Source organism: Hordeum vulgare, chromosome 5H (genome assembly GCF_904849725.1).
Source record: "Hordeum vulgare subsp. vulgare chromosome 5H, MorexV3_pseudomolecules_assembly, whole genome shotgun sequence".
Taxonomy (NCBI): Eukaryota; Viridiplantae; Streptophyta; class Magnoliopsida; order Poales; family Poaceae; genus Hordeum; species Hordeum vulgare.
The window spans coordinates 270134570-270206658 of NC_058522.1; the positions used below are offsets into that span (position 1 = coordinate 270134570).

General features: G+C 41.4%; 1 protein-coding gene and 2 long non-coding RNA genes across 3 annotated transcripts; all 3 read left to right on the plus strand.

Annotated features, from left to right (window-relative positions):
* Positions 1-29875: 29875 nt before the first annotated feature.
* On the plus strand, positions 29876-30244 carry LOC123452338. Its single transcript, XR_006632588.1, has 2 exons — positions 29876-29945; positions 30181-30244. It is a non-coding gene; the product is annotated as an uncharacterized LOC123452338 (long non-coding RNA).
* A 365-nt stretch (positions 30245-30609) lies between these two features.
* Positions 30610-30919, plus strand: LOC123395109. Its single transcript, XR_006609662.1, has 3 exons — positions 30610-30631; positions 30719-30764; positions 30860-30919. It is a non-coding gene; the product is annotated as an uncharacterized LOC123395109 (long non-coding RNA).
* A 10747-nt stretch (positions 30920-41666) lies between these two features.
* LOC123396590 (protein DETOXIFICATION 44, chloroplastic-like) lies at positions 41667-43271 on the plus strand. The gene is made up of 7 exons (XM_045091482.1): positions 41667-41789; positions 42018-42123; positions 42328-42491; positions 42573-42644; positions 42748-42864; positions 42950-43045; positions 43131-43271. The coding sequence occupies exons 1-7, from the start codon at positions 41667-41669 to the stop codon at positions 43254-43256; spliced, it is 804 nt and encodes a 267-aa protein (XP_044947417.1). The 3' UTR covers positions 43257-43271.
* The last annotated feature ends 28818 nt before the right edge of the window (positions 43272-72089 follow it).

A 72089-nucleotide genomic window follows, 5' to 3' on the forward strand; every position in this document is an offset into this window, starting at 1 on the left:
AATTCGAACAAAATGATAGTTTGCGATTCTACACTCCACAAACACCATTCCTCCGACTATCCGTGTGCCATGGTCGTGCCCGGTCACATGATTGGGCTCCACACGAACTCCCTCGCAATCTCAAAAATACATACCGCCTTGAGCGATTTGAAAAATGGCGGTTCTGCGGGTTTTTCCTATTTGATATCACACAATTATTATGTTTGGGCAGTGTGCGACATTTGTTGCTCCTGCGCGGGCCGTGCCGCTTCAATATCGTAATCTAAATTTTTAGTAGCCCAACATCCCAGCATTACACTCTCGCCTAGTAAGCATTTCCAGTAGTCGCGACATTTACTCAAACAACACCTCTCCCCGCCGCCACCACCACCAAAAAAGCTTTGCTCAGATTACGTCAAAAAAGGAAGAACAAAACCTTTGCTCACACACACACTACTCCTCCATAGCTAGCTTGCTACCACCGCCGCTAGGCCCGACTATCCTCATGAAGATCCATCGATGATAGGTGTGTGGTGGACTACTCACACATCATCATGGAGGAATCAAGGTTTATGTAGATGGCCTCCATGATCAATTCCCCCTCCGACAAGGCACTAGAGAAGGTCTCTAGATGGCCTACCATCAAGACAGAGACTTGCGGCGGTGGAAAAAGTATTCCGGGTGGCTCTCTATTGGTTTCACAATTGTAGAGAATTTATGGAGGTGGAATTAGGTCAGACAAAGCCACCTGGCGCCCGCAAAGCATCAGGGTGCGCCTACCCCCTAGGCACGCCGTGTTGCCTTGCCATGTCCTCATATGTCTTCTTGTCTCCCTTCAAAGTTTCCATGTTCTTTTTCGGTCCAGAAAAAATCATTCAAAAGTTTCATAGCATTTGGACTCCGTTTCATACTCGTTTCGTGAAAAGCAAAGTGCACGCAGAAAACAGCAACTCACACTGGGCACTGGGTTAATATGTAGTTCCCAAAATAATATAAAATAGCATATAATTACATGTAAACATCCAAGATTTATAATATAATAGAAATGAACAATAAAAAATTATTGATATGTTGGATATGTATCATGACCCACAAGCTTAGTGGGCGCGCCCTAGGAGGCGACCACCAGGCTTATGGCATGTGAGTGGACCCCCTCCGATAGATATTGACACCAATATTTTTAATTAATTGCAAAACTATTCTTCATAAAATTTCATATTAATCCAAGGAATTTAATTTCTGCACAAAAATAACACCATGGTCATTCTTTTGGAAACAACATCAACCCATCATTCTCGTTGTCTGTTAACCACAAACAACCAAAAACCTTTAAAGAAGGCATATGCTTGGTTCTTTGTGGTTAGCATTTGTCCAGTTTCAATTGCTATATTTGTTTGTTTGTAGTATGACTTGTTTAATTAGTTATTCACAATGTGCAATACAATTTGATCAATACCAGTTCAATGGCCCCAAAATGCATCCCATCCCATCATTCTGTTTTTCTCGAATAGTTTGCTTGTTTTTTCTTCACTCTATGATGTTCAATTGTACAATTTGACGTTTAAGTACACTCTTTGTTTTATGAAATCTCAACAATACCATTATGAATGACTATATTTGGTTGTTGTTAAGCCTATTGTAGTGAGCATATGTCTATTTTGGTTTTTGGTTCCCATGGCTATATTTATTTCCCATGTTATACTCCCTCCACCGAGAACATAAGATGTTAATACATCCAATATGTTAGTATATTGGATGTAATTAGATCTTATATAGTGGTTTGGAGATAGTATTATAGTACATTGTTGTGTAATTGTTGTTTAGCTTCTAATATTACTTGTTGCTTGTAGGTACATATGTCACTGGTAAATATCCACGCTTAAACCCTTTTTGCATATCGGGCAATGAGATATTCATGAACGAGCATCATACGAGGTAAATAATAAAGACTGTGAGGACAATGGGCCAAAATGTGGCAATTAAAGTATTTATGTTACAGTTTTTCCAAGATAAAAGTGATCTGCAATATATGAAATCAGAACTGTGTAGCCATTTTACTGCCCATAATGAGTTGTTAGTTGACAATGTCTCTATCTTTTTCCTTTGCGGTGGTTCCAAATGCAGTTTACTCAAGATCACCTCTTAAACTACATGATTGCTGGATATGCAAATGTACATGTATTTGTGCCAGATTACAATGACTATCTCGAAGTCCTGATGAAGATATTGAAGGATTGGCTAGAATCATGTGTGCAATTGACATGGAGGAGGGCACACTACGGGCATTCTGCTTCACCTTTTACAACAACCCAAATATATTTTTCCTTTCTTTACCATCTTTAATACAAGTATTCAAGTGTCATTCGTCAAACTTTATTTCGTGCTTATCTAATTCTTTTGTTGACGTAATTCTTGAACTATGTACTTCTGAATCGAATAATGCATTGGTTGTTGAACCTATCTATGTGCGAATATGATGGATATGTAAAAAACTATTCCCTACTTTCAAGTTCAAATTGTGTACAATTTTAAATTACAATGATTAAAATAGGAAAATATGCTTTGTGGCTCGTTACATTGCACGTGGTTTGTAAATCTCAACATTTGTGAAATACCTCACGATCCGACACGTTTTCGAGATAGAAAACGTGTGGGACCACGAACTCAATTGTCATTTGCAAACCGTGTGTAATGAAAGACAATATCGCCAACGGTGCAACCAAATTCAGCATTGGTGATAGAATCTCTATAGCACATAGTTCACAATTATGAAGTATTTGTGATGTAATACGCATCATAAACTTGCACCACAGAATTGCGCGTGTGATATTTATCGTGTGCGACACGAGTACAACATTTAGACATTTCCTAAATTATATGACACTCGTACGACAGTTAAATTATCATCTTAGTTACAAATGGCAACCAGGTGAGAAAACGTATGTGTTTGTGATATACTCTTTATCCTACATGATTTGCAATCATGAACTATTTGTGAGGCGTCTAGCATCGTAAACGCTGAAACACACAGTAGCGCGCGCGATGGTAATGCGATCTCACACGAGTAGCAAAGATGAGCCGTATGGGAAGTATGACTAATCTCAAATGGTTGACCGATGAATCTCGTTTGTGATAGATGAAGACATCCCATACGCTTAGTTTTGCCAATGATTTGCGTTCATCGGTCACCAACGTTGATGATTTTTCCGTGTTGTGTGGGATGGACCCCCTATCGCCCGCACATGAAAGGAGACGGTTTAAAACTACGTCGCGGAAAGGGGTGAAAACCCTGTTTTTATAGCACGTCGCTGCACCAATGAGACCAAATGATAGTTGACTATGTGAACTTGCTAAAATTAAAGGTCCTAGATAGAATCTTATTTGAAATATGCTGAATTGTGATTGTCTCAATGACTAAGAACATAGTTTGTTGATTGGTAATAAAGTGTATGTTTCATACTTCAATAATTGTGGATAGATTTTTACATGCTTATGAAAAGTTATATGATGAAAAGCTTGCTTCTATGTTGATATTCATGGTGCTTTCATGTCCGTATTTTTATTTTATCGACACCTCCCTCTCTGAAATTATGTGGTCATTATCATCGAGTTCGGCTTTTGCTTGAGGACAAGCGAGGTCTAAGCTTGGGGAAGTTGATACGACCATTTTGCATCACGATTTCTTATTGATATTTATGATTTCCTTGGTCATTATTCAATGTAATGATACAATTCTAAGCAGAGGCCCTTTTGCTCCCTAGCAGAGAGACTCTATCATGCAAATTTCTCTCCGCGGAGGGGTGGGGGGGATCGAAGCCATTGTCATCACCAATGCTTCCTCCTTCATGGGAGAACCAATATTCATCAACATCTTCACGAGCACCATCTCATATCAAACCCTAGTTCATCTATTGTACTCAATCTTTGCCTCAAAACCTCACATTGGTACATGTGGGTTACTAGTAATCTTGATTACATCTCGTAGTTGATGCTTGTTGGTTTACTTGGTGGAAGATATTATGTTCACATACTTAATCATCATTATTACACCTATGATCTTGAACATATTGATGATGTGTGAGTACTTACTTTTGGTCCAGAGGACATGTGAGAAGTCTTGTTATAAGTAATCATGTGAAGTTGGTATTCGTTTGATATTTTCATGATATGTATGCCGTTCCTTCTCTTAGTAGTGTCATGTGAACATTGACTAAATGACACTTCACCATATTATGGGACTAAGGCAAGGCATTGTGGAGTAATAAGTAGATGATGGATTGCTATAGTGATAGAAGCTTAAACCCTAGTTTATGCATTATTTCATAAGGGGGTGATTTGGATCCACACGTTTCATGCTATGGTTAGATTTATCTTAATTGTTCTTTTGTAGTTGCGGATGCTTGCAAGAGGGCGTAATCATAAGGGGGTTATTTTTCAAGTAAGAACAATACATTTACACCGGTCCACCCACATATCAAATTATCGAAGTAACGAACGCGAATGAACTCAACATAATGAACATACTAGACTGAAATTCCCATGTGTCCTCGGGAGTGATTGCTTCATATAAGAGTACTTTTAGGCATGTCGTTTTCTATAAACGGGATTGGGCTATATTGTCACATACTTGCTACTATTGTTGCTTGTCACTTGTTATGAATTATCTTGCTACAAAACAGTCTATCATTGTTACTCACACAACTGGTAGAAAATACCTTCCTGAAACTGCTTATCATTTCCTTGTGCTCCCAGTTGGATTCGACACTCTTACTTATCGAAAGGACTACGATTGAACCCCTATACTTGTGGGTCAGCAACACCGCACATGGAAACCGCGGAAACCTTATCTACGGCTTGCCCCTCACCAGGAATACGTCCTATATATGTATCCTAGCATCTCCTCGACCAATTCCCCTAAAAACTTTCCCCCAAACCATCGCATCACACCCACGCTTTTGAGTTGGATCTCGCCGAATATCATGGAGTTCACCGGACATTCTTGACCCGGGTACGCCAACCCAGACGCTCTTCTTCTTCCAATCCAAGTTTCTCATCAATGTGCATGTGTTTTACATCTTGTATTCACTTCTTCTCCATGCAAGCAAGCTACTTTCATCTTGAACGCCTCCCGGGAGCACCAGAGTTCACCAGAGAAATGAGGACGCCCACTCAACGCCGACGCTCCCAATGACCAACTCCATCACCTGCGGAACCTCCTCGACGAGAAGCATTCGAACTCCTCCTCCATCGGTGTTGATTCTCGCCGGAGCCGCCGCCTCCATCATCGCCTCCTCCTCATGTGCATATGCACGCGCGCATTATGTTCTTTGTTTTTTAGATCGGTTTCTTTTCATTTACTTGCGTTAATTAAAACAAAAAAATCGGAACCACTGTTTTTTCTATTAACCATAATTGGGCCGGTTCAATGTAGATCTAAGAAAAACATTTGGTTTTAGTTAAACCGCACCAAGATTTCTTACGTATCAGCCGTCCTCTCCTTAGCCATCGAACTAACACTCCCAGAAGCACTCACGGAGCAACATGTGTCTTTGGCCGACCTCTAGTAAATCCCATTTCAAGAATTTGTTCCATTTTTAATATAGCCACATTTTTTCCATATTAGATCAAAATTGAGTGATTCAAATTCTTGAGTTTCACAAAAACTTGTACTTTATAGTGAAATAAAAAGTTGTCATGATTGAAGTTTTTAAATTTAAATTTGAACGGATTTTCCTCAAAAACAAATTACTTATAATGTTTATTTAAAAATAATTTGTTATGTAATTCTGTTTTCTACAGTTTTCTAGTGAATTTGTTTAACAATTGTTTTAATAAAATTTTATTTTAAATCTCATTTAGATCTGTTCAAAACAGATTCAAAAGAGAACTCTTTTATGCTTTGTTCTGTTAAGAATATATTGTTTTCTATTCATTTTAAAAGTAATTATTTTGTTATTTAGTACTAATTACAATAGCGTTTCAAGTTGACACGAGAAACTTTTCACGAAACTTATTTTATTTTGTTTTTAATAGCTTTTCTCTTTCTTTTATTTAGATCTTTACTTTCACCTCAAAAATACTTTTTATTTTGTTTCTTTTTTTAGAATATTTTTTACTAAAAATAATTTCAATAAATTTTATCTAATTGAGTTTTATTTTGTGTTAATATTTGAAATTGTTTTGATTTAATTCTAGGACAAAACTTGTTTTAATCATAACTAGAGTATTATAAACGGTTTTTAGTTGATTCTTTTTGCTAAAGAAAAATATTATAAAATACTTTCTCTTATCTTGTATTTTGAATTGAGTTTATTCTGGTAATAAAACTATTTTCATCAGAAACTTGTTGCATGACTTATTTGATTTGATCTAAAAAAATTGCGAGTTTTGCAAAACCCTTATGGTTGAATTCCTTGATTTCATCAATTATGATTTCTTGTGTGTTTACTTTGATTTATTCTCTTTGATTTCCTTATGATTTTAATTTGTTGATTTAATTGATTACTAGAGTGATTGCTCATATGGGTATGCATTTATTGGATTTCATTAGATTATTCTTGGGGTACTTAGCAACAAATTGTGAGAGCGATGAATTCTACCAACAAGTACTAGAAAAGTTCAGTTTGATCATCTTGAGATTATACCCATGTTTTATTACATGTAGTATTTTTACTATTCCACCATGCATGCAAAGTAGGTAATTTGGAAACTTGGACTTGAGTATTATCATGAGGTAGGAACCCATGTCCTTTGTTACTGAGTCCTCGGAACATTATTATTTTTCATTTCATATGCTTAATAGACGGGGAATGGTATGAGTGCTCATGGATGTTGAGAGAGTGATGAATTATAATTGATGATAAGCACTTCAAGACTGGTGATGAAAACTTCAAGACCTCAAGGACTCAAGACATGATTTTCAAAATATAACTCTAGGTGGAAATTGGATGAATGGCACCCTGGAGGACCTAGTGTTTAGCATAGGTGTTGTTGGAGGAGCGCCGATCAATCGCGTGGAAAGTTCCACCCAGGTTCAAAGTGACGGATGAATACTTCAAGACCCGAATCTTATGTATGTAGCCATAAGTCAACATGCGATCCATCTTGGTTGATCTTAGTAGTGACTCTAATGTGACACTGCTACAAAATGTAGATGAACGACAAGATTGGATGGCCATTGTCAGTGGTCAAGGAAATTCTCCTAAATACCATGTTTCGGTCGTTCTGTTCTCAAACGCTAGGCACCATGGGAACTTACAAGGAGGGATCGAATCTTGTGCCTGAAGTGCACAAACTCTACAGAGCATCAATCTAATCGATTAGTTGTGTCCATGATTACAGAGAAGTTGAGCCTATGGAATTGGATCCATGTTAGAACTCTCAACACCACAATAGAAATGGATTTTTCGATGAATTGATTAGTGGGTTTAGCGATGAATTTGGGATATGAAATTTTGGTGTGCGGAACCATCTCACTAATTACACCAATTTACTAGTAATTGCAATTTACTCCTTTCTTATAGGATAAAATGAGCTTGTATGCAAAAATTGGGACCTTGAGCCTCCATAGCCGAATTTGCATGTAGTGATAGAGTTATATTCATTTTATTCTTATCAGTGATCTTGCCAGTACATTCAATGTACTGACCTACACGGCTACAACACCTCATGTTGCAGGGTTTATACGACGAGTAAGAGTTATGTTGTAGGGTTACGGTCTACACTCCACTTGTCCTTCACGTCGATGGGACTCCACACCCGTATGATTGTTTCCGCTGTGATATATGAGGTATACTCTAGATGTACATTACCTTTTTAACATTTTATGTTATAGTATTTCATCGATGTACTATGTGTTCTAGCATAATGATCCAGGCATAGGACAGGAAGCACAAAGGCACCGATCCATTTGGGTCGGGTCTCTACAAAAACTAACCCGGGTTGACGTTGTTTCCAAAAGAATGACCATGGTGTTATTTTTGTGCAGAAATTAAATTCCTTGGATTAAGATGAAATTTCATGAAGAATAGTTTTGCAATTAATTAAAAATATTGGTGTCAATATCTATCGGAGGGGGTCGACTCACATCCCATAAGCCTGGTGGTCGCCCCCTAGGGCGCGCCCACTAAGCTTGTGGGTCATGATACATATCCAACATATCTATAATTTTTTATTGTTCATTGCTATTATATTATAAATCTTGGATGTTTACATGTAATTATATGCAATTTTATATTATTTTGGGAACTACATATTAACCCAGTGCCAAGTGTGAGTTGCTGTTTTCTGCGTGCACTTTGCTTTTCACGAAACGAGTATGAAACGGAGTCCAAATGCTATGAAACTTTTCAATGATTTTTTCTGGACGGAAAAAGGACATGGAAACTTTGAAGGGAGACAAGAAGACATATGAGGACATGGCAAGGCAACACGGTGTGCCTAGGGGGTAGGCGCACCCTGATGCTTTGCGGGCGCCAGGTGGCTTTGTCTGACCTAGTTCCACCTCCATAAATTCTCTACAATTGTGAAACCAATAGAGAGCCACCCGGAATACTTTTTCCACCGCCGCAAGTCTCTGTCTTGATGGTAGGCCATCTAGAGACCTTTTCTAGTGCCTTGTCGGAGGGGGAATTGATCATGGAGGCCATCTACATAAACCTTGATTCCTCCATGATGATGTGTGAGTAGTCCACCACACACCTATGGGTGCATAGATAGTACCTAGATGGCTTATTCTCTCTCTTTGATCTTCAATACTAAGTGAACCGCGATTCCCGTGGTGACCTATTCAATGTAATCTTCTTTGCGGTGTGCTTCTTGGGATTCGATGAATTGTGGGTTTGTGATCAAATTATTCATGAATATATATTGAGTCTTCTCTGAATTGTTTTATGAATAATTGTTATAACTTTGTATTTCTCTCCCATCTATCGATTTGGTTTGGCAAACTAGATTATTTTATCTTCAGTGGGAGTGGCGCGTTGTGATGGGTTCAATTTTGCGGTGCTCAATCCGAGTGAGAGAAACAGACATGACACGTATTGTATTGTTGTCATTAAGGATAGAACGATAGGGTCTGAACATATGGCTTGTCTTACTTTGTTTACATCAGGTCATCTTACTCCAAGCATTACTTTGTTTCATACTTAATACTAGAGATGCATGCTGGATATCGGTCAATGAGTGGAGTAATAGTAGTAGATGCAGATAGGAGTCAGTCTACTTATTTATGGACATGATGCCTATATACTTGGTCATTGTCATGAATAACATGTCATAACTATGCGCTATTCTGGCAATTGCCCAATAGTAATTAGTTTACCCACTACATGCTATGTTCAAGAGAGAAGCCTCTAGCGAAAACTATGGCCCCCAGGTCAAATCGACATAATAACAAGAACTTAAAAAAATATTTTGCTTCCATTTATTTACTATTTGACTTACTTTTATATTTATCTTATATATCTATAAGTATTTAATCCTTGAAAGTAACGAGTTCAAGGGGCTTGACAACCCTTTGGCCCGCATTGGGTGCAAGTGTTCTGGTTATGTGTGTGGAGGTGTTGTCGAAGGGGGTTCGTGTGATTCTCCTAGTGGTTTGATAACCTTGGTTCTCACTCGGGTAAATACTTATCACTATTGTACTACATCTCCACTCCTCTTCAAGGAAAATCCCAACGCAGTTTACAAGTAGCGGGAAGAATTTCTAGCTTCGCTATCGGGGAGACATCATCAAATTCTCAACACATACCTACACACACATTATCATCCACTGTTTCTACTTTTCACTTGCCTAGTTATGTTTTCTTTGTCTTTGTCACACCAAAAGAGGAAGTAAAAGCAACAAAGTTTAAGATAAATGGATCCTCATCTACTTGCTAATCTTTTAAAAGTTATTGCTTATTGTAAACCAATAGCTAATAATGAAGTGATAAATGAAAATATTGTTGGGATACATTCATTGAATGAAAATCATGATTGCAATGTTTAAGTATAAATTATATAAATATCAATTTCTTGTGACCTTGTGATCATGATTGGGGTGATAATCATCATGTTTCTTGTGACCTTGGTATCTCTAAGCTTCATGATGAATCTATTATTGATAATCATATTTGCAATATGGCTAAAAGTGGATTTGGTAGAGCGTATACTTTAGGTAATAACGATCCCACTACTTTGGAGAATTTTCAATCTTCTGATTTTTGTTGATGAGAGTGGGTTTGGAGTGGTCATGACTTTAGTTGATGTTAATCCCACTATCTTGGAAAATTATAAATTTGCATGCATATGGATCATGTAGAGAATATTTTATGTGATGGCTATATTGTTGAATTTTCTTATGATTCTTCATGTAATTACTTTGAGATATGCAAAGATGGTTATAAAAAAAATATTGCCACTAAATTACCTCTCTTTGTGTTGAAATTATTAATACTTCGCTCTTCCTATTCGCATATGCTAGATATTACTTGTGTTGATAATTTGTTTGCCTATAGAATGCCTATGCATAGGAAGTATGTTAGAGTTAGATGTGTTTTTCACATGCTATATGGGGTTCTCTTTGTGCTTCAAATTTTGTCCTTTACGTTAGCATCATCATTATGCCAGGCCTATCTTCATGGCCTAAAGAAAGAGCTTGTTGGGAGACAACCAAATATTTTTCTATATTGGTGTGTTGACATGATTATTGCTACGATGATTGCTTTTTATGTTTTAATTACTGTTTGTGCCAAGCCAATCCATTAGGATGATTTGGATGATAGTAAAATTGATCGTCTACAAAAACAAAAACTTTTACGTCGAGTGCAGAATTTTTCTGACTTTATTGAAACGTATTTTTTATCTGGATATTTTACACACCATTTGTATAAAAACACCCGAGAACATCCTAATTATTTAGAATGTTCGGAGTTACAGAAGTATGGTTTTAGTGCTCATCACTACAAATTGTTATGTTTTAGACATATTTTTTTGCTTGCATAGTTTGCTTGTTTTGATGATGCTATATATGGATTATATCGGGGGGGGTATAAGTCATGGAGTAGTTAGAATATAGTATCTTATGAAATAATTAAATAAGAATCAATTTATAACAGTACGTGAAGTTTATGATTTTCATATTATACTAACAGATCTCACGAGGTTTCTGTTGAGTTTTGTGTGCTGAAGTTTCAAGTTTTCTGTCGGACAACGACGGAGGAAGCAATAAGTAACAACAAGACTATAAGGTTGGAGTGGCCATGGCATCCCAAGGTAATATTCAAGGAATAACCAATCATCTAAGCTTGGGGATGGCCTCGAAGGCATCCACTCTTTTGTCTCTATCTTTATGTCACTTGGAGCTATATTTTTATTCATCACACGATATGCGTTTTGCTTGGAGCGTCGTGTATTATAGTTTGCTTTTATTTTCGTTTTCCCTAATCATTGTTTGTTGTACACACATATGAGAGAGACACATGTTCATCACAATTTTTTAGAATATTCTATATGTGTCACTTATATCTTTTGAGCTAGGTAGTTGCTCTAGTGCTTCACTTATATCTTTTAGAGCATGGCGTTGTTATGATTTTGTAGAAATATATGTAATCTTATGCTTCACTTAAATCTTTTTTAGAGTGTAAGAAATAGTAATGGTAATACACACGAGTTACTAGACTAGTCCAAAAGGATAGGTATCCAAGGAGGATACCATAAAAACTTTCATGTAGCTCACTAAAAGAGAATTGTGACTTAATTATATGTATGTAGTAATATCAAAGGACATGTGTACATGATTATTTATTAGTATAAAAATCGCTATTGAAGCATGTTATTAATTACTCGTCTAAATATTAGTTATGGCATGGTGATGATGTGTGAGACTTCTTATGTCTCATTGAAATCATATGTGTTTTTTGGGTTAGAGGCACGTGATGGTTAACTCCTACCAACCTTCTCTCTAGGGTATGTAGTTACTTTTCTTTTAAAGATATCATAGGATTTGTAATAAGTATATCATTTCTTGATGACTAATGTGAAACCATGGATATACGGACTCTCACCTTGTACTACAGGAATCAGACTCTTTGTCGTCTGCCGTAACGGACGGCAAAGAGGTGATCCACTAACGGCAAAGGTCTTTGCCGTCAACCTCGTGTCGGCAATGTTCCTACGACTACTTTTGACGACATATCGCATTGTTTGTCGTCAGTCTGCCTTACGCAGACGACAAAGGTCTTTCTTGTTAGCCTCTCGCACAGAGCAGATGGCAAACATGCTTAGACGGCAGCCGACAGGCAACGCCTCCGTTAGGGCTAACGAAGGCTTTGCCGTCAGCCTTCCTCCCCCTCTTTGCCATCTGCCTTCCTCCCCCTCTTTGTTGTCTGCCTCCCTCCGTCTCTTTGTTGTCTCCCTTCCTCCCTCTCTTTGTCGTCTGCCTCCCTCCCCCTCTTTTTCGTCTGCTTCTATGGGCCAGCGTAGGAATCAGACTCTTTGTCGTCTGCCTCCTGAGGCATCGGACGACAAAGAGCCCATATGGCAAGCTACTGCTGCCCATGTTGCATAGCTGGGTGCCACGTGGCACCTTTGTAGTCACCTGCCTGATGGCAAAGGCCTTTGCCATCAGCTGGCCGACGGCAAAGAGCCCATATTGTCACATTTTTGTTTATTTTTTCTATTTCACAGCACATATATCTATATATATATATAAAATTTATAGCACATATATGATACATAGGTCACAACACATATATGATATACGTATAAAGTTCATAAATGCCATTTGTTCATCAATGTACATCCCATATATCGAAAGAACCAACATATACAAAGTTGCATCCATATATACATATACAAAGTTGCATCCATATTAGTCTTTTAGGACCTTAATTAGTCATTTTAATGAGCTAACCAAGGTTATTATGAAGTTTTTACCAGTCTAAGCTAATTATGTCATTTTGGAGGATAATTAGCTAAGTATGTCTTTGTTGGGGAAAATAAGCTAAATTGAAGAAGAAAAAGAAGAAGCAAGAAGATAAGAGGGAGAAGAAAAGGAAGAAGGAGAAGGAGGAGGAGAAGAAGAAGAAAAGGAGAATAAAATAAGAAGAGAACAAGAAGGAGAAGAAGGAGAAGAAGGAGGAGAAGGAGGAGGAGAAGAAGAAGAGAAGAAGGAGAAGGAGGAGAATAAAGCTTCTCCTTCTTCTCCTTCTTCTATTCTTCTTCTCCTCCTCCTTCTTTTCCTTCTCCATCTCTTATTTTTGTCTTCTTCTTCTTCTTCCTTCTTTTAATTTCTCCTCTTCTCCTCTTTTTGGAGCTAAATTAGCTAAGAATGTATTTTTGGAGCTAAATGGGCTAATTATGTCATTTTAGAGGAAAACAAGCTAAGTATATAATATTAATGAGCTAACCAAGGTTCTTTTGCCATTTTGAGCTTATAATGTCTTTTAGGAGCTTAATTAGTCATTTTAATTAGCTAACCAAGGTTCTTATTATGTTTTTACCTAAATAAGCTAATTATGTCATTTTGGAGTATTATTAGCTAAGTATGTCTTTGTTGGGGAAAATAAGATAAATTAAAGAATAAAGAGAAGAAGCAAGAAGAGAAGAAGGAGAATAAAAGGAATAAGGAGAAGGAGGAGGAGGAGAAGAAGAAAAGAAGAAGAAAGGAAGAGCAGAAGAAGAACGAGAATAAGGAGGAAAGAAGAAGAATGAGAAGAAGGAGGGATCCTTCTCCTTCTTCTCATCCTTCTCCTTCTTCTCTTCTTCTTCTCTTCCTCTTCTCCTCCTTCTTCTCCTTCTCCTTCTCCTTCTCTACTTTTTCTCTTCTTTTTTTTCTTCTTCCTTCTTTTCATTTCTCCTCTTCTCCTCTTCTTGGAAATAAATTAGCTAAGTATGTATTTTTGGAGCTAAATGGGCTAATTATGTCATTTTAGAGGAAAACAAGCTAAGTATATAATATTAATGAGCTAATCAAGGTTCTTATGCCATTTTGAGCTTATAATGTCTTTTAGGAGCTTAATTAGTCATTTTAATGAGTTAACCAAGGTTCTTATTATGTTTTTACCTAACTAAGCTTATTATGTCATTTTTGAGGATAATTAACTAAGTATGTCTTTGTTGGGGAAAAAAAGATAAATTGAAGAAGAAAGAGAAGAAGCAAGAAGAGAAGAAGGAGAAGAAAATGAAGAAGGAGGAGGAGGAGGATAAGAAAAAGAAATGAAGAAGAAAAGACGAGGAGAAGAAGAAGGAGAATAAGGAGGAGAGAAGAAGAAGGAGAAGTAGAAGGAGTGGAAGGAGGGCTCCTTCTCCTTATCCTCCTTCTCCTTCTTCTCTTCTTCTTATCTTCCTCTTCTCCTCCTCCTCCTTCTTCTTCTCCTTCTCCTTCTCTTCTTTTTCTATTCCTCTTCTTCTTCTTCCTTCTTTTCATTTCTCCTATTATCCTCTTCTTGGAGCTAAATTAGCTAAGTATGTATTTTTGGAGCTAAATGGGCTAATTATGTCATTTTAGAGGAAAACAAGCTAAGTATATAATATTAATAAGCTAACCAAGGTTCTTATGACATTTTGAGCTTATAATGTCTTTTAAGAGCTTAATTAGTCATTTTAATGAGATAACCAAGGTTCTTATGATATTTTTACCTAACAAAGCTAATTATGTCATTTTGGAGGATAATTAGCTAAGTATGTCTTTGTTGGGGAAAATAAGCTAAACTGAAGAAGAAAGAGAAGAAGCAATAAGAGAAGAAGGAGAAGAAAAAGAAGAAGGAGAACGAGGAGGAGAAGAAGAAGAAAAGAAGAAGAAAATAAGGGGAGAAGAAGAAGGAGAAGAAGAAGGAGAATAAGGAGGAGAGAAGAAGAACGTGGGCTTCTTCTCCTTCTTCTCTTCTTCTTCTCCTCCTCCTTCTTCTCCTTCTCCTTCTCTTCTTTTTCTCTTCTTCTTCTTCCGCTTCTTCCTTATTTTCTTTTCTCCTCTTCTTGGAGCTAAATTAGCTAAGTATGTATTTTTGGAGCTAAATGGGCTAATTATGTCATTTTAGAGGAAAACAAGCTAAGTATATAATATTAATGAGCTAACCATGGTTCTTATGCCATTTTTAGCTTATTATGTCTTTTAGGAGCTTAATTAGTCATTTTATTGAGCTAACCAAGGTTCTTATGATGTTTTTACCTAACTAAGCTAATTATGTCATTTTGGACGATAATTAGCTAAGTATGTCTTTGTTGGGGGAAAATAAGCTAAATTGAAGAAGAAAGAGAAGAAGAAAGAAGAGAAGAAGGAGAACAAGAAGGAGAGAAGAATAAAAATAAGAAGAGAAGAAGGAGAAAAAGGAGGAGAGAAGAAGAAGAAGGAGAAGAAGGAGGAGTCTTCTCCTTCTTCCGCTCGTCTTCTTCTTATCTTCTTCTTCTTATTCCTTATTTTCATTTTTACTATTTCAATTGAGCTTATTATGTCATTTTGGAGCTAAATTAGCTAAGTTATGAAACTAGTGGTTTCACTAACCATTTTGGAGCTAAATTAGCTAAGTTATGAAATCAGTGGTTTCACTAACCATTTTTCCAAGTAGAAATCAAGTAGGAGCTTATTATGTCATTTTGGAGAAAACTTACCATAGTGGTCATAAAGGAGGAAAAACACCAGGGTTGCTTGCGTCGGCTTCATTTGGAGACGGTTGCCCTCGAGAAGGGTCGTGCGATGCCGCTCGGGAGTTATTCTGTAGAAAATATATTTTGCAATGTCTCAATTAGCATGATGACACTCAATTGTTAATACTAGTTTATAATGACCACTGAAATAAAACTCACTGTGCCAGTCGCAGACAAGACGGGCATCGGCGGAGGGGCTTGACCGGTCTTCTCTTACATAGACTGCACATTCGGTTTCGAAGAGTTAGTCGTATTAGTTAGTAATGAAACAGACATTACACACCTGATTTGTCTAATGTGAAAAAGAAACTTACCACAATAAGCTTGTACATGGCCAGGTGAGCAGCCTCATTCCGGGCCCTCTCCTCCTCAATCAACCAAGCCGTGGTCCTCAATCATGAAGCAAACCACATACCCAGTTTCGTCCGAACTGAAGTAAGTTGGCGATGCCTTCATGGTGTGGCACACCAACCATTTGGCTACGCCGATCCTTTCCATTGTCCTGAACGGCTCGCCAGTTGCCTGTGCACCACTCATCCACCAATGCCTCCCAACAATCCATCTTCTCCGCACACCATCCCGGGGGCACCTATAAGTTATTAGAAAGAATTTTGAGAGCTACGCCTATGAATCAAATCAAGAAAACTAAGTACAAGGCCTTAAGAATGGGTAATTACCTTCATGTACTCCTCCTTCTTCAGATACTTTCCGCGGCACTCCTTCTTCTCCTTCTTAATACCACGCGTGGCGTAGTAGTCTCGAATGGCCTGTGGCTGAGCCTCATGGCTTAAGTTCTGTAATAACCGCCTACACTTGGCCTCGATAACCTTGGCCGCCTCCTCCTCATATCCCTCTTCAGACCTATAGAAGGTATGCAATCAAACGAGACAACACCGATTAGTACAATAATTAGCTATATTGTTAATTTTAGATTATGTAAAAGGATAATTTACCCAAAAGCTGTTGATCACCATCTCGGCCCTCGTGTGTCACAAGACACCATCTATAATCTCCTCCGGCGGGGCCTGCGCATCCTGGTAGTGCTCCGAGGTAAATCCTAGTGTAGGAACCTGACCCTCACTAGGAAACGTGACAAACCCCGAGAAATTTGTCCCGCAAAGAACACCAAGGACACTTTTCGGCTTACGGACTCGACCAAGGTGTTTCCATCCCCTACAGTATGATAAGGTCAACACATTAGATATTTGAAGGAACTTGAAGGCAGAAGCAAAAAAAGAGTAAATGTACTTACCTATCCCCTTCAGGCTTAATCACCGGCCTCTGTTCGCGGGTAGCCGGCGCGACCGGGAGACGTGTACTACCGCGATTGTACACGGTGGCCCCGTCCACCTGCACGTCGCGCTCACTATCCGTATAGTCATCCCCGCCATCAACAGAACAGCCACCCGGACCCTCGGTCCAATCCGGCACCTCGGTCCGATCCGGCCAGGAACCCCATCCGGACGTCTCCACGTGGGCCAAAGCGTGTGTGGCAGGAGTCTCCTGGGACGTAGCCTCAGGAAACAGAGTCTCTTAGGCCGAAGGAACCTCTAGCCGAGGCTGATCCTGGACCAGAGTCTCATGAGCCAAATGCCCGTCCACCCGAGGCTCCTGGACCGGAGTCCCCGTAGCCTCCTCCGCAAACGGGTCCACCATAGTAGTCATGTGCTCGGGTGAATGAGCTGGTGGTGGTGGCGAGGACGGTGCAATAATCCACCTACCTCTTCCGCGGCCACCACCTCTCCATGTACCCTTCCCCTTCTTCCCTAGCCGACAAACACCTCTCCCAGTGGGCAATGCTGCCGACGAAGAAGCACCCGCGGGTGGTGTCATCAGACTGTCTGCCATGGATCTACAGAGAGACAAGGGTGGAATGTAAGTACCACCCCTCGTGCGGGCCACCGAAGAAGAACCCGTCGAGCGATCTGGACCCGCTCCCACCATCTTTCAACACCTGCTGAACTGCCATGATAAAGATTAAGAGAAATTAGTACAACATAAAAAAATTGAATAACTGACATGAATAATAATATGTACATATATAATTTAAGTTGTGAATCTTACAAACTAATAATCATCATCAATAGATGCATCATCATCATCAGTATCACGCATGTCTTCATGAATGATGTGCTCATAGGGTTCAACGGCATGAAGTTGTGGAAGGCCTTTCTGTAATCGGTCAAGAATTGATAGGTCATCCGCATCAGTAACCTCTTGTAGTTCTAGCTCTACTGGTTCCGGCTCAGGGGTGAAGTCGGATTCATTGTCGCTGTCTACTTCCATGTTCTGGGGTGAAGAACGGCAATTCTTGAAACGTTTCTTGGAAATACGTGTTTCTTGGAAGAATTCTCCATCATATGTGTTTGGGTTAATGTGAGGTTCATAATCCTGTTCATTTAGGGGAGGTGGCCTAACATGTTGCGGCACTTCATAAACAACATACCAACCTTCTAGATTCTTATCAGTTTGGCATGCCCACGGTAGATAGAAAACTTGGGTCGCCTATTGAGTCGTAATATAGACATCGGGAACATCTAAATGGGTGTTTGGATTGACTTCGACTAGTCCTATATGTTCATGAGTCCTTCTAGTCTCCTTCGGCTAGAACCAATAACATTTGAAGACTACGACGTTTGGTGGGTTTTCACCATAGAATTGAAGTTCATAAATTGCTTCAACTCTTCCATAATACTTGATACAACCTTCACCGATAGCAGAGACACCACAATTTGTAGATTTCCGGTCGAGCATAAATAGCTCTTTGCCAAAGGTACGATAGAGATACCCGTTGATGTTGTATTTCTCAAATGAACGGACCTTATAGTCAAAACCATTAGCGGCTTGTCTCAATTCGGCGTCCATAGACTCTGAATTAGCCTACAAGTTTAATACGAAACGATTGTTGCATTAGCCGAAAGTTAGACCAAGAAATGAAATGGTCCATTACCACTACAACAAAACATGTCAGTAGGCACGTATTTTCTAAGACGGTTTTATATCCGTCCCTATACTGGGAATCATCTACTATGTAGACACACTTCTTGAGACGATATATAGAGCGTCACAAATCTTATTTTTTTCAGGTATATCACATTTCTAATTTTTACATGTGCAAATAAATAGAGACGATTTTTAAGACGTTTTAGGTTACATACATGAGTTTAACAGTAAAAAATAAATAGAAAAGAGGCAGAAAAATGAAAATTACATGGCCCATCTCTCCCCACAAACGCAATAGAATCTGTTTGTGCGTGTCCTTCAATCCCGCCGCCACGACCTCCCGCTACCCATCCATGGCGCCGTTGGGCTAGCTCCTCCCGCACCCCAGCGTTGCCTAGTCCGCACTGCCAATCTCCACCGCGGCGGACTGCCATATCCTCCCGCTAGGCCGCTGCCGTGCTAGCACCTCTTGCATCCCCTCTTGCATCCTCTTGCAAATCTTCACCGCAACGGGATTTCCCCACGCCGCCACCTTGCCCACTCCATTGCAGAAGGATCATATGAGTTAAAGGCCTCTCGTACCCTGTTGGATCTGGGCAAGAAGAAGGTGTCAGGGGCGCCACCATCGGCAATGTTGTACATGTGTCCGCTTTAGTAATTTCAGCAACGTCGCCGCTTGCTTCTCCGCCAACACATAGCCCTATCAGTGGTAATCAATCGATTCCCTTGTTTAATTTCAATAACCACCATAAAAGTTTGAAAATCAAGACAGTCGAGCTATGGTCGATGTTTATGTCTGAATCTTACACTAATCGTATTATGCAGCAGACACTGGTTAGTATTTTTGCTGACATGTTAGGGTGTTAAATTAGTCTTAAATTTCAATCTGGTATTGGAGATGATCACATATGTTTACTCTTTCTTATTCAATGATGTCTTATCATATTGGTTTGAACTGAACCAAATAGAACACACAAAAGCACTGGACTGGGACTGAAGAAGCTTTAACCAGTACATCGGATAGATTCAGTTCAGTTCAAATCTTGATGCTTTCAGAATATGATCACGGGCAGAGCTCAGTGGGCTAACCCTGTGGCACAGGCATCAGGGTCCAAATTATTTTCAGAAGTAACTATCACATAAAAGGCCCTGGGCATAAGGGTAGTCACGCACAATATAAGGCCCTGGGTACGAGTGTGGCGATTACGTTTTCCCCTCTTTCGTCTCAAGAAAAAATAGGTTTTCCCCTTTGTTTGTTGTACTCCCGTACCCAGTTAAGGTCAAGCTCAAGGCAAGTCGTCAATGGTAAATCCGCAACAATCCCAATCCAGGTTATCTGACAGAAATAATTTACTTTTTTTTCGTAGTTTAGGCATGATCGGGAATGTGCATTTTTCACAATGGTGCAAGAAAAATTTGTGAGCGTCCTTGCTGACCCGTGTATGTGATGGGACAGAGACTTTTTTTTACCTATGCATCAGTGACTAGGAAGTGAATGTACTAGAAGCTATGATAATTTTCATTGGGCTATGGTCTTGTCTGTACAGAAGATTCATTCACACACAGCTTTTTTAAGATTAGATATTCTAGAAGCATCAGCAGACACAATGCTTAAAAATGATCAACACAAGGAATAAAAGCACCTTAATATGGCTGGATAGTGGTGTCTAGATCCGTGGCAAGAAAAGAAGTCCTCCTAGTAAACAGAATTGACGATGAACTGAAGGAACATTTCCCCTGTTCCTTTCTCCTTCCGTCTCCCTAATCTTGAAAATTTTATCCATGCTTTTCTTGCAAGAATATTGGAACCATCTTTGATCTCTTAAATAACACATGTAAATTTATAAATTGACATTTTTTTTCGTTTCAGTACTTGGGCATATCGAAGGCGATGGATCGAGGTTGGATGAGTCAACCAAGAGCCAGTGCTGCTTACAAAGATGGTGTCGAGAAGTTTCTGTCTTTTGCATTCCGTGATGTTCCGGCTGGTGATAGAATTCTTTGTCCTTGTGTCAACTGTCGAAATAAAGCTATGCAGAGTTATGATGGAGTGAAGACTCACTTGAGATGTGATGGTATTCTTCAAGGTTAAACTAAGTTGGTTTGCCATGGAGATGATTACAGTGAACCATCATTTGCATTTGCTCATGTATCAGATAACAGCGGCAATCTTTCTATGCCTGGCATCCCAAGGAATGTTGTTGGAGAAGGCAGCCATGGAAGGTTGGATGACATGCCAGGACTATTAAATGCTATCTTTGCTATGGCTAACAGTTGTGAATCTTTATCAAGCACATCTGATGGTGAATTAGATGGTCTTGAATTGGAGAGTATGGAACCTAATATAGTTGAGGATGAGAATGTAGATGCTGAAACAAGGAAGAAACCTGATACATACGCAAGCTTCTTGCAGGATGCAAACACAGAGTTATACCCTGGATGTAATGCATTTTCTAAGTTGTCATTACTCATCACCTTATATCACATGAAATGCTTACATGGTTGGTCACAAGAATCTTTTACAATGCTGCTTGGTGTTTTGTCTGATGCACTTCCAGAGGCAGAACTACCAAAGAAGTACTATGAGGTACAAAAAATCATCCATGGCTTAGGTCTTGACTACGAGAAAATTCATGCATGCCGCAATGACTGCATGCTTTTCCGAGGTGAACGAGCTGATCAAGAGTCCTGCCATGTGTGTGGAAGCTCACGGTGGGTTACAGATGACAAGAAAGACTCCCAAGCTGAACCTGTATCTAAGAAAAAGAAGAAACCAGCCAAGGTGCTGCGCTACTTTCCTTTGATACCGAGGATTCAAAGGCTCTTTGCAACAACAAAAACATCTGATGACATGCGTTGGCACGATGAAGGTCGTACCAAAGATGGAAAGGTACGACATCCAGCCGATGCCGAGTGTTGGAAAGATCTTGATGCTAGATACCCTGAATTTGCTGCTGATCCTCGTAATCCACGCCTTGGCATTGCGAGTGATGGAGTTAACCCTTTTCGGAATATGAGTTCAAAACATAGTACTTGGCCAGTGATGCTTATCCCGTACAACCTACCGCCTTGGATTTGCATGAAAGAAACATCTCTAATTTTATCAATGATCATTCCTGGATCAGCTTCCCCTGGTAATAGCATTGATATATATTTGCAGCCATTGATTAATGAGCTCTTACAGTTATGGGATGGTGTAGACACATTTGACGCTTCCTCACAGGAGATATTTCCTCTCAAGGCTGCATTGTTATGGACTTTAAATGATTTTCCGGCATTAGGTTACCTGTACGGTTGGAGCACAAGTGGTAAATATGGGTGTCCATCATGTGGTCCTTCTACAAGATCATTTCGCCTAAATAAGAGAAAGAAACTTTGTTATATGGGTCACCGTTGCTGGTTACCTCAGGGTCACGTATTTCGAAACCGAAGGAGGCAGGAATTTGATGGCACTAAAGAGACAGAATTGGCACCGACAACTATGAGTGGTAGCTCAGCTTTGAAAATGTTGCAAGGCGGAGTGTTTGTGTTAGGCAAAAATGTCAATGTAGCCAACAAAGCAAAGGGCAGGAAGACGGTAAAAAACAATGAAGAACATAAGCATAAAAGGAAGGCGAGCAACAAGAAGTCAGCTAAGAAACAAGGTAAGCTTGAGAAGAAACCTGAAGATTGGTTCAAAAAGAAATCAATATTTTTCGACTTGCCATATTGGGAACTTAACAAGTTAAGGCACAATCTTGATGTAATGCACATAGAAAAGAATGTGTTTGATAATTTAATAGGAATGTTGTTGGATATTCATAGTAAAACAAAGGATTGCCTTAATGCACGACTTGACTTGGCAGAAATTGGTGAAAATGGAATCCGACAAAATCTTCATCCCGTTGAAGATGCTAATGGAAAAACATAGTTGCCTGATGCACCATTTACTATGTCTAGAAAACAACAGGAAATACTTTGTTCAGTGATGCACAATATTAGGACCTCTGATGGTTATGCATCAAATTTTTCTAGGCATGTCAACATGAAAGATTGCACAATCTCAGGTCTGAAAAGTCATGACTGTCATGTTATTCTAGAAGACATTCTTCCTCTAGCACTTCGATCGTGTTACCCACACAAAGAGGTCATGACAATAGTTATCGGGCTGTCTAATTTCTTCAAGAAGCTATGCTCGAAAGTGGTAGATGTTTGTGAGCTTGACAATCTTCAAGAGAGTATTGTGATGACACTTTGCAACATGGAGAGAATTTTTATTCCATCTTTCTTTACTATCATGGTGCATTTATTGGTGCACCTGGTTGAAGAAGTTAAGCTTGGTGGTCCAGTGCACTATCGGTGGATGTATCCTCTAGAGAGGTATGGAACTTAACTTTGATTTTCTTTATCTTCAATAGTGTTGAGAAGTAACATCCTACTTAATTAAATTTAGATCATTTGTCTGTCTGAAAGCACTTGTCCGCAATAGAGCATTTCCTAAAGGTTCAATTGCTGAAGGGTATCTTGCTCAAGAATGCTTGACATTTTGTTCAAGATTTCTAGATGGAACTACACGTTTTACAAGGCCATCAAGAAACCCTGCTCCTAAAGACAAGATAAAAGATTTGTACATGTTCGATAGTGCTGGTGAACCAATTGGAAAGGCTATCCCAGTTGGGCAGTTTAATAGTCGGCTTCTTATTCAAGCGCATCGACATGTCTTGCGACATTGTGATGAACTTGCAGATTTTCGTACGTATGTATCACTCCTATCTTTAACTAATATGCTTAGAGATTGCCGAGAAGTTGTAATACACATAATCTGATTTTTACAGAGAATTTCTGGCCGAAGAGAATAGCAAACGATGTGACTCAGCTAATTTGACAGAAGCTGATACCACTATGTTAATTAATGAACACTTTGCTGACTGGTTGGAACAAAAGGTACATTTTACCATATTCATGTACTCTGAATTATATAGGCACCAGAATTTTACTAATTGTACATACAGGTTTTACAAAGCGATGGACCAAATATTACAGAAAATGTAAGAGCTTTGGCTGCAAAACCAAACAGATATGGGGTGCGCTATAGTGGCTATGTCATCAACGGCTTCAGGTTCCACACAATAAGTCATGAGTCAGGGCATGTCACACAAAATAGTGGCGTACTGAACATTGCAGAAAATGGTGTTAGATATTATGGCAGATTGACTGATATATTTGAACTGTCATACAATGATTACAAGGTAGTGTTCTTTAATTGTGATTGGTATGATGTTTATCATAAAGTTGGCATTCAAACGGATGAGTTTGGGTTCACTCTTGTGAACAAGTCCCGAAAAATACACACAGGAGATGAGCTACAAGATGATCCGTTTGTATTTTCTTCTCAAGTACAACAGGTTTTCTATGTTCAAGATCCAAAAGCTGAACTATGGAATGTAGTAGTGGAAGTCAGGCCTCGTGATCTTTTTGACATGGGAATTGAAGAATCATCGGATGAAAGAGATTAGAGCATTGTGCTTTTGGTTCGGGCTGAAATATGGTGGAAGCTCTTTGCTGGTGTGGTTGTTAGATGAAGCTACAGTCATATTTATAGTTTTAATAGTAGTTTATTAGCACACAGTAAGAATGCTTTATTGCACTTTATCGTTGCTCTCTTTTTTGTACTAATTCAGGGCACAAACCAAGTTTAATTGGTTGTGAGTTGTAAGTTGATTCAGCACATTTTTTGTTCTCGAAAGTGAACCTTTGGTTAATTGTGCACTCCCACATGTTGCAGTTCTCCGATATTGATATATTACATGGTTGGAAACTTTTCAATCATTTTTTCCGAATAGATTGACTATAAAATTGAAAACCCAATTCAGCTCCTATTAGGCCAAAAATTACAACCGAAAAAAATGTCTAGAAAATTATGAAATTTTAACACCAATTAAAAATTACAATTGAAATACCAATTTCGCGTGTGTGGGATGCTGAATTGGCTACTTAGTCAGCTTTGACTCAGTCAAAATGGTTGACCAGCCTTTGACCACCTAGGTCAAAGCGAGAAAACTTCAGCGCGCGCCTTTGGCCTTCTTTGCCTCTCGCTCGCAGCCGCCGTTCCTCTTCTCGCCCCCGGCCCCGCTGCTCCTGGTTCTCCGTCTAGATCCACGAACACACGTGTAGGAGCCGACGTCGTTGCCTCTCTGCCGCAGTCCCCCGACACCTCCTCGACTACCTTGTCACTGGAAGGACTACCCCCGCAACAGACGCGTTATTGGATGGGCCAAATATCTATCACGCCCGTTCAATGTCACGTTCGTCCGTCTGTCGTTATTAATGAGACATGTCCTCCGAGAAATCCACTTTAGCGTCGTGCATTGACGCACCCGGATGCCTGGTCTCATGGGAATCCGCTATTTAGAGGCACACACACCTGGCTAACTCTATGCCACAACATGTTCCTACTGGAGCAGCACTGGCTGACGGAATGCCAAATCGACTGCAAGAGCACGAGCGGGGAGTCGTGGCGGCCATGGCCGTGGCGAACCCCAACTTCATCGCAATGGTTGACGGAGCGCCAAGCCGTCACTCGCCAGGAAGCGTCCGTCGCAGAGGTGTAGCTGCAGGTGATCACGAATGAGAACAATGCCAGTTGCGTCTCCTATGCGTCGCTGATGAACTATCCGGTGAACTGGTGGCCCTCACGTTCACCAGCGACGGACAAGGTGCCGCCTGGTGTCCCATGTGGGTCAGTCCATCTTTCAAGGTGTACTCTTCCTCGTTGAAGACCGTACCTTCACTTTACGGGTCGTATCTCCGATGCTCATGAAGACGGTGTATGAAGGAGGTGGTCCTAAGAAGGAAACAACAAGGGCTTAGACCTGGCGATACTAGTAGTTTTTTTGTTCCGTACGTTCAAAATATAATGAAAATCCACTGTATTTGCATGAATGTCGTCCGTTTATGCAAATTGTACCCTAATTTGAATAAAATCCGGTCGTGTTTACACGTGTTTGGTTAGTTCGGATGGTAGGTGCAATGTATATGGACGACGTTGAATGGTCGTCTCCCGCATCTGTATCCGCCGACTATTCTCCTATTCTCGGAATGACGCGATACAAAATTTGTGGATCGCCGTTCGAGATCCCCTTATGCTTAAAGATCCTCATTGCATATTATAATATGATGGAATTATACTTTTTCTACTAGAAACATTTCACATCGTATGCAAATAATAATAATGGAGCAAGTGACCTGGCCCATTTTCTAGTTGCTTGTGTGTAAAAGATACAAACTTAATAGCGTCGTTCTTGTGAGAATTTATTTGCCGCCAAAGAAATAGCGCGCCAGCGCACCTATAATTGAGAAGAAAAAAAATCCCCGTAATATACTCCGCCAAGCCGCGTTCTCTCCGCTTCTCCCCACCCACGCCGCCATCTCCCTGCTTCTCCCCACCCACGCCGCCATCTCTCCGCTTCTCCCCTTTTCCCATCTCTAATTCATCCTAATCCATCCAATGGGATCCCTCCAATCTGGTGGCCACTGATGTGCATCACCGCAATACATCAACAGGGATTGATTGGCTTGGTGGCCGGACTAATTAACAGAGACTCAGCGGACGGGCGGACGATTGGTGGCCGTGGAGGTTGGGGGACAGAGACCGACCGGGGTGTGTGTTGCGGCCGACGGCGGCGAATTGTCTACGGCAACTGTGGCCCAGGTTCGTATTAGTCCGGCCATCAAGAAACAGGTGTAAAGGTTTGATAGAAGCAGAACGGATGAGCAGTTGTTTTCTTGGGGCTGAACGGGATGGTGTAAACGCATAGTTTGGACTCTGCTCCATGGTAGAAGCAGATGTACACGCACATTAATCTCTGTTTGGATGTCTGTACTAGTGAAATCACTTAACTGGTGCATGTTCTCTGCTTTTCCTCCCGCTCATCTGCCTCTCCCCTCTGCCACGACACAACCTTGGGGGACAGATGGATGTCATCTGAATGTTGATGGAAATTCAGGTTGATGAAGTCTGAAGATAACCTCTGAAATCTGAATATTTGATCCTTGACACGCATAGTATTGTTATTACTAGTATTAGGTGCATTGTGGGAGGACCGACCAGACGACGCGCCGACGCGCCGACGCGGCAAAAATCAGAATTAGTTTCTATTGTGTGAGGCTTCAGTTTTGACCCCGTTGATTTTATTTAGTGGATGAACTGATGGTTTTTACATGTCATAGGTGAACTGGAAATTGTTACATGCTAGCTACTAGATGACTCACTATTTTGATCATGAGAATTGCTGCAGATTGAGGCATTTTTTGTATGTACGTGCCATGCCGCACAGAAGTTTTGATTGAGGTCTTTAGTTTCTATTACTATGGCAGATTAATAATGGCGAGGATACCAAGACGACTTCGGGACTTGAACCTTACAATGCATGAGCCAGAACATGTGCCGCTTGTTGAAGAAAATTTGCAAGGTCCTCCAGAGATTGATAACATAGTACCAGAAAGATGTCATGAATCCACTAGACAAATCAAGATAATTTGTAAGTTTCCATGACTGAACTTTTTCAGAATGAGGTTTTTATATCATTGGTGTCATATGTGTTGGGACATTCATCCTTGCAGGGCCAAATGGAGAGACGCGGCAGATTGTAGGGGAATTTCGGTTGAAGAATTTATCCCAGGTAGCTGGAGGAAAGATAATTGTGGAGACTAATGAAAAAGGTGTTCCGAATGAAAGGTGTGCTTCAATTCTTAGCAGCTATCTGAGTGACCTTGCGGAGAACTCCACACTTGCACCGCTGAACATTCCAAGATGGGACAATGAATTATTTGTTCCAAGAAAGAACAACATTATTACGGATGTGGAGGTAATTTTTAAGCAACATCATCACTTAAATATATTTTTTGACGTATCATCACAGACATATTTATTGTCATTTCACATGTAAACAATTAAATTTAATCTTTTGAAGGAGAAATTTGTCTATCCATCTGAGACAAAGCAGCTTACACGAGATTGGGTCCTAATGACAGTTTGCAAAAGATGGAGAGCGTACAAATCTCGCTTGAAGAACAAATAATTCAAACGCAAAGAAAGGTGTCTCCAAGGAATTATCAGTAATGTTCCAATAGGTGTTAATGAGCATCAATGGGAGACTCTAGTTGGAATGTGGTGTCAAGATTCACACATGGTGATTATCTCATCCTCTCATGCTCAAACTGGACTCCAAAATTAGTTTGCTAACATTACGTGCCTGCATCTAATTTGTTTGCAGAAGTTATGTGAGAAAAACAGAGAGTGTGCGAAGTAACAAAAGAATCCACACACAACCGGGAGAAAAAGCCATGCCAGACTTCAAAAAGAGATGGTGACAACTATCCTTCTTATAGTTCTTATTAGATGACAGATCAATTATCTTTAAAAATAAATAGTGCACCTACCGTACTTTGTTGGATAGGAAATCAAAAGGAAAGCACCGATCCACAAGATTGACCTATGGGATGAAGCTCATAAGAAAAAAGATGGCAATTACACAAGCGACAATGTCAAGACAATAATGGTACAGTCTACAACATACAATCTATTCCATAGTATAATAACAAATTAGTAACTACTCGTATTCAATAGGATGCAACTAATGAGGAGTTAAAAAAAGGAAAATGGATCAGAATGGTAGTATTTCCACTGACGATTACAGTGAAGCCTTTAATGGTGCACTTGATAAAAAGGCAAAACTTCGAGGTTACTATGACGAAAAGTATTGGAGCGGTGTAAATGTTTCCCAGGGAATAACTTTTGTTGGGAAATCGGATCAAGAAAATCTCCAGTTTGAAGTACGCACGGTTAAAGATAATGTAGAGGATGTCAAAGATGATGTAAAGGACGTCAAAGATGATGTAAAGGACGTCAAAGGTGATGTAGGGGACGTCAAAGGTCAGATGGCTATGATAGCTGCCTTCCTTGCGAAAAAGTTTCCTGGAGAGAGTTGGAGAAATGAACTGGATTCTACAACGGAAAGTTATCATGTTAGCTTATGAAACCCAGTTATATTTGTGCAAAGATGAAATTAATGAACACTGATGTGCTATTACAATAATTTTATTGCAGGTCACTTTATCTGAAAGAGGTAACAATATCCAATGTGAATCTTATAATGTCTTTCAACAATCAAATGATGATGTGCAAGAGCCAGGAACTACCATGCAGGTAATGTATTGGGCTTTTCCAATACCTATTTAATGCATGTCCATGCTAATGTCTTAAAACTACTGCTTTAACAGGAGCTACAGCAGACCAAATCAAAACAGGTTTGTAGTAATGCGCATTTATCACATGAACAAGTGATCGCTAAGGTGTGTCAACTAACTTGTACTCATTTAATTATCAATTATCTCCCGCTAGTAGTTTCAGGATTGGTTGAACCCTTATATAGTATGCCCTCAAAGTTGAAATTCCGGCTTGTTGTCTTTTCTCGGTAGGAAAACCTCTAAAGGAAAAATAATAAACTAAAGGGTGTCCATTCTTCTAATACAAAATTACACACACTTTGGTGTGTGTGAGAGAAAATTAAAGGGGTGTTCCAGTCCAAACTCCAGAGCCATGTGCAATCATTTTCTCATATCTTATCAGCAATAGCCTAGATACTTATTCTACTGAACAAATATTTGTGGAAGTCATGTTCTAAGAGCACATGAAAAGTCATACCAGGAAACCAATAGCTTGTCTAATATGTTTAAGCTCATCCCAGGCTGAACCTGCATACTGCAAGTACGAAAACATTAGATGAGATAATCTCAAAAAAAATACTAGATGAGAAATCAATATTTGAGGCAACTTTGTTACAACTATTAATCAACTGAGAAACTTCTTGGCATAATGAACATGACAAAATTATCTTATTTGTACTTCATTTTGCTGTTGATCACTGTAAATAATATAACATGATTTAGGCACAGCTATATGGTCTAGAACAATATGCAGGACTAAAGCCCATTAAGAAAAACAGATGCTACCATAGCTCTACCGCCCCTTATTTAACAGCATTTTAAGATGTGTGACAAAAATAGCTATATTTACCTCGTCAGTAGCTCTATAGCACCAATGCTCAAGTTCAGCTAATCCTGCTTTTACATACTCGCCGTTACTGAATGAGAAGCACTCCCTTCTTAACAGAAGACTCTCTCCCCAGCGAGTTCTCTCTCCCCAGCGAGCTCTCTCTCCGCCGCCGCCCCACCCCAGCCCCTCTCTCCCCGCCGAGCCGAGCCTATTAAATTGCAGAATGCCCATGTTAAATTGCAGAATGATGATGATGACACCTTTTCCTATTAAATTGCAGAATGCCCATATTGAACATAATCTTGGAGTGCAGAAAGGTGGTCATGAACCAAGTTTACGACCTCACCAAGTCACTAAGCAGGTAAACATATGCTACATATGTAAATGGCATTGATTCTACAACAGGCTGCCCAATTTTGTATGTAAGTGGTAAATGACATTATTATTAAACAACAATTACATTTTGACAAGGTCGTTTCCAATACTGTTGCGACACAACTAGCAGATCATAAGTCAGATTCAATAAGTATTAACAATAACTCTTGATTATAGCTGATCGTGTGTCTCCTTTCACATGTGTTCCTATTTAATTGCAGAATGCTAGTGCTGAAAATAGCAAGGCAACCAAGCCATGTGGTCATCACCAAGTCACTAAGCAGGTACCATATAGGCTTGATATCCGGATGACAATGATTTTATAATAGATAGTTGGTCTAATTATTTATGAAATTGTTCTTATTTGCATAAAATGAAATCTTCTCAGGTTCATCAATAATATCTGTTTCATTTCTTGAAAAATAGGATAAAACTGAAGTTGTGTTGTATTCAATGAACTCGAGAAACAAAGACAAGCCGGTGGCCAAAGGAACTTTAGTGAGTAAAGAGAAAACATATGTGGTTGGAGGATACATGCTTGGAGTGCAATACGTTACAGTTCTTGTTCGTGGCTATACATATCTAGCAAATGAGAGACTAGTTAGACCATAAGAAAAATTCGAAACAGTAAAGGATGCTTTTGGTTCTATTATTGCTTGGCCTCGCTCACATGTAAGTATGTTTCCATTCAAGCATTGTGTATGATCAACTTTGCACATGTGTGAAAAGTTATTTATCAAGAATATTTCTAATTTTTAGGTAAAAGTAGTTAAGCCAACCACTCCAGCACAACCACAAAGCATTGGTATGATAGTTTCTTATAATTTCATCAAGAAATCTATTATCTTCCACTTTTCTATAAGCATATGTTCACGTAAACATTGTTCATCTAATTTTCAGGGTGATGATGACTTGAAAAGGGAGTGCATTAAAGGAGCTAGGAGTAGTTGACCAGTTGACCGGTTGTTGATATGAAAAGGAAGTGCATTGGAGGAGTTACGAGCAGTTGATGAATCTACCTTCTAAATGAACAATATTATGCATTATGTATAGATTTTAGATTCGTAGAGAAACATAGTTGTTCTCTATAGGATATTTTCTTATTTACTTGCACAAGCGTCTGTTTCATATGAATGTTTGGTATTATTCAGTTGTAAACTCCACGTACTTTATGTGGAGACATTGTTTCTGCTAATTAATGCATTGGATGTCATTACTGTTGTTGCTATGCATGTGCAGCCATGACATTATACAATAACTGAATTTGAAATGATGAAATATATTCAAAATAAATCAATTACCATTTGAAGTAAAATATTACATTTGTATACAGAAGTTTAAGTATATATGTAGAGAAGAGTATAAGAGGCGAATGATGGTTAATGGTAGAGATGGTATGAATTTGAAATGGTGAAACAAATTCGAAATAAATTGAATAATATTTGAAGTAAAATATTCCATTTGCACAAAAAGGCTTATGTATATTTAGAGACGATTATAAGAGACGAATGAAACATGTCTATGTGTAGAGACGTAATACGAGCATGCCTAATATAACGTCTCTACATGTAGACACGATTTTCAACGTCCCTAGAAAGCATCTCATGCCATGTAAGACACGCTTGGCAAGCGTGTCTACATGATTGAGACGGTCCGTGGGGATACGCTCCAAGGACGCTTTACTATAACGGCTCTATAGTTGGCTAGAGATGAAACAACACGTCCCTACGTATCAAATTGAGCGTGCCTAGTGACCTGTTTTGTTGTAGTGTACTGATAATTACCTTTTGTTTGACCCAAGAGATGAAACCGGGATAGATGCCTCCATGCTTTTTCCGAAAGCTCATACTGTTCGACGGAATCATTCTGGATCACCGCTCCATCTGAGAATTTGGCGATGTATCGGATGTATGAAATATATGGGAATAAGAGCAGTTCAAAGGAATTAGAAGTTATAGAAAAATGTGCCAAGAACTTACTGATGTACGACCGCACTTCTGTTAGGTTGTTGAAGATATACAACGAATGTTTCGCCATTCTTCGACATCCAACGTTATTGGTTTCGAAGCACCGGTTGGTGCGAGCTTCCCTTTGAACAGGCTGAGGTTGGATCCACCTTTTTTAGGGTCTGCATCATTGTACCGAGGCTTCAGATTATGCAAATGATGATTTTTGTCTTCGTAGTGTGCTATCACAAAGTTTTCCACCTCCTTAGTAATGAATGCCTCACCATTGATGCTTCAATTCTATGCTTATATTTACATTTAGCTCGAAGCGTCTTCTGCATCCTCTCACTTGCATAGCACCAACGATTTTTCATGGGCCCACCCAATCTTGCATCGGTCGGTAGACGTAAAATCAAATGTTGCATTGGATTAAAGAAGCCCGGCGGAAAGATCTTCTCTAACTTGCACAACAACTCCGGTGCAAGCTCCTCCATGTCATCTACCACGCCAGGCGACAATTCTTTCGCACAAAGAACACGGAAGAAATAGCTCAGCTCCGCCAGTACTAGCCATTCATCCTCAGGAATAAAGCCACGTAACATCACCGGCATTACCCGCTCAAGCCATATGTGCCAATCATGACTCTTGAGACCAAAGATTTTTAATTTTTCAAGACTCGCTCCCCTCTTTAGATTCGTTGCATACCCATCGGGGAACATCAAGTGCATTTTGACCCACAAGATAATTTCCCTCATAGCTGGCCTTCCAAGATTGAACCAGGCCTTTGGCTTCGACCACTTCTTCTTTCCTTTGCCTTCTCGCATGTTTTGTAACGGTCTGTGACATAATGTCTATTGATCGACTCTAGCCTTAGTATTATCTTTTGTCTTCCCATCTATGTCGAATAATGTACCAAAAATAGCCTCTCCAATATTCTTTTCAGTATGCATCATGTCGATATTGTGTGGAAGAAGGAAGTCTTTGAAGTAAGGCAGATCCCACGATCATGGCTTGTGAGTACAGGCGTGTTTTGAATTATACCCCTTGAAATACCCTGGATGCTCTGGATCAGGCTCAAGGGCGTTTAACTGATCTAGGATCTGTTGCCCTCTCAACGCAGGTGGTGCCAAGTTTTTGACAACATTACCTTCAGTAAAGTTCTTCTTGTCTTTTCTAATCTGATGGTCAGGATCGAGGAACTGTCTATGCAAGTCGAAGCAAGAATACTTCCAACCCTCCCGCAACCAATGAAACTGAAGAGCTGCCTTGCATGTGGGGCACGGGAACCTTCCATGCACACACCATCCAAAGAATAGCGCATACGGTGGCAAGTCATGCATAGGGTACATGTACCACACATGCATTTTGAAGTTTTCTTTTCTAGCGGCATCGTATATCTTGACCCCATTATCCCAAGCTTCTTGCAATTCATCCTTAAGCGGCTGCATATACACATTTATATTCTTCCCCGGATAATTGGACCCCGGAATTACCAATGTCAGAAATATGTTATTTCTTTGCATAATCTGCCCGGGGGGGGGAGATTGAGTGGAATGACAAATACAGGCCAACTACTGTATTGGGTTGCCATCATGCCGAAGGGATTAAAACCATCTGTGGCGATGCAGACTCGAGGATACCTTAGATCTGCCGCTTTATCCTAATGCAATCCATCGAAATGTTTCCACGCTTCCCCATCTGATGTGTGTACCGCCATCTTATTCCCATCCGCATCTAGTTCGGTTCTTTTGCCCATTTTATGCCATGTCATCTATCTGGCTTTCGCTTCGACCATGGAAAGACGTTGAAGCCTTGGTATGATTGGCATATACCGAAGAACACTAACTGCAATTTTGGTCTGCCTCTTCTCACCCATACCGTTGTCTACCACAAGATACCTGCAAGACTCGCAATTGGGACAATAGTCTAAGTGTGCATACTCCTTCATTCATAAGACACATCCTTTCTCACATGCATCTATCTTCTCATAGGGAATCTTAAATACACGAAGTATTTTGTCCGACTGGTACAGGTTTGAAGGCATGACATGGCCTTTGGGTAGAAAGCGTCCAAATAGTGTCATCATCGCGTCGTAGCATTCTCTTCCCAAGTTGAACTGAGCCTTGAGAGCCATTACTTGTGCAATGGCATCCAGCAGACAAAGCTCGATGTGCTCGTGGAGAGGATGTTTTGAAGACTCCAATATTTCATAGAAGGCCTTTGCAGATTCCTCCATCTCATCTTCTGAATCCCGAGCATCATCAAAGTCTTGCACCATGTCTACGATCCCGGTACCATGCTCGTCGGTGCGACGACGAACCACCTCAGCTCTAGTGCGTTGTATAGACTCACCATGAAATGTCCAAACCATATAATTAGGCTTAAAACACCTCCTCTATAGGTGTTTAATCATTACAGCCTCTGTCCTCTTTTTATAGTTGACGCATTCAGGACAAGGGCACCAGTTTGTTTCCTGGCCATTTGCAAATGCGGCTTTCACAAACTCCTTGGCTTTTAGAAACCATTCTTTCGTCCTTTCTCACTAGGAAGACCGGTGTACATCCACGCACGATCACACATCTTGCCTAGTTACCAAACACACAAGAAATATATTTATATATAATTCAGCATATATATTCATTAGTTAATCAAGTTCACCAATTTTCTTATGTCTATGCAACCTACACGCTAATAGGTAAAGATAGGTCCTAATCCCACCCGAGGATGAGTAGATTGGGTTCATTTTCCCATGCTCTGCTCCGGATGATACACGTCTCCGCAATAAACATAGAGGATGTGTATCCGGAGAACAACAGGGAGGCATTGACGAAATTATGCATCGGATCCGGAACAAAGCATATGGGAAAACGAACCCAATCTACACATACTCGGGCTGTCCATGGATAACGTTGGATAATTCGGAAGAATCACGGTTATAAATATATGCAAATGCATGCATATTTTTAAATGTAACCCTTTCGAACGGGATATGCATACTAGTCACGCATACTGATAAATTAATTTAATTACCTATATCTAGCAAGTTTCATCCGAAGACCGACCCAAATGGAATGAAGGGGCGAGGAGGAGATGACATTTGTACTCACCCACGAATGCAGGGGCGCAGCTCGTAGAACGGAGGTCTTCGCACAGCAGACCTCACAGCGACGAGACAACTGTCATATGTAAATCCACCCGATCAACACAAATTTTTTGTGTTCATTAATAAAATCAAAAAATATACGACCTAACACAAATATATGACCTACAAAAATGAGTCAGAAAGGTTGTGGCCTGCTGCTAGGGCATATGGGTCGGATGAATATAACCATCACATGGCTAAGGTGTTTGCATCATCTGATAAGGTGTTTCCTTACCTTAGGGATTAGCACAATCTGCTCTCGATGAGGTGCATGTTCAACCCGGACATAAAGTGTGACTATATAAACAACAATCTTGCCGAGTGCTTTAATGCTTGGGTGCGGAATATCAAGGACTTGCCTATTGTTCAGCTAGTTGACAAGATAAGAGAAATGATTATGGACATATTTAGAAAGAGAATAATGATTGGAGAAAGATTTTAAGGGAAAATTCTACCATTTGTCATACACCAATTGTTCAAGCAATGGTGGGAAGGTGGATCAAGGAAGGGGACTTTGAACAAATGCAAAAAATGTGGAGAGGTAGGCGATAGAGAAGTTGGTTGTCCTACAAATGGAACAAAGAAAAGGTAAAAACAATTACTTGCTTCTGTCAAGTTCTAACGCCATAGTTGATTTACATGAACATGTTGTAATTTCTTCTTCTCATAGGAAAAGTCGGGGTAAACATAATGCATCTCCATGGTTTGATGTCTCGGTTAGCAATGCAGTCCCATCTACACCAACTAAGAGCAACATTGTCACTAGGAGCCAAACTACAACTCAAGCTGCTACTCCACCCCTGAATTCTCCAGCAAAAGGGAAGAAGAAGAAAACGAATCCAAAGAAGAAGAAATTAAGTGAATTGTGATCTTGTTTGTGGCTGTCATTGAACTCCCTTCTATTGATGTGTATGTGAGGTGAAAAAAGGAAGCCGCACTCAATTGTCAATCCATAGCTAACTAACCTAATAAACTAAACCGCAGCCGCACTCATTTGTCAATCCATTTTTGGTTTGAAACATTAGCTAAACCAAAGCCGCACTCATTTGTCAATCCATAGCTAAACATAGGTAACTAACCTAATAAACTAAAAAAACTAACCTAACTAATTTAACATAAATAAAAAAAGGAAAAACAAAATAAAAATAGGGGCGGCCGGCCGACGGCGGGGGGGGGGGGGGGGGGCTCACCAGCGGGGGCGACTGGGGCGTCGTGGGCGCCGGGGACGATGGGGTAGTGGGGCGGTGGGGCGGCGGGGCGGCGGGGAGGATGGGCGTGACGGTGGTTGTGGGGCAGCGGTGCGACGGGGGCGGTGGGCGCGTTGGGGGCGGCGGGGCGCCGGGGGCGGTGGGGCGGCGACGTGATAGGGCTGGTGGGGCGACGACCGCGGTGGCCGCGGGGGTGGCGGCGGTGGGCGTTTGGGAGAGTGGGGAGTGGGAATGGGAGTGTGTGAGTGAGACAAAGGGACTGGGGTGGGGGCGGGACGGCCGTTAGTACCCGTTAGGGCATTGCCGTCTGCTTCAGGACCCTTTGTCGTCCGCTAGCACACGACAAATAAGATGCCAAATTTAACCTACCCACCCTGCGGTCAGGTGGGGCCCAACTGTCACTTTGCCGTCTGTTGTGCGTCTCTTTGCTGTTTGCGTGTTGACGGCAAAGATACACTGATGGCAAAGAACCTCTGTGCCATCTGCCTGGTCTTTGCCGTCAGCTTTATGGCAGCAGACAGCAAAGACTCTCTTTGCCATCTGCCAGCCGGCGGCAAAGATCTGGCACACGGCAAATAATTGAATTCCAGTAGTGTTTCCATAATTGCAAGCCTCTTCGGTACCATGCATTGCCCATTCTCACCTCGAGGATCGATGGAGTCTTCGCCAGTGCATCCAAACCCCATGATATGATACACTCTATCACACATAAGGCACCATCTTCCTCAAAACAACCACCATACCTACATATCATGGCATTTTCATAGCCATTTCGAGATATATTTCCATGCAACTTCCACCGTACTATCACATGACTTGTGTGTTCATCATCATATTGCTTTGCATGATTAGCTGACATAGTATTTTTGGAAGCCACTATTCATCATTAGCTACATGTTATGCTAGATCATTGCACATCCTGGTATACTACTAGAGGCATTCATATAGAGTCATCCTGTATAGCAGTTTTCATATCAAGTTGTTAGTAAAAAAAGGTTGATGATTATCATTCTTAGGGAAGTGTCTCAGTGAGTAGAGGATGATGGAGGCTATGATTCCCCAACAAGTCAGGATAAGACCCTGAACAAAAAGAAAAGAAAAAAGGAATAAAGAAAAAAAATGAAAAATGATAGAAAAAGAGAGAAGGGGCAGTTCTACTATATTTTTCCACACTTGTGGTTAGAGGGAGCACGTTCTTCATAGAGAGAGTCTCATGAGTTGTCAGTTTCATATGCTAGCGGGATTTTTTCATTATAGAACTTGGATTATATATTAAGATGACGGGCTCACTCAAATGCTCGAGGTGTTCATGATCAAGCAAGTTGGATGCACGCCCACTTAGCTCCCGTTGATCTTTCATACACTTATAGCTGTAGTGCATCTGTTGCATGGCAATCCCTACTTCTTACATCGATATCCATTGATGGCCATCTCCATAGCCTATTGGTTCACCTAGTTGACGTGAGACCTTGTTTCCACTTTTACTCCTTTTGATCCCTACCACCATACTGTATTCCACCCATATGCCATATCCATGGTTGTAACACCCAAGATGCGATCCTATCCTTATTTTGGCACAAGGGCCTCGACAGGTATAGAAGCGCATCTCGTCATTTTGCAAAAATGGATATCATTACAAGTACATGTACTGAAGAGAATAGTATATGGAATTGGCCTACACTCGCCACAAGCTACATCAAGACCACATCAGTACATCAGCGTACAGTCATCATGTAGAAGACCAGGGTCCGACTATGGACGAAAACAAACGATCAAAGAACGACGTCCATCCTTGCTATCCCATGCTGCTAGCCTGGAACCAATCATAGAATGATGAAGAAGGAGAAGAAGAAGAAACTCCAAAGAGAACAATCATCGCACTCATGTCAAGTATTGCTTTACGTGTACCTGCAACTGTTGTTGTAATAATCTATAAGCCACAGGGACTCAGCAATCTCATTTCCAAAGGTATCAAGACTAGCAAAGCTTAATGGGTGAGGTATGGTTAAGTGGTGAGGCTGCACCAAGCGACTTAGCATTTATTTGAGGTGGCTAACTTACGAGTACAAGAATAGAAGGGGGATGATCTACACATAACAGGCGTGACTAATGATGATCAAATGAATAATCCTGAACACCTACTTACGTCAGACGTAACCCCACCATGTCCTCTTCCGGATATAGAACTCACGAGAAGAGATAGTCAAGGTTACGCACACAGTTGGCAAGTTTAATTAAATTTACTTCAAGTTATCAAGAACCAGATGTTAAATAAAGTTTCAAAGTTTGCCACATAACCGCGGGCAAGGTTTTGTCAAAGATTTAACCCTGTAGTGGTGCTCCAACTAGTCCATCACAAAGTACCACAAGCTGCACAAATACCCTCGACCACAAATCTCGTGATCTCCTTACTGGAAAACCTCAACTCTCAGATAGACCAAACCATCACCGGAATCCCGATGCACAAGATGCTCGAGAAAGGTAAAACAAGTCCGGCAAGGCCACCCCACGTGTCGACGATCCCGATAGGAGCCGCGTATCTCATTCTCAGGGCACATTCAGATGAGCGCAGCGTACAGTGGACTAATAGAAATCACCCGAGTTGCCTCGGGTTGCCCTGCACATGACTCTGTTTAGGACCAACACCATCAGCACTGGCCTTCCTTGTATTATGTTGAATTACTCCTGGGTAGAGCTAACTCCCTATGCAGGAATTAGTTATCAGAATTATTATGTTGGGAAAATATAGTACCAATGTTGGGCCTTGCTAGACCAATTTTATCCCAAAACAAAAGTCAAGGGGGTCCCCATAACAACCGCAAGCATGTTAGGAGCGCTCATTTATGCAACATAACACCGGTAGCCGAAACTAAGGTGGCAAAGATAGAACAAAACACCAGGCTAGAAGGCCAGGCCTTCCACCTTTTACCAAGTATATAGGTGCATTAAATTTATTAGCAATAATATGGTGATACAACAGGAAACCCATGTATTCACATGGAAGCAATTGCACCTACAACCACTACAAGGAATACGGTCTATTGCAACAAAATTTATTTCTACAACAATCTTTCGTGGCAATAAAACGCTATATTACCACAAACTTTCAGTTCGTGGTAATATGCCGTACATATTGCCACTTTTTAGTTTTGTTGCTCTAAGTACTCCGTTTTGTTGCAATAGAAATCGTGTATTGCCACAAACTGGATCGCCATTGTAATATGGCAGTGATATTGCAACAAATAAGTTTTTTTGCGGGAATTAGTCGTTTTGTTGCAATAGAGCCTTAGGTAATGCAACAAAGTAAATCTTTGTGGTAATATTCTGGCGCATATTGCAACAATTTCGAAGTGAGGCACTAGACATAGACATTGTTGCAAACAAATGGCTTTGTATTGCGACAAAACATGTATTGGTTGTAATAGGACGATGTTTTGCCTCACCTTCATTGTGTTGCAATAACTATTATATATTGCGACAAATTGTGCAATCATGGTAATATCTACAACATGTTGCAACAATCCCTAGTGATGCAAAAAAGGAGCAATAGAACATCTCTGCATTTTCGTCTTAATTACAGACATATAATTAATATTCGGATTTATAGATATTAAGTGAAGTTTTTTGCAAGTTTTAAGTAGGAATTAAAGTATTTATTAATTGCATAAATTTTAATTAAACAAACAATGAACAAAGTTTACAAATGGATATAACACAATTTCTGCTAAAAATATCAATTTTATTTTTCTGATAGGAATGCATATCTATCTATTATATTATTATTAAAACAATAGAAAAGTAACGATGGAGATTAACCAGTCAGCTCAAGAGATATGTGTACAAGGAGATGGAATCTAATTTTGTAGCGCACTACGTAGCGGCGCCGCACGGCCGACTTCCAGTGCGGCGGCTCGCTAACCGCCCAGTTCAACACACCCGCGCGAGAAAAAGTCATGGCAGCATCTCCAAATCTCTTGACCTATTGTCTGCTACGGGCTGAAAAGCAAATCTACAGTAGGATTGACTCTCAAAGAAAAATCTGAAGCAGGGTTGGTCCTAGAGAGATGCTACTTGTATTAAATGCTAGTGTACTTGCTTGATGATGGCGCACACTGCCCCATCTCTTGGAATTTTTATATGTGGTAGCCAACTTGCAATGGTTTGATGTCCATGAAAAAGTATCACCTGAAAAATAGTTTCTGGCTTGATGTCCATGAAAAAATATCACTTGAAAAATAGTTTCTCGGAGATTTAAATGTATAATTGTCATATTTTAGGGATGCATTTACCACAAATTTAAGGTACAATTGTCAGATTTTCAGTTTGTGGTTTGTTAGATATTTGTGGTAGACTTGCCAAAGTTTCATTGGTGTGTTTTGATACAGTTTCCAGTTTTCTATGGTAATGATCAAATTATTTGACGTAGCTACCAGGTTGTTTTGATAGTTACTACAATTTCACATGCAACTGCCAAATTCTTTGATGTAACTACCGAGTTTTCCAAAAGTAAATTGTCATTTTTTTTATGCAGCTACCAAATTGGTCTGGTACGGTTACCGGGTTGTTTGAAAGCAATTGCCAAATTTCTTGATTTTAGTTACCAAGCTGTTTTCATACACTTACCAACCTTTTTCGTGAGCAATTGCCAGATTGTTCTATGTCACTATCATGTTGTTTTTACAATAATTTTCCATATTTCTAGACAATTTTTAGGCTCTTTAAAAACAGAGTCACTTGTTTACCAAACGGTTCTCAAATTTGGTTATTGTGTATGTACTCTCGATCAATAGAGATTCATGCACAAAAGTTAGTGGCTATCAAGTTGTCCGGCACTACTAAGCGCATTTTTCATATAAGCCGTTTTAAAAATTTTGTGTCCACCTGCCAAACTGATTACGTTGTTATCAAGCTCAATCATGCAGATTATCACATGTTTTGTTTCATAAATTGTACATGTAGCAATACATATGCAAGGATGTGTTGGCAAAAACATGCGATTTTACTACTTTATCATGTCCCAAACTCCCAGTATAATGGACCAGTGCATTGTATGTCAGCAGGGCTGCGGGGGAGAAAAAATAAGGCTCTTAATCACAAGCGTCTGTGTGGAATGGGACGTGCGCGTGCTGCCGCCGCATGAGAAAGCAACAATGCAGCGTGCGCATAATAGATTCCCCCTTTAATTTTTTTCTACACGGACAATTTAGGTTTTTTTTCCTAATCGTTGTATAGGCGCAATGCCCACACTCTCTCCGCACTCCACTTCACTTATTACCCATTCCCCTCCCTCACTCTCTCCGCCAAATCCCTAGCAGCAGAGTCCACCACCGACGGGAGAGCTCACCACCGATAGGAGAGCCCACCGTCGACGGGAGGGAGCGGGATTGGGGGTGCGCAACAAGTGCATCGGCATGGGAGACCGCACGCCGCGCTCGGCCGAGGGAGTGGGGGGAGCAAGGAAGTTTGCTCTACACGCGGGGGTTGTGGGCCGACGGAGATCCAAGTCGTCTCCGCCGCATCCACGGAAACCACAGGTCAGCTTTTCTCCGGCGACCTGATGCTAGCCATTTCCCCCTCCCTCCTACATGTTTCTCTGGGATACGAGCATGACGGGGAGGTGGATTCGGTTTGGGAGCAAATTGGAACAAAATCGAGGGAAAATCGAGAGTGGGGAGGAAAAATCGCAGTCATAGTTGGTATGTTGAAGCCATTATGAGATATTTACTTTTTTTGCTTCCTCCTGTTATTATCAATATTTGTAGGCTGCGTACTTGGCGGCATTCATCCTCCTATGGAAGCTGAATAACGAACTAGTTCTGTTCTCATGGAATGTCATTGGCGATGACATTATCCGCTACCTGAAATCTGGTTGGCCCATATCCCTCATTTTCATTTACTAAGACTTCACAAAATAGCGCTTTTGCTTCCTTGTGAGAATTATTTGGTCTATACAGAAAGACAAGAGGATATTCATGAATTGAACTCCGCTTAGTAATCATCCAATTAAGCATTCCTTAAATGTTGCTGCAACATACCTGTATGATAGCCACTCTAACTTTACTGTTTTTCTAGGTGCTTTGCTAATTGCCAAGACCATCGCTGTAATCCTTCCATTATGGCTGTCGACATCCCTGGCCGCAAGACAAGGGCCTGTTCCAATGGCTGGCTATGAGATAAGCCTGCAAGTCTGGCTAACAATTTCTCTACTTAATGATGCACTGGCTCTTGCTGGTCAGGTCTGTACATTTACAGGAACAGGCATTTAATCTCTAGCTCGATACCTTCATATGTTCTGAAGTATCTATAACTTAATGCAGGCTCTACTTGCAAGTGAATATGCGAAAGGGAACTACAAGCAGGCCCGCTTGGTTTTGTACAGAGTTCTGCAGGTTAAGAAGATATTATATTCACTCACAATTGCTTGTTAACTTTCTCATCTTCCTTAGCTTTACTGAACAATCATACGCTGACGATGCATCTATTTTCCTGTAGATTGGAGGTGTCACTGGTCTTGCACTTGCTGCGACCTTGTTCCTTGGGTTTGGATATTTGACCTTGCTATTTATAGATGATCCAGCAGTTCTAGATATTGCGCAGTATGGAGTCTGGGTAAGGAGAATTATAAGAAGTCAATACTTTGTTTATCAAGTTTCAGTGATCTTATATTCACTGAATGAATGTGGAATTATTGCAGTTTGTCACTATTACTCAGCCGATAAATGCTATTGCTTTTGTGTTTGATGGGCTCTACTACGGTGTTTCTGACTTCGGCTATGCCACATACTCCACGGTGCTGTTTCTATCCCGCTACTGGTGTTACCGATTATAGCTCCACCGTTTTCATCTTAACAATGTCGATGTATTGGCCATTTTAGCTTTTTGCCGGGGTCGTCTCCTCATCCTTCCTCCTTGTCGTTGCTCCGAGCTTTGGTCTTGGTGGTGGATGGGCTGGTCTTACTCTTTTTATGGATCTGCGAGCAATTGCCGGGTTCTGGAGGTAATTCCCTTGCTCTTGTTTCGGTAGGAATTGTTTTAAGATCATGGCACTGCATGGCTTTGTTATACCAAGTTCCAGACCAGGAATATTACAGTTTTTTTGAATACCATAGTTTTAATTACTTTGAGCTGTTTGGCTATGAGTGAAAACTGTGGTATTAATACTTTGCTACCAAACATAGCCTTACAGTTCAGTAAACGCGCTTCCATAATTGATATCTTAATTTTTTTTAGGGGATCCTATATCTCATTCAGTTAAGCCCTGTGTCCAAAATGCAACGAGCTCATTTTCTGTTAAATCGTTCAGTAAGATATGCAGCCGCCGGAGCACGAGGAGGAAGGCATTCGTGGTGGCCGGCGCTGGAGCAGCACCCGATACGTCTTCGCCTACTCCGTTTTCGCCTCCCTCAACTCCGTGCTCCTCGGATACGGTACGTCCTTCTCCCAATCTCCGGCCGCCGTCGTCCCCGATGCAGATTTCATTTCGCTTCGGCCATAAGAATTTCTTGGCAATCGTAACAGGGCATGGCAACTTGATTGCTTCTTGTTGAATCAATCGCGTACTATAAGTCCCTACAACAAGACCTACTGTAAGATATGTGAGAAATTTAGATAGCTTTTGCTATGACATGACATGGCAAATCAGATAAGAGTAAAGAGTAAAGTGCTACTAATCTGAAGTAGATGTGGAGATTTTGGTGCCGGAAATAGTAAGGACCGGGATCTTCAGAAATGTGCGTCGAATTCCGACCCATGATGCTTATTTCTGCGAGTTGGGGGCCATTATAGATTTATTTCTGCCAGTTGATCTAACATTTTCTATAGAAGGTGACTGGCTAAACTTATTTCTATGTTTGGTACATAGATTTATTTCTATGTTTGTTTCATAAGTGTTTTGCATTCCCTATAGAAGCTGACTGGCTAAACTTATGTTTGGTACACCAACATAGTTTCTTGAGTAGCACTCGTAGGTAACCATAAAAAAAGTTCAGGAATTCATATTCATGGCTTAAACATGTGAAAAGCACCTTACCAAGAGATTTAAGTCTACACAAAGAACCCCTCGTCATCATCCAATTCTTGTTCTCCCAAAGGAGCAATGTGGCCATCATTTACATAAGCCTCATCATCATCCGTATCATCATCAGATTCGAATTGAACATCTTCAAACTCAACAGGTTTTATATTTGTTATGACTGAAACATCAACGCTTGATCCTTCGTCATCATTTCTACTCCAACTAGTGATTTCTTCAGGTAGTGTAATATTTGGCACTGTAATTTCTGCATCTATGAAATCCATTACATCTGCCTCACCACCTTCATCATCTTCAACAGCTTCATCAAGGCCTACACCATTTAAAACAGAAGGAGCAAAAAAATTGCGTGGATTCATTTTAATAGCAGCTGCCCAATCAGGATTCTTCACATCTCTCACATAAAAAAACCTATTGAGCTTGGAGGCCTAGAATGTAAGGGTCCCCCTTGAATCTGACTAGAGTAGTGTCGAGTTCAATAATTCCATATTTGGTGTCCTTCTTATACCCCTTACTCTCAGTTCTATTGGAAGGAGGCACATCAAACCAATCACACTGGAATAGAACAACCTCCTTATCAGGAGGAAAGTCAAGAAATATGATTTTCTTGATCACCCCGTAATAATCAATATTTCCCGTGGTTGCATCGCCCTTAACTATGACGCCACTATTTTGGGTACTCAAATCCTTCTCTATATAGGAATTCCGAAAAAAATATCCATTCAAAATTGTACGGTTGTATACACGAGCTAGGTGATCAGGTCCTTTAGCTAGTGCATAAATAAGACTGCTGACCTTGCCATCATTGTGGAGTTCTGTGATCTATTTCATCGAATAGAATATGTGTGATCTATTTCATCGAATAGAATACGAAAGAAACTTACCCGTCTCTCAAACCATCCAATAAACTCTTCCTTTTGCCGTTTCTGAGGGTTAGGAGAATTGTTACTTGTGAGCTCCTGAAGATGTTCACTTGAAAGAGAAATGATTTTTAGTTCAAAAGAAAATTATTAATGCATATCACGATGTGAAATAAATACACAAGTATGCTTACTCCATCCATGGCGCAGTTTCCTCACAGTTTGTTATTATGAAATGCCTCATTCTATTAATCTTAGCCAAAGAGAATGATTCACAAACAAAACCTTTCTTGGAGTAATCAACTGTACTCATTATGCTAATCCCTGTTGGTGTTTGATCTGTACCTCCATATTCATGACGTTCGGACTGACTTAGCTTGGTAGGCATTCCATCAAGGAATCGACTGCAAAAAGTCATGCACTCTTCAGGTATGTACCCCTCTGCAATAGAACCTTCTGGTTGAGCCTTGTTACGCACATATCCTTTGAGCGTACGCAAGTATCGCTCAATTGGATACATCCATCTATACAAGACAGGACCTGCCAACCTGGCCTCTTCAGCAAGATGAATTGGAAGATGCATCATAATATCAAAGAATGCTGGTGGAAAGATCATCTCGAACTGACATAGAGTTTCTGGAATTGTTTGGATCAACTTCTCCGAATCTTCATCCCTTAACTCTTTCGAGCATAAATCAGAAAATAATTTACTCAGCTGAAGCAATGGGTTAACAACATGCTCTGGAAAAAGCTTGCGCAATGCAATAGGAAGAAGTTTCTGAAATATAACATGGCAGTCTTGAGTTTTGAGTCCACTAATTTTGCACTTATCGATGACCACACATCGCTTAATGTGTGAAGAATAGCCATCAGGCATCTTAATGCTCTGCAGAAACTTGAGGAGCATTATCTTCTCTTCCTTATTTAAATTGTAGCAACCTTTCTTTATTTCATACTTATGCTTACCGGGCTTTGGATGCTGGTCCTTCCTAATTTTCAAGTCCTCCAAATCAAGACGAGCCTTCACACCATCCTTTGATTTCTTATCCATCTCAAGCAAAGTCCCTAGAATGCTTTCACAAATGTTTTTCTCGATGTGCATAACATCCAAATTGTGCCTAACGAGCAAGTGCTTCCAATATGGGAGCTGGAAAAATACACTTTTCTTCCGCCAGTTATGCCAGCTATTAGTTTCCGGTCATTTTCTCTTATTTGACCGTCCAAACGGTGCATGCTGAATGCTATCAAGCTCCCGCACAACTTGTTCACCAGTAAGTGCCACTGGAGCTTCTCTATTATCTGTCTTGTTGTTGAACAAGCACTTGTTTCGACGCCATTTGTGGGTCCTCGGCAGAAAACGTCGGTGTCCCATGTAGCAATGCTTTCGACCATACTTTAGCCATAAAAAATCTGTATGTTTGTGGCAATACGGGCATGCTAGCTTCCCTTTTGTGCTCCAACCACTCAACATTGCATAAGTTGGGTAGTCATTGATGGTCCATAACAAGCATGCATACATCTGGAAATTTCTTTTAGTTGCAGCATCATATGTGTAAGCACCATCCTTCCATAGAATATTCAGTTCATCAATCAAGGGCTGCAAGTATACATCTATGTTATTTCCTGCTGACTTTGGTCCTGGAATAATCATTGACATAATCCAATTTTTTTGCTTCATGCACATCCAAGGTGGCAAGTTATATGGGATAAGAATGACAGGCCATGTAGTGTGTGATAAACTCATGAGCCCAAAAGGGTTGAATCCATCTGAAGCAAGGCCAAGCCGAACACTGCGAGCATCTTTTGAGAATTTCTTAGAATATTTCTTATCAAAATGTTTCCAGGCCTTTTGAATCTGCAGGATGCCTCACTACGCCATCATCCACCCGACCATCCTTATGCCATTTCATATGTGATGACATAACTTCTGTCATGTACAACCTTTGCAGTCTTCGAATGAGTGGGAAATACCTTAGAACTTTCTGTGGCACTGGCTTCCTTGATTTACGACTTCATGTATTGTCTTCATCACTGGTAGGAGTAGATTTCCATCGAGACACGTGACAGACAGGGCATTCTTCAGCATCAGCATGATCATTACGGAATAGCACACAATCATTAACGCACGCGTGTATCTTCTTGTAATCCAACCCAAGATCTTGGATCACCTTCCTTACTTTTGCGAGATTAGTAGGAATGCAGTGACCCTTTGGCAGCACCTGCGCGAACATCTGCAGAACTAAATCACATGCTCTGTTGGTCATCCCAGACAGGCACTTGATTTGGTAAAGCTTCACAATGAAAGATAGCTTTGTGACATCCTCGCAACCTGGGTACAGCTCTTTTTTTGCCTCTTTCAATGGTTCGAAGAACACCTTGGCTGTTGCATTTGGCTCCTGGTTTCTTCCATCACCGCTGGAATCATCCACATGAATGTCTCTTGTACCTTCATCATGATCTGCATTACTTTCCATGCTCGTGCCCCTTATGAGAGTATGGAGCATGTGTCACATTCCAGCACCATCATCTACATCATCTTCAGTATCAGAATCTTCAGACATGATGCCCTCATCAGGTTGTTCACCATGGTATATCCAGTGAGTGTAGCTCTGATCCATCCCATAGTATAGCAAGTGAGTATGAACCTCCTTTTTATTTCTTTGAGCACTATTCAGATATTTCCTACATGGACATGGTACAGCTGATTTTGGATGAGGACCATCGAAAGCAAAATTCAAGAAATTCTTCATGCCAGTTTGCCACTCGACAGAATCTCTTTCCTTACCATCCAGCTCTTATCTCGTGTCATTTTGCCTTATCTCCGTAAAGCCTGTCCTGTTAAAAAAAACATAGCAATTGCATTAGTACCTGCACTACAATCAATAGAATCACTAGCTGCATCACAAGACAAGACAACAAGGACACAAGACAATAACATTATAGCCTGCTTAAAATCACAAGTGTTGAAGCCTGAATCACAAGTGTAGAAGCCTGAATCACAAGTGTTGAAGCCGGAATCTAAATTTGCTGCACTTTGCTGCACTTGTAATGAAAAATAGTACAGAGGAAAACAGGGAGGGGAATACTCTGAATTTGCTGCACTTTGCTTACTCTGAATTTGCTCCACTTTGCTGCTCTCAGGAGAGGGACGGCTGACCAGGGGAGAGCTTCTGCAGGGCGTTCCAGTAATGCGCACGGGAGTCCCGGGCAGCCGACCAGGATGGCGGAAGAGCCGGAGCAGAGCCGGTTGGCGCGGGAGTTCATACGTCAGGCGATCCAACCATGCGCCCACTGGCAGGATCGACCAGCAGAGATCCAGGGAAGAGAAGGCCGAAAGGCAGAAGGCGCAACCGCGCGCAACTACAGGATGGTACTTTCTTTTGTTTATATTTGTGTCATCATTTCTTACAATCTAATACCTAGTAATACAATAGTTCTTGTATGATGTGGGTTGTAGAAGCTGGTGGGCAGAAGAAGAAAGGGCGAGGTGTTCTAAAAGGTTTCAAAGCATCTAAGAAGCGTTTTGCCAATGGATCTGCAAAGCTAAATATTGCATTCTCTGAAACATTGGGTGGTACAGTTGGATTGAACTATCGTTCATTCAAGGATGACGTGGTAGTCATAATGAAAAGAAAGTTACCACTCATTGGAGTAAGGAGGTGGTCGGACATTCGCCCTACCATCCATCGACTCATTGTTGCAGATATTATAGTGCGTACAATCTTTTCTACATGTGTTATCTTACTTTACTATTGATAATGCAGTGCATATGTATGTTCATTTGATCTATGCTTTACAGGATAGATGGGACCTGGAGAATACACCAGACACAGAAGAAAAGGTACTCAAAATCGCGAAAGAGCGATACAAAGGTTGGCGATCAACTCTAAGCTCCACTTACAAGGCATACAAAACCGATACAGCTAGATTGGCTAATCTATCGGAAGATTTACAACCAGAAGAGTGGGAATGGATGATTCAATACTTTGGCAAAGATTCAAAATTCCAGGTCATCTCTAATACCACGGTTTGTCTACTATGTGTTGAGATGAAATGCCTTGCTTGATTGGTTATATTTGGTTTTTAATGAATTGATAGCAAGGCAGCCAAAAGAACACCGATAACCGTAAGAAACAGAAGACAAAACACAGAATTGGATCAAAATCTTACTCGCAAGTTAGCTTTGAGAAGGTATGAGTCTAACTAATTATTTATGTCTCGCTGCTAAACATGGTTTCATGTTTCAATCTTCTCATTGTTATATCACTTGCAGAGAAACCCGGAAACTGGAGAAGAGCCAGATTGTATTACTTTGTGGGAACTCACCCACACGAAGAATGGAATATGGTCTAACACAGAGTCACGGGATGTTTATGTGAGTACAGTGACTTTTGATATTCTATAGTTATTCAATGATGTGCATTCGACATGCTTCATCATCAGCTAGGGTTATTCATGCGTTGGATCGTGTTATTCTTGTTTCATCTTTTATAGTGTTAAAATAATACCATATTTATAATTGTTCTTTCCATTTTCAGGACAAAGCATGTGCAGAGGTTAAAAACAAAGAGACTGAAACTCAAGGTCCACTTTCATATGAGCAAAGACACAATATTTTCCAGACCACATACAAAGGCACTCTGCAATGCAAGTCATCGCAGCCTCGTGGGTACGGATACATGGCCAAACCATGAACTGGTTCTGAAAGGATTCGTATCCAGATTGAAGAGCAAGCTCGTGCTACAACAGCCTTCCAGCAGCGAAACACTGAGCTCAGCCACCAGGTCAATGATTTACAAGATCAACTACAAGCTGAGCGTGCAAACACACAAGAGATTATTAACTTGGAGCGCGCTGAGAGAGAACAACTTGAGGGGAAGTTAAAAGAAGAGCATGCTGAAAGAGAAAGATTGTTAGAAGCGGAGCGAACATCAATATTGAAATTTGAAAAAAAACATGATGGCAAAGTTTGCAGAATTCAGCAAACAGATTGGAACCCAACAGGTGATTACATGCATATGCTTCAAACCTCTTAAGATTTATGTTGGTTACTTGCATTGTTAAAAGTGCACTTCTATTTACAGGTGTTTACGAACAGGATTGAAAAAGAAAATACTATTTCCAAACTTCCAAAAAACTCTTTTACAGAGACCTTGTCCTAATAAGGTTGCAGGTGCAAGGCCAACTGTTATTTCTTTAAATGCGCTCATACATGCTTCAACAAGAAATTCTCGAATGTTTAAAGCAATTGTAAGTCACAACTTTGCTTCCTCTTCATTTTCACCTACAACGTTATCTATCTATTATATTATTAAGACAATAGAAAAGGAACGGTGAAGATTGAACAATGAAAGCAATACCCATGAGGCCTTGGATATCTTATATGAATTTATTGACATAAAAAATCATGACATGTTACATTAATATATTAAAAGTGTGCATGCATGTACTTATGCAGGACATGTTACATAGTATTCCGAAAGCATAGTATATTGCTTATTATCTAGGGAAAGGTAACTCTAAGGTTTAGATTAAGTTAATTATCTCAGTCGATTGTATATTTGATTATAAAAATATATTTAATAATCTGTTACTTCGTCGATGGTGACATTGAGAATCAACATCGCGTCTGATTTACCCCTCAAAAAATACCCCGTCTCATCTCTAGAGCATGTAAACAAAAACAAAGATAGAACTATTTTATTATTTGAAAAATATGTGATTAATTAGATATTGCTGATTGCTAAGAAAAATAATTAGATGATGTTGACGTCACCCATTATGTGAGAAACACGAATTCTGCACGTACGTGTTTCATGGATTGTTGTCCGTAAGATGACATCAACCTTGCCGGTTAAGTTCTTTCCGCAAGTGTTAAGAAAAGTTCTGTACACCGGTCGTAAACCGATTGATTAGGTGCCTTGTATCTTCTTTTAGAAAGCTATCGCGTATCGTAGACCAACATGTATAGGAATTTTTCTTTGTAAATATGGTTAAACCTTGCACGTGTCAGATTCTTAAAATTGTAAACATTATTGACCATAAAAAGGAAAAGATCTGATTGCTCACATTACGTGTTTTCTTTCCTTGTTTTTTCTGTTTCCTAATTATATTTCTGAAATATTTTCCTTGTGAAGATCGGATGTTTTAAAATCAATATAAGTGTGCCTTCAGGAATCCTTTATTAGTTCAAGTATAGCGTATGTCTCCTGGACACCTTCCCTCAGTCTTACAATGCTCACGATGTGGACATGCACGTGAACAGGAATCATGCATACGTGTACTTTAAAACTAATCCTGATCATTCTTTCAAGCTTTTTTTTACTGTTACATCTTAGTCGTTCGTTTTCTATCGTTTTAAGTATATAATAGATAGAATATTTCACAGATCTTTGGAAAGTAAATATTAGCAGTCACATACTGAGTCCTAGAAAATATCTCATCGAAATGATGTGTCCTTTCTTATTAGGACTAGGTCTCTGTAAAGGAGTTTTTTGGATTATTGCAGTACCATCGATATGATTTTTGAGGTATGTTATACTAGGCTCATTAACTGGATGTTTTTTTTGATTTCTTGATTGCAGGATCCAAATAACTAGATGGACTGGACTCGAGATGACGGAGGATCCAAAAAACTACCTGGACTAGACTCGAGACCACGCACAATTTAGTCTATGACTGGGCCAGTTTCATTTGATGGTTTGCTATGAGAATTATGAGTTTTATGAATCTATTATATGTACGGTTTTGAATAGTGTAATTGAATGCCATATTTTTTTTATGGTTGCAATAGGCTATTACCACGACCCCCTTTTGGTTGCCACATGTTTGCACAACGAAAATTATAGTGTTGCAATAGAGCACTTTATATTGTGGCAATAGCTTTGGCACCACAATTTTTCCCCATGATGTAATAACTGTGTGGCACGACAAAAGCAAGTTTTGTTGAAATAGAGTATCACCACGAAAAGTTTACATTGTCGCGGTAGCTTCTCGCTACAGACATGTTGACGTTGCGATAACTATTTGGTGCCACCAAACTAAGTTTTGTTGAAATACAGTATCACCACGAAATGTGTAAATTGACGCAATAGTTTCTCGCTGCAAACATTTCATCCGTTGCGATACCTTTTTATCACCACCAACATGATTTTGTTGCAATTTCCTGTTACGACGAATGGAATATTTGTTGGGATACGTTAATGCCACACGTGTAGTGGTTCGTGGCAAAATTCCTAATGCCACGAAAATAAGGATTGTTGCCATAGTTTGTTGCCACAATTTACTATTGCCACGAAAGAGTATGCGCCACGAAATGATCGTCGTTGTTATAGGTTCTTGCCACAAATGTCTATCGCCACAAACTACGAGGCGCGACGATTTGTGGCATGTTGCATTAAAACTATCTCCACAAATCAAATTGTGGCATCAGGTAAGTATTGCGACGGGGGAACATGTGGCAACTTCCCGCAATGGATGTTGCAATAGATCACTTTATTGCCATGATAGATTTTTTGTGGCAATAACCTATTACCATGCGTCCAGTCGCAACGGCTACCAACGAATGTCGGTTTGTGGCAATAGGTACTTATCACCACAAATCGTCATGTATTGCGACGAACGATTTCGTTGCAATAGACCGAAATCCTTGTAGTGAACTAGCAACGTTATAAGAAGGCTGAGCGAGCGGTAACATAGCCAATAGTGGTTCGCTGGGTTGTGGAAAGGTTAGAGGCTTTTCATGGCAATGTCGGGAGGCTTATTAAACAAGTGGTAGGCAGCGATACATAGAGAAGAAACTAAACAACTAGCATGGCAATGATAGTAATGGTATCTAGGGAAATGGTCATCTTGCACGTTGGATCTTCAAACTGGAACTGCGCTTGCTCTTCGTGAACGTATGCAAAAGAATCCTAGCACTCGCTATTTGCACCCGTTGCTACCCAAAATAAGTAAGCATCCAATAAACACCAGCAAGTAACATGCTACTAACAATATGACGCATGTGTGGCATGAAAGGAAGCATGGCATTGCTATACTAGTCATCTTTGCATGCAACATTTAAGTTATTAACATTCTGAACAGAACCTCAAGTTAACTTCCTTGAAAATCCATGAATATGGCATAAATGGATGCAACACGAGAAAACTGTGAAAAACATACAAAGAACATCACGAACTGAGTTACGTAACTCTCGGAAAGGACAAAACAAGATACTGAAGGCAACAGAGACAAAACAACAATATACCAGATGATATGGGCATTCCCATGGCATTCAAAGGTTGCCACTGGACTAAGCATAAAATTCCAAGTGGAGTAGACCTAAGATTAAGGCACTTCTATCAAGCACAATTCACACAAAGCCCAATACAAAATAGTTAGCAATCTACCCACTAAGAGCAACATACCACTTTCTTCAAAAGAATTCTAGTAGCTACATCCATCCAACCAATTCAACCAAGGCATGATATTGAAGCTATCAAATAGTACAACAACTTCTAACCAACAACAATATAGCTAGGTGCATGAATTAATGGCAACCAATCTCTAAACATGGAAAAAATTATAACACTTCAGGACTAAGTCAAAATCACAAATTTTTACTCGCAATTTATAACCTAAAGCATATTGACTACAATTCTATAGCAAATCTAATGGCATAAAATTGAATTGGGTGATAGACGACAGCACATACTACAAAACACTAGCAATAAGTTCGGGCAAAATCCCCACACAAAACTTGCTAGCATCAACTTAACACGGCAAAAAAATAATCAGAGAATCTCAGACTTAGTCAAGATCAGAGATTTTGACTAGATGCAATTTCCAGCTACATAGCTACTTTGAGAGTGAAGGAAACTATGATGCAAGGTCCAATGCTTAGTCAACATCACATAATTTGACTAGATGCAATTTCTAGCAACATAGCTACTTTGAGAGTGAATGAAACTATGATGTGAGGTCCTATTGACAAACTCGTGGCACCTAGTTGTAGAGGCGTTCAATCACTACAATCATGTCATTTGAGAAAACTCTAAGGAGCAACATAACCATGGGAACCATCAACACAAGGGGGGAAGAAAATTAATAGTCTCAACACTTTGAAAAATTCTAGCATGTGATTCTACAACAAACTCTTAGCTACTTAACAGCAAGGTGACCACTCATCTACAAGACTAACATGTCAAACAAAATTACCGGGCCCGGTACCCACAAAATGCTAGAACTTTCATGTTGACACAACCTCCAAGACATGCACAACATAATTACTAAAAAAGTGAGAAAATACAACCTCATCACAAAATGACAGTTTTGCAAACTTGCTCGGAAGTAAAATCCAATGCCACAGTTGAATCCCCTGGGTCTTTCTACCCCAAAAGCATATAGCATACTCATATGTTCAACAAACAAAATACTCCCAAAACGGAAAAGAAAATGCACCTAAAATCCTAATTCACTTAAGTGTCACATCAAACCCAAAACAGAATATGCCAAATATGGCAATTTCCATATCTGGACACTTTCCAGAAATGGAAATTCCTACAGTGCACACAAATAACACAGAAGAAAAAAATAAAATGCAGGGGGTCCCAGTGGCATAGAGCCAGGGCCCCAAGAGGGTGACATGTGCGCCACATGGCCCACTGTAGTGTTTAGGCATGCAACAGCCAAACAGGGAAAGGGAAAAAATGAATTAATCGTGCGCGGCGGTGGTGATCAAAACCACAAAACCACGACCTTTGGGTCGCGCTAGTTCGGTCTTACTAGTTGGGCTAAGGCAGAGGGTCTACCAGGAGAGGGGCTCAGGGTCTCTTGACCCGGCCCTGCTCACGGGCCTGCACCTTCCTATAGACAGGAACAGGAGGGGTGTCACCGGCGAGTGGCACAGGCACGAATGCCGCAGGGTGCTACGGCGGGACAACGGGGGTACCATGGGGGTACCATCCCCAGGGCCTAACATGCTGCGCACTACGGGGGCAAGCCCCAAGCTTTTGCAAGTTTTGCTCATGGCGGCAGGTGGCTGTGGGGCATCTACCGGCGGCTACAACGGCGATCAACGGTGCAGGGAGAACTAGCAGGGAGAGGGGGAGGAGATGTGAGCTCATAGTAGGGTGCCGAAGTGGAATGGGGCGAGGAGGAGGTGGATCGCGAGGCTGCTGCCGTAGGGTGTTGGGGCTCTAGGTGCTCGTCGGGGACAACGACGGGGCCGACGGCGTGGAGGGTCTACGGCCTCCCCAGTGAAGGGAATAGGACGAAGGCACCGTTGGGGACGATGCAGACATTCTTGCAAGAGCGGGCGGCGTCGACGTGGTCGAGGACGATGGCGGCGACGGCGAGGCACCTGTTGGACCCTCTCTAAATCTCACCTCTCTCTCTCTGATCTAACTACAAAGAAGAATAGGGGGAAGAGGGAGAAAGTGGTGGCAGCGAGGAGGGAAAACGCAGAACCCTAGGAGGAGGGGGCACGGACCCCTATGCCTTTATAGGCAGGCATGGCGTCGAGGTGGCTGCCACGCCGGCCATGGCCTTGCGCTCCCTCTCTCTAACGCCGAGAGGCGGAGGTGGAAAGGAGGAGAAAGAAAAGCAAGGGAGGTGTCGCTGGCAGATGGGCCAGGCTCACACCATGTTGGAGGGGACGAGGGAGACGCTCGATTGCGCGGCGCTGGCGGGCTGGCTGCTAGTACTAGCACTAGCTAGGCCGAGGCGGCCCGGCTCAGGTGCTCTCTCCTCTCCGCAAAAAGGTTTTCCTTTTTATTATAAAATCTCAAACTAAAACAAAATGCACACAGAAAAGGAGAGGTATTTTGGCAAAATAAAATATATCCCTGGCTCACCGAAATATGCGCTAGTTTATAAAAGTGAGTTGCTATTTTCTGAAACAACAAAATAAAACCCAAATGGTAATTTAACCCAATCTGTTTTGCAAAGCACAAAGACAAAAAGAAGGCCCAAACAATCCAGGGGCTATTCTCATATTTTTTAACAGAAAATAAAAGAGAGGTGCAACATTTTTAGAAGACTAAAAGGGCAACTTTAAAATCCACCATATTCTATTAGTGAAAGAAGAGGTTTTTTCCTTAGTGACAAGGAGTTGAGCTAGGCTCACCCATCACTTGCAAGCACACAACATCATTACTCACACTCACACAACATCACACAAGAGGAACACAAGATTTGCAACATGAATGACGCCATGATGCCATGATGCAACAAGGGAAGGAAAACAAAACTCTTTTATCTCAACACAACAAGCCAATGTTTGGAAGGTGCCATACATGAAGGTTACATAAATGGAGAGGGGTGCACTGTGGCTGTTACAACTCTCCCACACTACAAGAGGATATCGACCCGAGATATAGGACTGAAAAGGGGAAGAGGGAGAAAGCAAGAGCTAAAACTTAGTTGCTTCTTTGACAAACGAGTGAAATCAATGATCCTTGAAGGTTCCAAAGAGATGAAGAATGATATGAAGAATAGGCAAGAATTCAAAATAAATTTCGACAAAATTTCGGCACGAAAATGGGAAAAATTGATAAGATGGAAAGAATTTAGAAAATATTTGACAACACTTCGGTTAAATGGACAAGCGAGGTAATAATAGGATATTGATAAAACTAGATAATGGATAAAAGAGAGCGATAACACAATGCCTCCGGAACGAAGGAATAGAATGCTTGGGAGCAACAAGAAAGGCAAACTTCTTACACCAAGAGGATATATTGAGAACTTGGTCAACTATAATCACCCTAATAACAACAATCCTTAGAAAAAGCTTTAGGTGAAATCTAAACCAAGATATCTCAATGGAAGAGACGATGGGTTTAATTATCTCATTCTTGAAACAAATTCTCTTCGAGACTCCTCATCAATCAAGAATGCTATAACACCACCTCAAAAGAAAATGAAGGAAGAATTTACTTTGAAATGAAAGAGAAAGAATACTTGAGGTTCTCCAACATGAATCTTGAAGAACACCTTGAGAACGAATGAAATATTGATGGACACCCTCACGAGACTCCGCATACAAAAGAATGATGAAAAGAATGAAGGTTGGAAAGGATAATATTATGACCTTGCAATGATTTAGATGAAGCTTCACGAAGAGATACTTGAGAAATACTTGGAACTCCGGAAAAACAAAAGATGAAGCACATGGGATGAATAATTTGATACCATGAACAATTCCGGAAGAAAGAATTGAACTCACTTAATGAAACAAGAACAAGAATAATAATTGTGTTATGCTTATCCTTCATCCAGTTAAATTGATGACAAGCAACGGATTTAGCATACGACTTTCTGAAAGATTGTCACATCCCTAAACCTTAAGCTAGATAGCATTGTGCTCATGTCTTCTTTGCATTTGCATCCAAGAAGTTCCAACAAAAACAACAAAGTGGCAAAGGAAAAACTCTAAACCCTAGCCACCATTTCAACTAAAGGAAAATTCAACTAGTTCAAAATCAATGAACCCAAAATGGCCTCAAGAAATGTTCAAACTTGCGGATAAATCATGAAAGCAAATGAGCATTGGAGAAAACTATTTTCTTGACACTTTAAGCATTTTAAATAAATGCAAAAGCCACTGGTTTCAAATTTAAAAATTTGAAATCAGAAACTATAATTTTCCAAAAATGTTGAAAGTCTTGGAAATGAGTGGGGATATTATAACAAATATTTCAGGAGGTCAAAATTAGTTTTTACTTTTTGTTTTGGAGCTGACATAAATAGCAAAGCAATAAATAGCAAAACAGAAAAACAGAAAAGGAGAAAATAGAGAAAATCTTACCTGACGCACAAGCCAGGCCCAGCCCATCTCGCCGCTCGTCCCCTTCCCCGCTCCAGTAGGCAGCAGGAGGTGGCCGCCGCCTCCTCCGGCGCGGCCACGCACCTGCGTGCCTGCCTGGCCGCCGGTTCGCACTGGAGACGACGGGGATAAGCTCCCCAGAGCCTCCCCTATCCATTCCCCGCCTCGGTTCTCCTCCTCCGCCCGGATCCCCTCCTTCTCCCTGCTGCCGCCATTAGAGCCGAGCTCGAGCTCGAGCTGGCCATGCCCTTGTCCATAGGATCTCCTCCGCGACCATGCCATTAGCTCCGCCTCGTCGCCCTGGTCATCTCTGCAGAAGCCGAAGTCCCCTCGGGCCCTGCAACGCCCGCAACGCCGTCGTCTTCTTCCTCCGGCCGCCGGACATCTCCCGTCGATTCGTCGCACCCAGGCCTTCCCCGAGCCGTCTGAGCTCTTCTCTGCACTCCCTGTGAGCATGCGGTGGTTTCCCCTAAGCTTTCCCCGTCGATCCCCTCCTCTAGCCCTAGTTTCACCGGAGCCCGACGAGCACCGCCACTGCCGCTCGTCGACGGTAGCCCTCCGATGTCCAGCTCGTCCTCCCGTGAGCACCAGAAGCTCCAGGACGACGCGTAGATGCCGTAGCAGCTAAGAACTAAGCGTGGATCCCCCTGATTCGAAGCCCCCGACGACGCCCGAGCTTCGGCCGCTGCTCCGGCTCGTCGCCGACGCCTCTTCCGGCGACCCTAGCCTCCCCAGTTGGTCCTGCCAGATCGGCCACTTCGCGAGCTTGCTTTAGCTGCCAACCGCGTGCATTTTCGTGCGGAGCAGCGCCTTCTAGGTCGCCTCCGGCGAGCCCTCCGCCGCGGGTTTGGTCGCCGGCGACCACCCTCCGGTGGCCGTCGACGTGGCCGGCCATTAGGGCCTAATCGCCCTCCTCTGAGTCGCTGACAGAGGGCCCCACGCCTGGTCAAACCCCAATTAGGGGCTGGTCAGCGCGGGATTAGTCCCAGAGAGGCTGACTAGTGGGGCCCCCCTGTCAGGTTTGACCTGCACAGGTCGGCTGACCTGCTGACGTCAGCCTGATGCAATAAATGGAATTTCCAGTATAAAAATAATTCAGGAAATTGCTAAAAATTGCAAAAATCATAGAAATTAATCTGTAACTCCAATGAAAATAATTTATATATGAAAAAGTATCAGAAAAATTCAAGATTCTGATTATGCTATTTTCAACTATGTTTGAAAAAGTTACAGAACCCTAAATTGTGAAATAAGGAATAATTCAATTCTTTTAATCACTTTATAAATGGAATTTGCAAAAATATCCAAATTTCATTATAAATGCAATGATCACACACTGCCCTAGATGTAAATCAGTAGCATAACATGACATTTCATGCATGTTAACATTAGGTTGATCTGAGCATCAGGTCGAATCAATTAAATCGGTATCCGGGAATACCCGTTTGAATTGTTATTCGAATGTGATTCAAATCAACTCTAAACCTAAAACATCTTGATTATAATAACTTAGCACTTTGCATTCTCATGCCATGCTCATGCATCATTTTGATTGCATATGATTGTTGTTGAATGTTGCCGTTCATTTCGGTAGGCTCCGCACCCCCGGATTCCACCGAATATTCGTCCGACGGATATCGTTCCTCCTCTGAGCAACAAGGCAAGCACCCCTTTTGATCATCCCGATAACACCTATGTTCTTGCTCCTGCACCTATTTAATGCATTAGGATCAAATGCTTCAACTGCTTTTGCCACGATAGTTGGACCCACTTCCTTTGCATGACTTAACCTTGTCACAGTAAATAGCCGAACCTTGCAACCTAGCATACTTGGTAGTTGCTTGAGCTATGATGTGCCTTATCCTGCTATGCATGCTATGCTTAGAGTTGTGTATGGTCTGTCATCTGGGAGATGAACAGAAATGTGGAATGTGTTCGGTAAGCAAAGGTCGTGTGTTGAACTTGATTTGGTAAAGGTACCGGTGAAAGGCTGTGTAGGAGTACATGGTGGGTTGTTTCATTGGAACCGTCCTTAGGAACTGAGTTCCGTGTATGTAATCCAAGACTAGATACTACCACATGCTGGGCCCTGAAATATGACCCTGCTCGGCCTATTAATCGCGTAGTACTCGGTCCAGGAGTTGCAAGTAGTTTCTGGTGTTTATAGTAATGCTGGAGGCCGTGCATGGTGCTGACCTGAGAGGTGGACCGTGATGCGGTAGGCAGTGGCACGGTGTACCAAGTGGCACCCGGATGGTGGGCTTGGGAACCCTGCGCACATCGTTTGAGGCCGTGGCGGAAACCTCGGCCGGACTTCCGTACGGGTTGCTCTCAGATAGGCGATAAACCTGGACTAGGTACTAGCGTGGTTAACGGTCGTGGCCGACTCCCTCGCTGGGCTTCCGCTTGAAGGTTGCCGAGGTGCATGACGTGCACATGGCGATAAGTGGCGGGAGCATGTGTGACGAAGTACACCCCTGCAGGGTTATGATCTATTCGAATAGCCGCGTCCGCGGATATGGACTACTTGGAGACATATGTTGTTCATAGATAACTTCAATGGCTACTCCTAAAATTGTAAAGATAAGCGTGAGTGTCGTGGACGGCATTTCCGTATGGAGACGGAATGATTCCACGATGGTGTATTGTTGTGGTGTTAGTGGACTCGTGTGCGAGAAATCAAGTTGTCAAAACTAATTTCAAAAGCAAGTTGTCTAGCCACGAGTCAAATGCTGGCTTTCCGCTTGAAACCCCACGATACCTTCTTGATAACTTGCATGAGTAGTTAGCCATCCTAAAGTCTTGCTGAGTACCTTCGTACTCATGTTTGCTTAATAATGTTGCAGAGGTTGCTAATGACCCTAATGGAGGGTTCTTCGTAGACATCGACGACGACGAGTAGCTGGTGTCCCAGCTACGATCTGGCCCTACGTCGGCTCTGTAGTATAGTCAGGCCATGTGCCTTCTAGTTGCTCTGTCTGTACCCAGACAGTTTATAACTCTTCCACTGGCTTGTATTGTATGACTGCTATTATGGGTCGCGAGACCCTTGATGTGTAATATTATGTGTGTGGCTCTTCCGAGCCTCCTAAATAAAGTTTGTAGGTTTATGGTTATGTTGTGATGCCATCGATGTATCTATACATATCGGTATGCCATGCATACTTGTGTCTTACTTGATATGTATGGGGTTCGAATACCTAGTCGTGAACTTTAGTAGCACTCCCTACAAGGAAATGCTCCGTTGTGATCCAGCGAGCCTTGGTAGTTCGCTACTGCTCCGGACACATTGGTTGACCGGCATGTGTCCTTCTTAGCTGCTGTGTCTGTCCCCTTTGGGGAAATGTCACGCGACGTAATGGAGTCCTTGTAGCTTGCTACGACTCGTCTACGTTCGTTGATGACCGACACCTGCTTTGTTGGGTCATGTATGCCTGTCCTTGTGCGGAACTGCCACTTTGGCTTATGACTAGACATGTCGATCCGGGTTCTTTGACATTGGAATGCTAGCGACACTATCGCATACGTGAGTCAAAAGACGCAAATGGTCCCGACTAAGGTAAGGCTGCAGCCGTGGAGTTAACCGTGCGTGAGACCGCAAAGGGATGCAATGTGTTACAGGCTGGATTCCTATGGCTTAGGATCTGGGTCCCGACAAAGACAAAACAGAGACAGATAAGGCACACACTTGAAAAAGCTTTGAACGAATCACCGGTAAGAATTCACCAATGAATGAGGATACCAAGATTGAATGGAGATACTTGAGAATGAAGAGATCCTGATCCGGCTAGAAGATAACATGAACAAGGCACATGAATAAGTGAGATACGAACGAAGGGACAATAATCGAGAAGAATTTGAGAACGAAAGATGGAAACGAAGAAATATTCTGAAATGATGGACTTCGGTGGATAGAGAAATGGAAACAACTATTGAGATGCACCAGATAGATATAGAAGGAACTACTCATGATCGAAAACCATTTGGGAGACAAAACAAAGTTGAGATGACAATCTTCAACAGAATGGACAAGGATTTAAGAGAACCACTTCTTCGGTCTTCACAAGCGGAGAATGATGTGGAGAACACCACCAAGAAAGACCAAGACACTCTGGAAAATGTAGAATTGAAGGTTGAGCCAATGATGAAAATAAATTTGAAACGGTCTTGGAGAAGGAATATGACTAATGCAACACATTCTTACATCATCCATGAAAAGAACGAGAGATATACAGAAAAGATTAGAAGAGCCAGGAAAGATCCTGGGAAAAACCTGTGGGTTATGGGCCCACTCAAGGAAAACACCATTGAAATAGTTTATTAGAAAGAGAGATTGCACCGGTATAAATGAAAACTTGATGAAGTTAGACCCTCGAAACAATTGAAAGGATTGAAAACAAGAAACTTTTGAGATATCTTCAGTACTCCAGATAGACTAGAGAGGGATGGATAATAAGAGAGGCTTGAATAAGAATTTCAACATTGGAAAGCTTTGAACTAATGAAAAGGATATGATGAACACCAAGAGCTAGAATTGAATCCATCGGAGCAGAAAACAAGAATGAAGAATGATGAACTTGAAACTCGTGAGAATCTTCACAATGGAACACCAGATAGAACATAGCAAAGAAGATAGCGGAAGCATTGCATGGAAAGAAAAGGACTTGGATGATAACTGGATCATTGAATAAAAAGCGCGGGAGGGCGAGGAAAACAAAGACAACTTGGGACAGATGAGAGGAACTCCGAAAAAAGAAATGAGATATTGATCTTGCAAAAATTGGAGAGGATAGAATTAGCTTGAAGAGAAGCAATCTGGTCGGAGAAGAATTGGCATGACAATTCATTGAGCGAAAGGATTAGCACTCTCATAGAAATATGAGAACACCACTTAGGAAAAATATGGAATAACCACTTGACATCGAAGCAACTCGGATTACCATATTCCAGCGAAACAAAGGATGAAGCTTTTGAAGCAAGCTGGAACAAATTCATGACAGAGATTCCATTTGATATTTTTGTGGTAAGGTTAGAACGGGCTCGACCGTACATTGGATTGTCATATTGAAATGACGCTCGAATATGCTCCCTAGGCATAGCGAACTACTGGGCTTGACGAAGAATATATGTTGGCATATATTGAGACTGTCCCCTGTAAAAACAACTATGAACAACCAAATCCACTAGATGTAGAGCCCCAACCTCACATCACGCGTCTGTTGGAAGATTATCCTATAGGTAACTACTTGAATTCCCACCTAAGAGCTTCCTAAAACTTTCTTGATTGTGCAATCTATTTGCGGGTCCGGGAACATACTCAGTGTAATCAGCTACACCTTTCCTGCAACTTTTCAAAACACAAGCGAGAAGATCCGCAAGTTCATCTATCTCGGACCCTAAAAAACAGAACAATACTAAGTATGGCACTACCCCCGAACTCTGTGCACCAATACTGGGGATGCCGGGCTTATCTCGCCACTACGAGTAATGAACCAATTTCGAACATCCTCCGTCCTGAGATACTAAGAAATCTGAATGATAACGATGTGCTCAGAATCCCCTAGAGCTGAACTCCCCGGAAAAAATCAAGTTAGACAGGAGGCACCAAGTTAGAACTCCGTCACATCGGCATCATGTAGATTCCAAAATACCCGCGTGATCCTAAAAAATTGAGTGAGACGAGAAGTAGAATTAAAATTCTTACGTCAGGAGTCCACCCCGGGGCATAGAAGAGGAGTAAAACCAAACCTACTCTTTGATATATAACTAGACGAGGAGTAGTTTTTACTAGACTCGACTCGACCAATTTCGATCAATCAAGGTGGCTCCTAGGTCAGTACAGCTCTGATACCAACTTGTAACGCCCAAGATGCGATCCTATCCTTATTATGCAATGAGGGCCTCGACAGGGATAGAAGCGCATCTCGTTGTTTTGCAAGAATGGATATCATTACAAGTACATTTACCGAAGAGAAGAGTATATGGAATTGGCTTACAGTCGCCACAAGCTACATCAAGATCACATCAGTACATCAGCATACATTCATCTTGTAGAAGAGCAGTGTCCGACTACGGAGGAAAACAAACGATAAAATAACGACTTCCATCCTTGCTATCCAGGCTGCCGGCCTGGAACCCATCCTAGATCAAAGAAGAAGAAGAAGAAGAATAAACTCCAAAGAGAACAATCATCGTGCTCACGTCAAGTATTGCTTTACCTGTACCTGCAACTGTTATTGTAGTAATCTATGATCCACAAGGACTCAGCAATCTCATTTGCAAAGGTATGAAGACTAGCAAAGCTTAATGGGTGAGGTATGGTTAAGTGGTGAGGCTCCAGCAAGCGACTAAGAATTTATTTGAGGTGGCTAACTTATGAGTACAAGAATAAAAGGGGGATGATCAATGCATAATGGACGTGACTAATGATGATCAAATGAATGATCCTGAACACCTACTTACGTCAGACGTAACCCCACCATGTTCTCTTCCGGATACAAAACTCACAAGAAGAGACAGTCACGGTTACGCACACAGTTGTCTAGTTTTAATTAAGTTTACTTCAAGTTATCTAGAACCGGATGAGAAACAAACTTTCCAAGTTTGCCACATAACCGTGGGCACGGCTTTCCAAAAGATTTACCCCTACAGGAGTGCTCCAACTAGTCCATCACAAACTACCACAAGCTGCATAGAAACCCTCGACCACGAATCTCATGATCTCCTAGGATTCCTTAGTGGAAAAGCTCAACTCTGAGATAGCCCGAAGGATCGCCGGAATCCCAATGCACAAGATGCTCGAGAAAGGTAAAACAAGTCCAGCAAGGCCGCCCGACGTCCGACGATCCCTGTAGGAGCCACGTATCTCATTCTCAGGCCACAATTCGATGAGCGCAGCGTACATTGGCCTGATAGAAATCACCCTAGTTGCCCCGGGTTGGCCCCGCACACGATTCTGTTTAGAACCAGTACCATCAGCACTGGCCCTCCCTATGTTATGTTGAATTACTCCTCGGGTAACGCTAACTCCCTATGCGGCAATTAGTTATCAGAATTATTATGTTGGGAAAATATAGTACCAATGCTGGGCCTTGGGAGACCAGTTTTATCCCAAAATGAAAGTCAAGGGGGTTCCCATAACAACCCCAAGCATGTAAGGAACGTTGATTTACGGAACATAACACCGGTAGCCAAACTAAGGTGGAAAAGATGAATCAAAACACCAGGCTAGAAGGTTAGGTCTTCCACCTTTTACCAAGTCTATAGGTGCATTAAATTAATTAGCAATAATATGGTGAAATCACAAGGAACCCATCTATTCACACGGAACCAACTGCACCTGCAACTAGCAACGCTATAAGAAGGTTGAGCGAGTGGTAACATAGCCAACCAGTGGTGTGCTGGGTCGTGGAAAGGTTAGAGGCTTTTCATGGCAATGTTGGGAGGCTTATTAAACAGGTGGTAGGTAGAGAGACATAACGAAGAAACGAAAGAACTAGCATGGCAATGTTAGTATTGGTATCTAGGGAAATGATCATCTTCCATGTTGGATCTTCAAACTAGAACTACACTTGTTCTTCGTGAACGTACGCGACGGAATCCTCACGCTCGTTCTCCTAACCCTTTTCTACCAAAAATAAGTAAGCATCCAATAAACACCAGCAAGTAACATGCTACCAACAATATGATGCATGTGTGGCATGAAAAAGAAAGCATGGCATTGCTATACTAGTCATCTTTGCATGCAACATTTAAGTTATTAACATTCTGGACAAAACCCCAAGTTAACTTCCTTGAACATGAATGAATATGGCATAAGTGGATGCAACACGAGAAAACAGTGTAAAAACAAATAAAGAATGTCGCGAACCGAGTTACGGAACTCTCGGAAAGTACAAAAGAAGATACGGAAGGCAATGAAGACAAAACAACAATATACTAGAGGCTATGGGCATTCCCTTGGCATTCCAAGGTTTCCACTGGACTAAGCATGAAATTCTAGGTGGAATAGACCTAAGAATCATGCAATTCCGTCAAGCACAACTCGCATAAATCCCAACACAAAATAACTAACAATCTTCCCACTCAGAGCAACATACCACTTTCTTCAAAAGAATTCTAGTAGCTACAACCATCCAACCAGTTCAACCAAGGTATGCGATTGAAGCTATCAAACAGTAAAACAACACCTAAACAACAAGAATATAGCTAGGTGCATGAATTAATGGAAACCAAGCTCTAAAGATGGCAAAATCATAACACTTCGGGACTTCGTGAAAATCATAGATTTTCGCGGGCAGTTTATAACCTGAAGCATATTGATAGCAATACAATACTATGCTACAGCAAACCTCATGGCATGAAATTTAATAGGGTGATAGAGGTCAACATATACTACAAAACACTAGCAATGAGCTTGGGCTAAATGCCCACAGAAAACTTGCTAGCATCAACTTAACACGGCAAGAAAATAATCACAGAATCTCAGACACAATTTCCAGCAACATAGCTATTTTGACAGTGAATGAAACTATGATGCGAGGTCCTATTGACAAACTTGTGGCACCAAGTTGTATAGGAGTTCAATCACTACAAACATGCCATTTGAACAAACTCTAAGGAGCAACATAACCATGGGAACTATCAACGCAAGAGGGGAAGAAAATAACAGTCTCAACACTTCGGAAAATTCTAGCATGTGATTTTGCAACAAATTCTTAGCTACCTAACAGCAAGGTATACACTTATCTACAAAACTAACATCGCAAACAAAATTATCGGGACCTAGTACCCACAAAATGCTAGAACTTTCATGTTGACACAAACTCCAAGGCATGCACCGAATAATTGCTACAAAATTGACAAAATGCCACCTCATCACAAAAGGAGAGTTTCGCAAACTTGCTCAAAAGTGAAATCCAATGCCACCATTGGATTTCTTTGGTTTGTCTACCCCAAAATCATATATCATACTCATATGTTCAAGAGAGAAAACACTCACAAAACAGAAAAGAAAATTTACCAAAAAACCTAATTCACTTAAGTGCCACATCAAACCCAAAACAGAATATGCGAAATATGGCAGCTTCCATATCTGGACACTTTCCAGATATGGAAATTCATACAGTGCACACAAACAACATAGAAGAAAAAAAACTAAAATGCAGGGGGGACCCACTAGCATAGAGCTAGGGCCCCAAGAGGGTGACATGTGGGCCACAGGGCCCACTATCGTTGGCTCGGCACGCAACAGCTGAACAAGCAAAGGTAAAAACGGGATTAATCACGCGCGGGTGTGGAGACCGAACCCATGACCTCTTGGTCGCACTCGTTCGGTCGCACCAGTTGGGCTAAGGCAGGGGATGTGCTAGGATAGGGGATCGGGGTCTCTTGACCCGGCTCCTCTCGCTGGTTGCACCTTCACGCTGACAGGAACCAAAGGGTGTCGCTGGCAAGTGGCATGTTCACGAGCGCGGCGGGGTGCTACGACGGGGCAACGGGGTACCATGGGGGTTCCATCCCCGCGGCCTAACATGCTGCACGCTATGGGGGCAAGCCCCAAGCTTTTGCAAGCTTTGGTCATGGCGACACGTGGCTGCGGGGCTTCTACCGGCGTCTACAACGGCGATCAACGGCACGGGGAGAACTAGCAGGGAGAGGGAGAGGAGATGCAAGCTCATAGCGGGGTACTGAAGTGGAACGGGGCGAGGAGGAGGCGGATCGCGAGGCTACTGTTGCAGGGTGTCGGGGCTCCGGGTGCTCGTCAGAGACGACGATGGTGCCGACAGCGTGGAGGGTCTTCGGCCTCCCTAGCAGCATCAACGGGACGAAAGCACCTTCGGGCACGACACGGACATCCTTGCATGAGCGGGCAGCATTGGTGTGGTCGATGACGATGGTGGCGACGACGAGGCACCTGTTGGCCCCTCTTTGAATCTCACCTCTCTCTCTATCTCTGATCTAATTACACAGAAGAACAGGGGAAGAGGGAGAAGGTGACAATAGCGAGGAGGGAAAATGCGGAACCCTAGGTGGAGGCGTCTCAGACGCCTATGTCTTTATAGGCAGGCGCGGCGTCGAGGTGGCTGCCATGGCGGCCATGGCCTCGCGCTCTCTCTGTGACGCCGAGCGGGGAGGTGGAAAGGAGGAGGAAGTGTAAGTGCATCTAGTGCCCTTAGTGATTTTGGTGGTTTGAAGACTTATAGGTTAAGAGACTAATATGCTTGTGAGTGTACACAAGCTCTATAAGTCGCTGAGGAGTTTGAGTTATATGATGAATATCGACTCCTATTGAGTAACAAGAACACCGTACTGTTAAAGGGGGTCGAGGTGAAACTACGGAATTTTGTCCTCATGATGCTCAACTCAAGCCTAAACCTACCAAAGCCTCAAAGTGAGGAATATGAGAGACAAGAGGACTTTCATAGTTGAAATTTCCGACCATTGCCGCGACACGCGCCACCTCAGTGATCTTATCCACCCCAATGGTCACATTATTTAAGGGCATTTATGTCAAATCATGTCGGGATGCTCCCAGGCTATAAATAGCCTCCCCCACAACCACTTGCAGGTTGGCTGCTCCGAAAGAAACTGACACTTGTCATTTAGACCAACCCAAATTCCTCAGAGTCTTCGCGATAAAATCATCAAGTGAGGAAATACCCCAAACACCAAACCCCAAACCAAAAACCAAGTGATTGAGCATCACTGAAGAATTTTTTCCTATGTGGAACTGAAGCCTTTTACCTTTGAGCACTGTGCATCCTCCAGAAGGTTAGGCGTCATGGTATAGAGCATCCAACAGTCAATTGTGGATCGTCACGTGACTGAGTTTGTGAGGGTTTGGAAGTCTTCCCTGAAGACTTACCACGAGTGTTGGGCCAGGACTGTGTGTCCTTAGCTCAAGGAGAATACGGTAGGGACTGTGTGTCCCAGGACTGTGTGTCCTTTGGTTTCAATACCAAGCCGCTCCAAACCAGACGTACAACTATCATAATAGTTGGAACTGGGTCATCAACAACTGTCTTCATCCTCATACGAGTTCTATTTCGTCAACTCTTTCATTTCCTCAAATAGTATGTTGAAGACTTTGATATGCACTGTTGAAGAATTTATTTGAATACTTTCTCTGAATTTCCTCAACCTCAAATACTTCACTGAAGATAATCTTCACCTGCTTACGCTGTACTTGCGAGTGGTGCAAACCAAATCTCATAATCTTCAACAAGTAATCTGCTATTGAAGTTTTTGCACACCTTATCTTGTACCACTTCCGCTGCACTTAATTCATCATCGAGGACTTTCCTCACAAGGAATTTCCTCAGTGATGAAATTCTCAAAATTTCCTATTCACCTCCCCCTCTAGTCGATATAATGCACTTTCAATTGGTATCAGAGCAAGGTACTCCCTTGTTCTATGTGATTTTGAATTAACCACCTGGAGTTTTAGTTATGTCGACCGCAGGTATGATCAAGGTTACTGCGGGATGTCCTACCTCCGGAGGAAAGGACTTTCCCTGTTGGAAGACCAAGATGAAGATGCATCTTCAGGCTATTGACAGTTATCTCTCGTATATTGTGGAACATGGTATTCCCTCCATCCCTGCTACTATCTCTACCGCTGATGTGAAGAAATTCAAGCAACTTGACTCACAAGCAAGGAATATCATCTGTGTCCATCTGAGCAAAGGTCAATATGGCAGAGTGAGTGCTTTGGGCACAACTAAGCTTATCTAGGATAGGGTGTCCAAAGTCAATGAAGGAATCTCAACTCAGCATGACTCTCATGTTGATGTTCTTCGCAATCTCTTCAATCTCTTCAAGAGGCTTGACAATGAAAGCTGCCAAGATACCTTTGATTGCCTCACTGACATCTCAAATGAACTGCAAGCACTCGGAGCTTGAGACATCAGTGACCATGAAGTTGTGAAGAAACTGCTAAGATCTCTTGATCCATCATTTGATACACTGTTTCTGATGATTCAAGAAAGAGTAGAATATAAGATGCTTGATCCTGCTGATATACTTGAAATACTCAATACTCATGAATTCCAACATGAAGAAAAGAGACATCTGTATGGACCAAGCTACTCAAGACCTCGTGCACTCAAGGCTAAAGCAATTTTCTCATCTAAAGAAGAAGACTCAGATTGCAGCATTGGTGACCCTGAAGAACTTGGACACGAGCTTGCAATGCTCGTGAGGAAATTCTAGAAGTTTACAAAGCGTGGCCAGTTTGGTAAATCTTCAAGAAGAGATATAAGGAAATCAGAATCTTCATCTAAGGACTACAAGAAAAGAACCTGTCACAAATGTAAGAAATCTGGTCACTACATAGCTGACTGTCCTTGCTTGGTGAAACAATCAAAGAAGAAGAAATAAAAAGATGACAGTTCTGATGACTCGAAGAAAAATAAGAAATCTTCAAAATCCTCATCCTCAAAGTCCTCATTGCACAAGAAGACCAATTTCAGAAAGGCTCGGGCACTCATTGGCAAGGAAATGGGTTATGAGGAAGAATCCGAGGACTGTGATGAAGAGGAAGGTTCTAAAGAAGATTCACAGTCTGGTGTGGCAAGTCTTGCATTGGCTACCACATTCGTTAATAAGTCAATCTTCAACCTTGAAGAAAATGACAACGCTATCTACACTGATGACTATGCTGATGACTTAGCTCCAACCTATTGCTTCATGGAAAAAGGTTCCAAGGTACCGAATGATACTTCCTCCTCTGACTCAAGTGACTGTGAACCTGATGATTATAAAAAAACCAGTTACAGTAAACTTGCCAACATTGCAACTAAACAACAAAGTGCCATTGAAAAGCTTCAAAAACTACTAGATAGAAGCGATGATATGTTGAATGATGAAATGAATCATACTCAAGTCCTCACTGAAGATGTGAAAAATCTTCAGTCTAGATTTGATAGTATTCAAGATCGTTTTGGCACACTCTTGGCTGATCATGAGAAACTTTCCTATGAATTTCTTCAAAGGAAACTTGATCTTGAGAAGTTGAAGGTGTCTCATGAGGATCTTCGAATGGAAAACGATTCATTGCTTGCTCTACAGATCAATGACGCTCAGGTTGAATTCATTAGACCATGCTTGAAATGCATCGAACGTGAAACTACTAATTCTTCACCAGAATCATCAAATGCTTCGATCGCTACAAATTCTTCAACTGCTCCTGTGGTATCAAATTCTTCACTTGAGGAAACAAGAAATGATACTGACAAAAATGCAGGGCTGAAGGAATTGTATGTGACAGGCATATACAAAAGTCTCAGAGGGCATCAAAACCTTTGCGATGTGCTCAAAAAGCAGATTCTAAACACGAACCCGAGGAAAGAAGGCATTGTCTTTGAGAGGAAATTGAATGTCGATGGACCATACTCGAAACCTGAGCAGTACCCCAAAACCTCATGGGTTGCTGCTAAAGGAACTCCCGTCGATCCCATTCCTCTGATGAGTCATTTGACTCAAATTATAAACTGTTCAAAAATCAGTCTCGTGAAGTATTTGCTCGATATGTTGGAACTAACTGCAAGAATGGATGATGTTTGATGCGTATCCCTTGCAACGGCGCCAGAAATACTTGTGTCGACAACACCAGGAATCCTTCAGCTACGGCTACGCCTTAAGGGACTTCCTAGGCAAGTATGCAAAGGATTTCCTCCGTGGCCTTGGAGCCTTGCGTTAGTGTTCCCTCGAAGCGGAAAGGGTGACGTAGCACAGCGACGGTAAGTATTTCCCTCAGTTTGGGAACCAAGGTATCAATCCGGCGGAAGAGTATCTCAAGATCCTGCACAAACACAAAAGCTTGCACCCAACGCTATGAAGGGGTTGTCAATCCCTTATAGATTGTTTGCCAAGTGAGAACTGAAAGCAACAAAGTAACAAAGCAAAGTAAAAGCGGATATGTAAACGATGGATGTGAATAGACCCGGGGAGCGTAGTGTTTACTAGTGGGTTCTCTCATGAAAGCAAGTAGACGGTGGGTGAAGAAATTACTGTCGAGCAATTGATAGAACTGTGCAGAGTCGTGACGATATCTATGCAATGATCATTTCTATAGGCATCACGTCCGAAACAAGTAGACCGATACTTTCTGCATCTACTATATTACTCCACA

What these genes read in the sequence shown, in the direction of transcription:
- LOC123396590 (XM_045091482.1), top strand. Translation starts at nt 41,667, where the DNA reads ATGGGAGACCGCACGCCGCGCTCGGCCGAGGGAGTGGGGGGAGCAAGG. An exon ending in CGCATCCACGGAAACCACAG is followed by an intron (nt 41,790 to 42,017) that starts GTCAGCTTTTCT and finishes CAATATTTGTAG; the next exon opens with GCTGCGTACTTGGCGGCATT. An exon ending in TATCCGCTACCTGAAATCTG is followed by an intron (nt 42,124 to 42,327) that starts GTTGGCCCATAT and finishes CTGTTTTTCTAG; the next exon opens with GTGCTTTGCTAATTGCCAAG.